The sequence below is a fragment of the Eptesicus fuscus genome, chromosome 17 (assembly GCF_027574615.1).
Source record: "Eptesicus fuscus isolate TK198812 chromosome 17, DD_ASM_mEF_20220401, whole genome shotgun sequence".
NCBI lineage: Eukaryota > Metazoa > Chordata > Mammalia > Chiroptera > Vespertilionidae > Eptesicus > Eptesicus fuscus.
In genome coordinates this window covers 60,619,022-60,684,985 of record NC_072489.1, presented here as the reverse complement: position 1 = coordinate 60,684,985, position 65,964 = coordinate 60,619,022, and the positions used below count along the sequence as shown (strand labels likewise).

The 65,964-nt window shown below is 57.2% G+C and overlaps 7 protein-coding genes and 1 long non-coding RNA gene across 18 annotated transcripts in view; 5 read left to right on the top strand and 3 right to left on the bottom strand.

Moving 5' to 3' along the window:
• The first annotated feature begins 670 nt into the window (after positions 1-670).
• LOC129152046 (uncharacterized) lies at positions 671-4,859 on the top strand. The gene is made up of 3 exons (XR_008558774.1): positions 671-706; positions 2,028-2,066; positions 4,835-4,859. It is a non-coding gene; the product is annotated as an uncharacterized LOC129152046 (long non-coding RNA).
• Positions 4,860-9,262: 4,403 nt separating this feature from the next.
• LOC103299336 (protein FAM24B-like) lies at positions 9,263-11,415 on the bottom strand. The gene is made up of 3 exons (XM_028132058.2): positions 11,205-11,415; positions 10,450-10,570; positions 9,263-9,593 (listed from the first exon to the last, which is right to left on the bottom strand). The coding sequence occupies exons 1-3, from the start codon at positions 11,281-11,283 to the stop codon at positions 9,404-9,406; spliced, it is 390 nt and encodes a 129-aa protein (XP_027987859.1). The 5' UTR covers positions 11,284-11,415; the 3' UTR covers positions 9,263-9,403.
• A 7,210-nt stretch (positions 11,416-18,625) lies between these two features.
• On the top strand, positions 18,626-25,066 carry LOC129152042 (ATPase PAAT-like). 3 transcript variants are annotated; one of them, XM_054729101.1, is made up of 7 exons: positions 18,627-18,871; positions 19,627-19,830; positions 21,023-21,095; positions 22,785-22,991; positions 23,344-23,508; positions 23,647-23,795; positions 23,936-25,066. In XM_054729101.1, exons 1-7 carry the CDS (start codon positions 18,720-18,722, stop codon positions 24,168-24,170), a joined length of 1,185 nt encoding a protein of 394 aa, XP_054585076.1. In that variant the 5' UTR covers positions 18,627-18,719; the 3' UTR covers positions 24,171-25,066. The 3 variants fall into 3 exon arrangements, with proteins under 3 accessions (XP_054585077.1, XP_054585076.1, XP_054585075.1); XM_054729100.1 differs by having other exon boundaries at positions 23,344-23,795; XM_054729102.1 differs by lacking the exon at positions 22,785-22,991 and having other exon boundaries at positions 18,626-18,871; positions 23,344-23,795.
• Positions 25,067-27,955: 2,889 nt separating this feature from the next.
• On the top strand, positions 27,956-30,441 carry LOC114229731 (protein FAM24A-like). The gene is made up of 3 exons (XM_028138894.2): positions 27,956-28,104; positions 29,136-29,256; positions 30,114-30,441. The coding sequence occupies exons 2-3, from the start codon at positions 29,147-29,149 to the stop codon at positions 30,301-30,303; spliced, it is 300 nt and encodes a 99-aa protein (XP_027994695.1). The 5' UTR covers positions 27,956-28,104; positions 29,136-29,146; the 3' UTR covers positions 30,304-30,441.
• A 2,046-nt stretch (positions 30,442-32,487) lies between these two features.
• Positions 32,488-38,086, bottom strand: LOC103304694 (ATPase PAAT). 4 transcript variants are annotated; one of them, XM_054729098.1, is made up of 7 exons: positions 37,930-38,086; positions 36,960-37,163; positions 35,695-35,767; positions 33,730-33,936; positions 33,216-33,380; positions 32,929-33,077; positions 32,488-32,788 (listed from the first exon to the last, which is right to left on the bottom strand). In XM_054729098.1, exons 1-7 carry the CDS (start codon positions 38,079-38,081, stop codon positions 32,554-32,556), a joined length of 1,185 nt encoding a protein of 394 aa, XP_054585073.1. In that variant the 5' UTR covers positions 38,082-38,086; the 3' UTR covers positions 32,488-32,553. The 4 variants fall into 4 exon arrangements, with proteins under 4 accessions (XP_054585073.1, XP_054585071.1, XP_054585072.1 ...); XM_054729096.1 differs by having other exon boundaries at positions 32,929-33,380; XM_054729097.1 differs by lacking the exon at positions 37,930-38,086 and adding an exon at positions 37,476-37,564 and having other exon boundaries at positions 32,929-33,380.
• Positions 38,087-38,740: 654 nt separating this feature from the next.
• Positions 38,741-53,787, top strand: PSTK (phosphoseryl-tRNA kinase). 5 transcript variants are annotated; one of them, XM_054729107.1, is made up of 7 exons: positions 38,741-38,956; positions 42,771-42,806; positions 42,872-43,163; positions 43,337-43,535; positions 43,674-43,749; positions 44,104-44,197; positions 53,456-53,787. In XM_054729107.1, the coding sequence occupies exons 1-7, from the start codon at positions 38,741-38,743 to the stop codon at positions 53,476-53,478; spliced, it is 936 nt and encodes a 311-aa protein (XP_054585082.1). In that variant the 3' UTR covers positions 53,479-53,787. The 5 variants fall into 5 exon arrangements, with proteins under 5 accessions (XP_054585082.1, XP_054585080.1, XP_054585083.1 ...); XM_054729105.1 differs by lacking the exon at positions 53,456-53,787 and adding an exon at positions 45,371-47,066; XM_054729108.1 differs by lacking the exons at positions 43,337-43,535; positions 53,456-53,787 and adding an exon at positions 45,371-47,067 and having other exon boundaries at positions 42,872-43,161.
• IKZF5 (IKAROS family zinc finger 5) lies at positions 47,621-60,441 on the bottom strand. The gene is made up of 5 exons (XM_054729104.1): positions 60,353-60,441; positions 52,179-52,359; positions 50,257-50,439; positions 49,044-49,995; positions 47,621-47,907 (listed from the first exon to the last, which is right to left on the bottom strand). The coding sequence occupies exons 2-4, from the start codon at positions 52,309-52,311 to the stop codon at positions 49,052-49,054; spliced, it is 1,260 nt and encodes a 419-aa protein (XP_054585079.1). The 5' UTR covers positions 52,312-52,359; positions 60,353-60,441; the 3' UTR covers positions 47,621-47,907; positions 49,044-49,051.
• A 2,081-nt stretch (positions 60,442-62,522) lies between these two features.
• Positions 62,523-65,964, top strand: part of ACADSB (acyl-CoA dehydrogenase short/branched chain) — a 22,348-nt gene continuing 18,906 nt past the window's right edge. Inside the window, exon 1 of one of the 2 annotated variants that reach the window (XM_054729103.1) lies at positions 62,523-62,635. In XM_054729103.1, coding sequence (XP_054585078.1) covers positions 62,594-62,635 — 42 coding nt within the window. In that variant the 5' untranslated portion in view covers positions 62,523-62,593. The remainder of the gene's footprint in view (positions 62,636-65,964) is intronic. The other variant, XM_028132112.2, reaches the window with a different exon arrangement.

Sequence of the window (65,964 nt, the reverse complement as noted above, 5' to 3'; positions counted from 1 at the left end):
GGAGAGAGAAGCACCGATCCGCTGCCTCCTGCACGCCCCCCACTGGGGATCGAGCCCGCAACCCCTGTGCCCCCTTATCTCCATGTCAGACTCATCCACGGACCCTTTCTTATTTTTAGTTTCGCATTCGGAAGTCACCTTTCTCTAATTGTGGTGCCTCTGAGGAATAGATGTTTTAAATAAAGAGGGGTCTTCTACATTTCCTGTTGGTGGGTGGGATTTTTGTTTGGATTGTATCTGATTTTCGTTTCTGTGCTGTTTGACACTTTCAGCATCAGCCTCAGGAATAACCACCCCGCCTGGTAATTTTATTTTCTTTCTTGCCTTTTTTAAAAAAAAAAAAACACACACATTTTTATTGATTTCAGAGAGGAAGGGCGAGAGAGAGAGAGAGAGAGAGAGAGAGAGAGAGAGAGAGATTAATGATGAGAGAGAATCCTGGACCAGCTGCCTCCTGCACGCCCCCTACTGGGGGTGAAGCCCACAACCCGGGCCTGTGCCCTGACCAGGAATCAAACCATGACCTCCTGGTCCATAGGTCAACGCTCAACCCCTGAGCCGCGCCGGCCGGCATTAGTGACTATTTGACCACAAAGTCACCGTCAGAGAGAAGGACGAGGAGTGTCCTTTCCCTCACGCGTAGTCTCTCCTCCCTTTGTCCCCACAGGCGCCCCGTCGCCCCCCGCGGACGTGGACGGCCCCTCCGGTAAGGTGTCCTGCTGTCACTTTTCTTAAGTTAAACACGATCCACCCTCCCTCTTTCTGTTTGGCAAATGGGTATATGTACCAAGTATTTTTAGAGAGAACATTTATTGGGTAAACACGGAGGTAGAAGTGATTCCGAGGAGAAATGGGCTTAGCAAACAAGTTACGGAGGCAAAGGAGGGGACCTCGGAGTTTGGGGGACGAGGAAGCTGTGGGTAAGGTGCCTGGGGGGGAGCGGGGGGAGGGGAGAGGCGTGGCCCTGCTCCGGGCGGGAGGGCACTGGGTCCCGGTCCTGAGGGCTTTAAGGGGGGGAGGGTAGGGAGGCCCCAGGGGAAGATCTCAATGGAACATTCCACAGCTTTCCAGGTGTGGCCTCTCAGGGTCCGGGTCCCCCTGATTGATTGGTGGCCGGGCAGGGGTCATTATTCCATGCAGCTGGCCCTGACCTCCGCCGTGGCTGGTTTTGTGGCCCATCTGGGCCTGGAGCTGAACTACGGAAGGTCCCGCTTCCTCTGAGCCCCAGTGGCCTTGGGGGACGTTCGGGGAGGAACTGGATTACCTGGCGTCGGGGCAGGAACTTGGGGCGGCTTGCTCCCAGCCGGGGATCCTCACAGGGGTCGTGGTTCCTGTGCCAGGATCGCCCCATGGCAGAGCTGACTGGCAGCCACAGCGGAGCATCCGTAAGCGTGGCCACACTGTACAGAGTATTTGCCAACAGTGCAGCCACTGTGAGCGGAGGCCAGCACCTTCCCACAGCCACGCACCTTCCCACGGCCATGCACCCTTCCCCGCACCTTCCCACGGCCACGCACCTTCCCACAGCCACGCACCCTCCCACGGCCAGCACCCTTCCACGCACCTTCCCACGGCCACGCACCTTCCCACGGCCATGCACCCTTCCACTCACCTTCCCACGGCCACGCACCTTCCCACAGCCAGCACCCTTCCACACACCTTCCCACAGCCACGCACCTTCCTACGGCCAGCACCCTTCCACACACCTTCCCACAGTCAGCACCCTTCCCACGGCCAGCACCCTTCCACGCACCTTCCCACGGCCACGCACCTTCCCACGGCCAGCAGTCTCTGCTCGCCCGGTCACCCTCACGGTCACGGTCACGGTCACGCAGCCTTAAGCAGCTGTGCCAGGGCGGCGGCGGCGGGAGGGCTGGGCCCACACCCACCTCGGCGGTGGTGCCTGACTGCGGCCACCCCAAGGCGCACTGGACTCTGGTGCCTGGAGGAGGGGGGCGGCCAGCTTCTGCCCGTCACTCCCCGGTTCTGCCAGCTGCGGGCATTTGAGTTTGGCTCTTTGTTTGCAGAGACAACACCCGCCTCCGGCGAGGAGCCCCTGCCCCCAGGTACGCGGCCCCTCTGCTCCCTGCGCCTCCAGGGGCTGGGGGGGGGGCGCTTCTGAGAACCCCAGCCCAGCAAGCTCCCAACAGAGCCAACACCCCCCTTTCCCGGGCGGAGCAGGGGGCCGGGCAGGTTCCAGGGTGACCGCCCACCAGGGTGACCGTTGTGAACAGGCGGCTGGGGGACGGGACTCGCATGGACCCGGCGGGCGTGGGCCCGGGGGAGGCTGAGCGGTGACCGCCCAGCGAGGCTCCTTGCCCCGGGGTGGCCGGGCACTTGGGGCCTCAGGTGGCCCCGGGTTCCGCATTGCTCGCCGGCTGCCGGGGGGGGGGGGGGGCGGGGGGGGGCGTCCACTGAGGGTTTGCTTTTTGTGAAAGAGCCCGGGGGGGGGGGGGGGGGGCCCGCATCACCGGCTGGGAACGGGAGTTCCCATTGTAACCGGCGAGGGCCCGGCGCCCTGCCCGCGGCTGACCGGCCCCCTCGCCCGCAGACCGGGCCCTGCGCCTGGCGGGCGGGCGCAGCCGCTGCGAGGGCCGCGTGGAGGTCTGGCACCGGGGCGCGTGGGGCACCGTGTGCGACGACGGCTGGAGCCTCCGCAACGCCCGCGTCGTGTGCCGCCTCCTGGGCTGCGGCCGCGCGCTCAGCGCCCCCGGACGCGCCCGCTTCGGCCCGGGCGCGGGGCCCATCCTGCTGGACCAGGTGCGCTGCGCGGGCGCCGAGGACGCGCTGGGGAGCTGCGCGCACGCCGGCTGGGCCCGCACCACTGCCGGCACCGCGAGGACGCGGGCGTGGTCTGCGCAGGTACCGCGCGGCCCGCCCCCCTCTCCGCCCCCCTCTCCCCTCCCCAGGCTCGGCCCCCCTCCCCTCTCCAAGCGCCCCAACCTCAGGACGCACCGCCCAGGGGCTAGCGGGCTGCCCGCGCCAGATTCTAGGAGAGGAGGCCACAGCTGGTAAATGCCTTCACCTACAGCTCAGGGCTCTTTGAAAATATGTTGTTATTCATTCCAGAGAGGGCGGCGGGGGGGAACGTCCATGACGGCAGGGAATCACGGATGGGCTGCCTCCTGCACGCCCCCCACTGGGGATGGAGCCACAACCGAACCTTGACCTCCTGGTTCACAGGTCGATGCTCAGGGCCTGCGCCCCGCTGCGGGTGGCCTTGGGGTCCATCACCCACTTCTGTCCAAGTGCAATGCAGAGCAGCGTTTGTTCCGAGACAGAGCTACGAGCCCATGGGCCGGAGGGGGAAGGGGCGCCATAATAAATGATGAAGGCCTGGCCGGCCGGGGGCGGACGACAGTTTATCCAAGTGCCTCTCCTGACCTCAAGGGGGTCCAGGGCGCAGCCCGGCTGCCCTTCGTCCCGGGCCCGCCCTCTGAAGCCGGGCCCACAGTGTCCCCAGTTCCTCTCGAGTCCTCGTCCTCCTGTGCCTTTCCCGAAATGTTCTGTTTCCCCCCAACATCCGCCGTGGGTCCTGACCCCCCTCTGTGGAGCCGCCTCCTGTGTTTGCCCGGGGTTTGCCCGCGTGAGTCCCGGGTCCCGGGTCCCGGGTTCCAAGGTTCGGTGCACGAGCCTGAGTTCACCGTGTGGGTCCCATTCCGGTGTTTCCCAGGGAAACAGGCGGAGAAAGTGCCGCCATTGCCTTCGCCTTGGCGTGGGCCAGTGATGGCGAACCCGTGACACGCGTGTCAGCACGGACACGCGTAGCCATTTCTGATGACACGTGGCTGCTGAGGCGGCCGCATGCCGAGGATGAAACATTTGCGAAATAATGTTTTTTCCTCAAAGTGACACACTACCCGAGTGATGCTCGGTTTTTTGGCGAAGTCTGACACACCGAGCTCAAAAGGGTGCCCATCGCTGGCGTAGGTGTTGCTCTGGTTTTGCATAGAAACGGGGCCCAGCCGAAACCGGTTTGGCTCAGTGGATGGAGCGTCGGCCTGCGGACTCAAGGGTCCCGGGTTCGATTCCGGTCAAGGGCATGTACCTTGGTTGCGGGCACATCCCCAGTGGGGGGTGTGCAGGAGGCAGCTAATCGATGTTTCTCTCTCATCAATGTTTCTGACTCTCTATCCCTCTCCCTTCCTCTCTGTAAAAAATCAATAAAATATATTTAAAAAAAAAAAAAAAAACAGGCCCAAATAAAACAGCTGCCAGAGCCCTGGCCTTGGCGGCCTGGGCCGAGGGCTCCATCTTCAGATCCTTCCTCACCTGTTTCGTGTGTCTCTCTCGGCCCCAGCTACCCCCTTCCCCCTAACTCCCCCCCCCGCCCCCCCCGCCGGGGCCACTGTAAATGACCCTCCCTTTTCCACTCTTGGATTTACCCCGAGAGGTTGCCTTCTCATCAGGACTGGGGGCTGGGGCCAAGGGTGTCCAAGGAGGTTGAGGGAGTCTGGCCACACTCCTGCCCGGCCCTGGCCCCAGGCACTGGCCCCCACTTCCTGCTCCCCGCCTGAGTACGGGGGCGGGGGGGGGGTAGAGAAAGGGACGCCCAGCGTTCAGATGGGACTGTTTCTCAGCGGCAAATCCCCGCGTTTGCTAAGCTCTTGCTCCAACAAACCCTCGTGTCGCCGGCACGTGTCCTCGACAGTGCTCCTCGAGAGCGGGCACCCTCCCCTCGGCTCCCCTCCCTGGGCATCGCCCGGAGCGCCCATGCCCTTGGACCTGCCCTAGCGGCTAAGTCCAGCGCCCGTTCCCGCATCTCACTGCTGCCTCGCCATCGCCCTCTGGAGTTTCTGCGCAGCTGACCTGCCTCTCCTCGTTCTCCCTCCAGGTGGAGTCCCCGCTGCTGCGCCCAGGGACCACGGTAACTTCCCTGCTCTCCCGGGTCCGAGGCTGGGGGTGCGGGGGTGCAGCCTCTGGGTCTCACTGAGGCCTCACGTGTCCCTCCACTCGCTGGGCGTCGGAGGCCGGGGAGGAAGCCCTTGGCACCTGCCCACCCTCGGGGGCCGCTCTCTCCAGCCGACAGAGGCTCGCTCAGGCTCACGTGTGTCATGGGGAACGAGCTGTCCCCCAGCTCCTTACGAGGCCCTGACTCCCGCCCACGGGGCGCGTGCTGTGGGCTGGCTTCCCCATGATGTGACTTGGAAAGGGGGGAGATAGATAAAGTCCGTGAAAGTCAAGTCAAAAGTGGGGGGTGATGAGAGCTGAGCCAGCCCAGGGCACGGTGGGTACTTTGCCTACAGCCCTGGCCTCGCCGCCCAAGGGACCGGGTTCCCTGTGTGAGCTCCCCGCGCCCCCGCCCCCCCCCCCCCCCCGTTCCCCCGCAGCCCAGCTGTCCTGCTGGCCTCACCTCTTCCGGGTCACCGTGGACCGCGGCTACCTCCGGAGGCTGGGCTACTCCTCCTGGAACGTCTACCTGAACGACGAGCTGTGTCGCCCCCAAGTCGAGGGGCGCTTCCTCATCTTCAGCATCCCCTACGGCCACTGCGGCACCTTGCGGCAGGTGAGCCTCTGCTGGAGGCCGCAGAGGGAGGCTGGGGAAAGTTGGCGCCTATTGCACACCTGGTGGGGACAGAGGGAAGGCGCGGGCGTGGCTTTATTCCCGAGTTCGGTGAGACCCGGAATGGCTCCCTCACTTGGCTGAGACTTCCCTTCCCCTGGGGCTGGGGGTCCAGACTGAACTTGGAACAGACAGTATCAGGTGCCGAGCGCTGGTGGGTGGGTGGGTTGATAAATGGGGGGTGGATGGATGGGGGAGTCGGAGGTGGATGGATGGGTGGGTGGGGGGGGGGTGGATGGAGGGTAAGTGGGTGGGTTGATAAATGGGGGGTGGATGGATGGGGGAGTCGGGGGTGGATGGATGGGTTGATGGATGGGTGGGTGGGTGGGGGGTGGATGGAGGGTGGGTGGGTGGGGAGATGGATGGGGGAGTCAGGGGGTGAATGGATGGGTGGGTGGGTGGTTGGGTGGGTGGATGGGGGGTGGATGGAGGGTGGGGGTGGGGATATGGATGGGGGGTGAATGGGGGGTGGATGGATGGGGGAGTCGGGGGGTGAATGGATGGGTGGGTGGGTGGATGGGGGGTGAGTGGGGGGTGGATGGATGGATGGGAGCTATTCCTTTAGCTCCAAAGCCAAAGTATTTTTACAACATGCTTCTTTTTTCAGTACTAGAGGCTGGGTGCACAAATTCATGCACGGGTGGGGTCCCTCGGCCTGGCCGGCGATCGCTGTCTCACCCAGTCCCAATCAGGGCCCATCGGGGCCGGCCGGCGGCGGGGAGGAAACGTGGGGGGTTGGCCGGCCGCGGGAGGTTGGATGTGGGAGCACACGGATCACCAGGGGAAGCTCCTGCATTGAGCATCTGCCTTCTGGTGGTCAGTGCACGTCACAGCTACCGGCCGGTCATCCGGTCATTTCCATCATTCAGTCGTAACAGTCACTTAGGCCTTTATGTGTATACAGATTAGTGCACACCTGCCCCATGCAAGCTATGGTGCTGGGCTCGGGGAGGCCCGGGGACCTGCCTGTCTGTCTGTCTGTCTGTCTGCTGTGTTTCTAACCCAGTAGCTGGCTCTGTTTTCCATTCTAGACAGTAACTACCTTGGACATGTACGTACAATGAAATGCATGTGTTTACTTCATTGTCCTTATCACCTGCTTATGTCACAAAACACTCACTGACATGAAGGAGACAAGACCCGAGACACAGCGTGTATAATCCCAGCCACGTTTCTCACACACGTCACGTGACGTGTCCCAAGCGAGATACCCAGGCTGGGCCTCCTCCTTCTCGCCCGCCCCCCCCCCCCCCCCCCAGGAACACCAAGGCTCCCTCAGCTTCTCCAACTCCATCCGTGGCCACCTCACCGTGCGGCACCGGGTGTCCGAGCTGAAGTTCACCTGCTCCGTGAGCGGCCTGTCGGCCGGTGAACGTGTTCCTGGGGCTGACGGCCCGAGGCGGGGCGCCGCCTACAAGGTGTCCGTAGCCTTCCTCCAGCTGCCCGTGGCCCCGCCGGCGGGGAGCGCGAGGCCGGAGGACGCCGGCCCGAGGGAGGAGGTGTTCCTGAAGGCGACACTCCACAGCCCCGACCCCAGCCTGAGGCTCTCCGTGGACACCTGTGTGGCTTCTCCAGACCCCCATGATTTTGCAACTGTCAAGTATGATCTGATCCAGCAAGGGTAAGGAGAGGGGCCTCTGGGGTGGACGGCTCAGTTCCCACGGCTCCTGGGGAGGGGGGCCTTCGGGTCAGAAACAACCCTCTGGGTAATGACTGGCAGCACGAGCTGTTCTGAAATGATAGACCCTTTTTAAAAATATATTTTTATTGATGTCAGAGAGGAAGGGAGAGGGAGAGAGAGAGAAACATCAATGAGAGAGAACCATTGGCCAGCTGCCTCCTGCACGCCCCCTGCTGGGGATGGAGCCCGCAACCCGGGCAAGTGCCCTAACTGGGAATTGAACCGGGACCTCCTGGTTCATAGGTTGATGCTCAACCACTGAGCCACGCCGGCCGGGCTGTAAACATTTTTTCATAGAACAAAGAAAGGGGTGGTGGGAAGAACTCCATTTGAATGCAGAGGTCGGGGTCCCAGCCTGACTGCGGGAGCTGGAATGACTCACCTGTGCTCTCCGTTAACCCTCCTGGTGCGGGCCCTTCCCACCAGGTGCATCTCAGACGACACCTTCGTCAGCCTCCCCTCTCACCAGAGGAACACGGCCCAGTTCAAGTTCAACGCCTTCAGCTTCCTCCCCGACTACGAGGTGGTCTACCTGCAGTGCGAGGTCGCCGTGTGCAAAGCGGGCGACCCCTCCTCCCGCTGCTCCCAGGGCTGTGCCGGGTGGGGCCGGAGCCGGAGGGGTGCGGGCCCTGTGGTGGCCACGGGGGAGCAGGCTGGGCATCTCCAGGTGCTGGGGCCACTGGAGATCCGCAGAGGAACTGATGGGGTCAAGGTCGGGGCGTGATTTCTCCAGCTTCCCCACAAACCTGTGAGCACCGAGCCGCAGCGTGCGTGCCCCCTCAGTAAAGCGATGCGTTTGGTAAATCAGGTGGTTGCGACTTCGAACTCTTTGCTCTCGAGCACTTGATCATTGTCTGAAACTGTTCAGCGCCGGGGCGATGGGTGTGAGCACAGCAGCTGTGGCCCGCGTGTCATCAGCCACCCTCACCTGTGAGCGTGCTCTCCTCGACCGCGCCCGGAGGCCCTGGCCTTGGCACCCAGCGGAAGCGCTTCACAGGCACCTCTAGGCCTGGCACGCAGTGGGCACGGGGGAGCTTCTCCTGGCCCTGACTGGGCATTGGGCCTGTGCCCTGTGCCATGTTCAGATCATGGAGGGGGTAACATCATAGACCCTAAAGCCTTCACTGCCCTTCTCTAAACACTAGAGCCTGTGGGGGTCCTAAGAATCAAGTTGGGGGACGGGAATGGCACCTGGGCCAACTTGGGGTCCAGCTGGGTCACTTGGATGCTGCCAGGGTGCTGACCATGAGGGAGAGGAGGGGTGACACAGGATGGGGGGAGGCAGGGTGGAGAAGAAAGTACAGGTTCAGCGTCCACGAATTTCTAGCTGGCCATGTTCAGAGAGCCTGAAGCAGGTGAATTCAAGTCCCTGGCCCTGTGTTTGGCAGATGAGAGAAAGGAATCCTGGTCTCCAAGGTGAGACTGGTGCTGTAGTGGGAGGTGTAGCACCTGTGACATCGGAAAGTCGTGCTTAAGAGGAGCGTGGGGCTGCCCTCTTCCATTCATTCATCAATCCATCCATCCATCCATCCATCCATCCATCCATCCATTCGTTCATCCATCCATCCATCCATCCATCCATCCATCCATCCATCCATCCATCCATCCATCCATCCATCCATCCACCCATCCATCCATCCATCCACCCATGCATCCATCCATCCATCCATCCATCCATCCATCCATCCATCCATCCATCCATCCATCCACCCATCCATCCACCCATCCATCCATCCTTCCATCCATGCATCCATCCATCCATCCATCCATCCATCCATCCATTCGTTCATCCATCCATCCATCCATCCATCCATCCATCCATCCATCCGTTCATCCATCCATCCATCCATCCATCCATCCATCCATCCACCCATGCTTCTATCCATCCATCCATCCATCCATCCACCCATTCTACTCTCACTCTCCTTACAGGCTAGTTGCCAAGTTGCAAAGTGGGTAATACGCAATTTTAAGAACATTTGCAACTAACATCAACAAGCATCCCTGAGGCGGAGAGGGTTGTTTCAATACTGCATTTATTCAAAAGCACATAAATACGTTACACAGTACATAATATACAGACTACAAACTTGACTTGAATAACAAAACATTCTACTAAGAAAGAAAGATTGCTCCCGAAGGATCCGTGCCCACCCGAGTCAGAGGCCCTCGTTCACGTCACAGAAGCATGGCGGCAGGGAGTCGAAGTCGGTAAACAAGGGGCACTCCTCGCAGAACTGGAGGTTGGGGTAGCAGCCGGCGGTGATGGACGGGGCCGCGGTGATCTTGTCCTGAGTGACCATGGATGGATGATTTTTTAAGGCCAAACAAAAAGGCGGTTTTGAAGTCCTTAAGGAAAGACAGACACAGGAGGGGTTAGAAACCTCTCGGCCCGTCCGTGGCCACGTCGGAACGGAGGTCTGGGGGGCCCAGCTGCGAGGAAAGCTCTGCCCTGGCCCAGGCTCCCGTGCCACGTGCTCTCCAAGACGCCAGCAACGCCAGCTCAGATCCAGCACGGGGAGCGGGGCTGCCCGTGCGGTGCCCCGGGCGCTAACACCCCAAGTGCGGAGCCCGGGTGGGACAGGCGCCCGTCAGCTGCCGGGTTCTGGAATTGACCGAGTGCACGGCCTCCCTCCCTAGAACGGAGCGCCCCGGCTTCGGACAGCGAACCTCCCACATTTGAAGGGTCCTCTCCCCACAACTGAATGACCTGTCTGAGCTCCCCTCCCTCTTCTGTCCCCTGGATCTTCGACAGCTCCGCTCCCCACTCCTCCAGGCACCTCCCTGTCCCAAGGCCACGGCAATGGAGGAGGGAACCCCGGGAGCTCTGGGCTCGGGCAGGGGAGACCAACCGAGCCCGGCCTCTGGGGGAACTGAGGCAGAGGCGCGCGCCTGCCCCGCGGTCGTCCATCTGCAGCGCCCGGGACACAGGCAGGGCCGGCCAGTGAGTCCCCGCGGAGGGGCAGCTCCCCGAGGCCCCGGGCAGCAGACACCGCTGACCCTAGCCGCCGCCGGGAACCTCCCTGTGAGCTCGCAGCCCGGCCCCGCGGGGAAGCGGCCAGGATTCCGTGCTCACCTGCCTCTGCCTTCTCCCAGCTGCCCCGTGCCTGACCCCCAGGGGGCGGCCCAGGGCAGGGCGGCCCGGCTCCGGCTCGGCCCAGGTGCCCGTGCGAGAGAGGGCGGGCACTCTTACCACGTCACTTACTTCAATGCCTTGGCCACTTTGAAGTAGAGACAGCTGGTGACACATATCAGAGCCAGCAGGGCCACCAGGATCCCGGCACCAATGCTCATCATGACGATGGAGTTGATCTGAGAAGTTTTACCTGCAGGAGACGTGCAGGTGGGCAGTGAACAGGGCTCCCCTCCGCACATAGCCGGCAGCAGCCTCTGTGTGCTCCTCCCGGGAAGGAAGAATGAACCCCCAAACCACAGAGCCTTCTGCGGGGAAAACATGGCTGAGTGGGCCCAGGGAGGCCTAGGAGACTCACGTGCAACACCCAGAGAAAAGGAAGGGAGGGAGGAAAAGGAGGGAGGGAGGAAGGGAGGGAGGAAGGAAGGAAAGAAGGAAGGAGGGAAGAGCTTGCCCTCCTCTCGCAGGAGGAACCGAAGCTAACAGAGGAACAAACGTGAGCAGATGCTTTTCTCCCAACACCTGGGCCCCTAAAACACGTCCACAGTCAGTAACGAGCCGCTCACTGTACGTGAGATGTAACCGTCTCCGGTGGGAAGGACTCGGAGAATCACTTTTTCAAACTGTCATGTCCGACAAGACGGAGACCACACACTCCCTTCTGTGATCCGGGTTTTAGGAAAGAGGTTTTCCCTTCTCCCCCCGACACCTGCCTGTCCCTCCCAGGGCCGCCAGCTCGTCCGGGATGAGCGCCGGGCTGCCTCGGGCTCCCCGAGCCCCGGTCCAGGTGAGCGGGAGAGAACAGCCACCCCGCGGAGCATACGTACCGTCCTGGTCGGCCCTGCAGGGCGGGTGCCAACAGAAAAGACAGCACACAGTCAAAACGAACTTCAGGGCCCAGCACATCTTATCAGGAATTCCTCACGCCTTTCCGCCGAGAAAGAAACTCGTGTCCTCGGGGGAGCGGCTAAGGTGTCCGCTTGGAGAGCTCGCGGCCCCACCGGAGCAGCAGAATGGACAGCCGCTGTCCAGATGGCCCTCGATGCTCATTGGGCCGAGGCTGTGTGACCTCAACACTGGGAGGCAGCCTCGCCCGCAGTTCCGAATTCCGCTGAGCTCGGGTGTGTGTGAGCACCCCTGGGGACCTGATCGCCCAACCACCACCGTGGGCCATTCCATCCCCCCTTCCCGGGCTCTGCGTCCCTCGGGGAGCCTCTTAAGGTTTGACTGTTGGTCCAAAGCAAATTTACGTTCAGAATGAAGCACGAGGACAGAACTGTGGAGAGACTAGCAGCTGAAAGCTCAGTGAGGAAGGCGGGCCAGGCTTTGTGTCGGAGCCACACGAGGAAATCAGACATCGTTAGAGCCATTTCCCAGGATTGCACACAGGCTCACTGCTTCAGAGGGACTACTTTATGGTTAAGACAAAAAGATTTCAAAAAGCGAGTGGAGAATATACCTGCTCTAAAGCAGGCTTCTATGATCTCAAGGTCCCCACACCCAGCAGAGTTGGTTTAATTAGATGAGGGAATTACTTTCATTTCAGAGGTCATTCCTTGCTGGTCTGGCCAAACCCTGAGTGAGGCCATGAAAAGCAGAGGAGATATCCACAAAAATAGTGGCGTAAGCCTGGCCGGTGTAGCTCAGTGGTTTGAGCGTCAACCTATGAATCAGGAGGTCACGGTTCGATGCCCGGTCAGGGCACGTGCCCGGGTTGTGGGCTGACAAGCAAGAATGCCAGTTTGATTCCATAGGCAAATCCTCGGTGCCTGCTACGCACTAGGCGTGGCGATTCCCCGGGGCAGGGCCTCGGCGGGGTGCGGCCTGTACCCCTGTGAATGAGGCCCAGGGAGCGCTTCCTCCCCTGGAGTTGCTCACAACGAGCCAGTCGTGCCGCTGCTGTTTCCTCACATAAATCCACACGAGGCTGGCGTCGATGTGTCCCTGGAGGCCGGAGCGCTAGAGCAGGGGTGAGTGAGGGAGAATCAGAGTTCAGGTTTGTCGACCCTTGTGGTTTTCCCCCTAAACTACCTCAGAAATGTGTCCCGGGGGCATCTGGAGAGACCCGTCGGTGTGAGCAGAAGCCAACCTGCGGGGCTGCCGTGTCTGAGGCAGGGCACGGCACTGTCCTTAAGGATGTGGAAGTGACAGCGCGGGAAAGGGAGGAGGAACTGGGGGGTGCTCAGGTTTCCTTCACCTACAGTGGCTGCAGATGGTCCTTCTACAGCACTCAGCTCCCCGACCAATACCTGGCAGAGAACTGTGGGTCTCGGGGCACAGACCCACATGGAGGAAAGGACACGTAAGAACACGGGAGAAGGCTGGCATCTGCAAACCGAGGGGAGGGGCTGAGGAGTCCAATGTGGGTCTCGGGGTAGCCACGGAAGAGGCGTTCCTTTATCTGACAACTGCTTTGTACTTCACATGACAAAGGCGGCCGATTACCAATAAGAAGGTTTGTTATGGGCTGAAATGTGTGGGCCCCCCACCCCCAATTTTATATATGGAAGCCCTAACCCCCCGTATCTCCTGATGTGACTCTATTTAGGGCTGGGCCTTTAAAGGGGTAATCAAGTTAAAATGAGGCCATGAGGGTGGGCCCTACTTCAATATGGCTGATGTCCTAATAGGACATTAGGACAGACACACACGGAGGAGAGGACACATAAGAACACAGGAGAAGGTGAGGCTGGGTCCCGGGCCCGGGTGAGGCCATGCGCCCCTGGATCCGGGTGAGGCCGTGTGCCCCTGGATCCAGGTGAGGCCACACACCCCTGGGTCCGGGTGAGGCCACGTGCCTCTGGGTCCGGGTGAAGCCGGATCCCGGGTCCGGGTGAGGCCGTGTGCCCCTGGATCCGGGTGAGGCTGGGTCCCGGGTCCGGGTGAGGCCACGCGCCCCTGGGTCTGGGTGAAGCTGGATCCCGGGTCCGGGTGAGGCCATGCGCCCCTGGGTCCGGGTGAAGATGGATCCCAGGTCCGGGTGAGGCCGTGTGCCCCTGGATCCGGGTGAGGCTGGGTCCCGGGCTCGGGTGAGGCCACGCGCCCCTGGGTCCGGGTGAGGCCATGCGCCCCAGGTCCGGGTGAGGCCGGGCCCCTGGATCCGGGTGAGGCTGGGTCCTGGGTCCGGGTGAGGACGCGCCCCTGGGTCCGGGTGAAGCTGGATCCCGGGTCCGGGTGAGGCCGTGTGCCCCTGGATCCGGGTGAGGCTGGGTCCTGGGTCCGGGTGAGGCCACGCGCCCCTGGGTCCGGGTGAAGCTGGATCCCGGGTCCGGGTGAGGCCATGTGCCCCTGGATCCGGGTGAGGCTGGGTCCCGGGCCCGGGTGAGGCCACGCGCCCCTGGGTCCAGGTGAGGCCATGCACCCCTGGGTCCAGGTGAAGCTGGATCCCAGGTCCGGGTGAGGCCGTGTGCCCCTGGATCCAGGTGAGGCTGGGTCCCGGGTCCGGGTGAGGCCGCGCGCACCTAGGTCCGGGTGAGGCCACGCACCCCTGGGTCTGGGAGAGGCCACGCACCCCTGGGTCCGGGTGAGGCCACGTGCCCCTGAGTCCGGGTGAAACCGTGCCCCTGGGTCCAGCCGAGACCAAACCAGAGGGAGTTGGACCTGCATTACCACCATTTGTCCACCATCCAGAGCTGAGGGGTCAGTGCCGACATGTACACATAAAGAACTGGTAGACATTGAAATTGGGTCTCAAAAGAACTGTTGGTCCAGAAAGAAACTCACTACAGATGGATTCATTTGCCTGTCAGCATAACTATTATTGCTCGTCTCACATTCAGTTCTTATATCTCTAGTGACACATGATCTCACCCATCTAGGGGAAATGATGAACAACATAGACTGATGAACGAGAACAGAGCCGGAAACAAGGAGGCATCGATCGGACTATCGGGCCTCAGAGGGAGGATAGGAGAGGGTGGGGGGAGGGGGGAGAGATCAACCAAAGGACTTGTGTGCATGCATATGAGCCTAACCAATGGTTAAGTTCAACAGGGGGTTGGGGCATCCGTGGGGAGGGGTGTGGGATGGGAATGGGGGGATGAGGACAAATATGTGACACCTTAATCAATAAAGAAATTTTAAAAAAAGATATTTCAAAGTTAATAAACCTCATTATATTATGGATTTTGAAGTTTAGCTTAAAAAAAAAAAGAACACAGGAGAAGACTGGCATCTACAAACCGAGGGGAGGGGCTGAGGCGTCCAATGCTCCACCCTGACCTTGGACTTGTAGTCCACAGAACTGTGAGCACCAAGTGGCTGCTGCAGTCTTTTGCAGCAAGGATTCAGGATCTGGAGAGGGGCTGAGACATCAACGGATACACTAGACAAGAAATATAAATTTGGAAGGCATGGGAAGAGCCAGGCAGAAACCTCCTCTCCAGGGGAGTGGCTCTTTGAATCTCCGGACCCATAGCCTTTTATTTACTAGAACATACGTTTGCCCTTTAGCAAAGCAGACAGACACCAATGGTAAGGTTTGTTAAACAGTAAAAGGATTATCAGGTTAGGGAACTGCCTTCGGCCATTCAGCCAGCAGCAGGTAATAAAATGCAGAGTTTCGGCCCTTGCTGACTATCCAAGTCCATCAGCCTTCTGAGGGACTTCTCGCATTTATATGTTAACTACTTTTTGGTCTTTGCCTCCAGCAAGTGGTGTGTGAGCCACCCAATTCCTGGCGCTTTGTGCCGCAGCCAGAGAAGAGTGCAAAGGGTGGGGCTGTGGCAGGTCAGAGGAGGGCCCGAACCACACTCCACTCTTCCCACCCAGAACCTTGAGCACCGGAAGCAGCTCATCACGGTGAGGGGCCCCTGGGTGAAGCGTGGGCAGGTGGAGGCTGAGCCGGGAGGGGTGCTTTAGGATTAAAGGAGCGCAGAGGGTGCTGCTGGAACCATCCGAAAACTCAATGCAATGACCATGTATTTTTCTTGTGACGAATTCACCGAGTCAGAGAAGTGGTGTCAACTTAGACACCTATTATTTTGCCGATCCTCTGGGAGAGGAGTGGGCGGGATTGAGCCCAGATGAAAGGTGGCATCTTACACAGCGGGAAGCCTGGGGTTCCACCGGAAGCAGGGTCTCCGCGCCATCCTGTGCTGCTGAGGGTCAGTGCCTGAAGTGGACGGGGAAGGGGAGGCCTGCGGTCCTGGCTGTGACCCTGCATGGCACACGTTTACCGCTCTCTGGGCTCTGAGTACAACAGACTTCTCCCGTCCACCTCCTCCTCCCTCCCTCCTGTGCCACGCTGACCTCGCCGTAGCACAACCAACACGGGCATTCTTAGAACAATGCTCCGATTCCTTTCTCTTTCTCTTTGGTGTACCTTGAATAGATACATACGTGTGGTTACCAGGGGGGATACATAAAGCATCAGTCTATTTTAAGCTGACGACAACTATGATTACATACAAAAACACACTTTTACTCCCCCGTACTCTGTTTTTGATGTCACAGCTTACACCTTTTTATGTTTTCCCATCACGTTTTACAGTTAACTTTTGTCACTTAACGTTTCTACTCGGATTAGATTTATCCACCATCATTACAGGGCTCTGCTTGTCTCTCCACTTACCTTCAGGAGCGAGGTTAACGTTTCACATGCTGGTCGTGCTGGTGGGCATTCTTCCCCGTCCGCTTGGTAATTACTGAGCGTTTCTTACCAAGCAGGTCCGGCAGGAATGAACGCCCGTTGGTGAAAGTCCCTCTCTCCTTCGTATTTGCCAGACAGAGTATTCTCGGTTGGCAGGGTTTCCCTCGGTACTTTGAATAGACCACCCCACTCCCTTGACCTGTCCCCTGGGGAAGCGTCCTCGGCTTCCTAGTTTGCCATCTTGCTCCCACTAACACGTGTTTTCACTCGTTTATGAGTATCTTCCATGAAGGTAAGTTCCAAGTTACCACATTTTTTCTTTCATGGATTATCTTTTTGGCGCTATATAAAAAATGTCATTGCCGCCCTAACCAGTTTGGCTCAATGGATAGATCGTCGGCCTGCAGACGGAAGGGTCCCAGGTTGGATTCCGGTCAAGGGCATGTACCTCGGTTGTGGGCACATCCCCAGTTGGGGGTGTGCAGGAGGCAGCTGATTGATGTTTCTTTCTCATTGATGCTTCTCTCTATCCCTCTCCTTTCCTCTCTGTAAAAAAATCAAAAAATATATTTTTAAAAATGTCATTGCCAAACCCAAGGTCACACAAATTCCCTATTTTCTTCTCTATGTTTTATATTTTACATTTAGGTCTATACTTCAAATTCCTCTAGTTTTTGTATAAAGCATAAGGTATATGCTAACTTCCTTTTGTTTAAAACATTCCCCTCTATTCCTAATTTGCTAAGATATCTTGAATGGATATTAAATTTTGTCAACTTTGGGTGGTGAATACACAATATAATTTACAGATTGTGTAGCACTGTATGTCTGAAACCTACATAATTTCATTAACCAACATTCCCCCCAATAAATTCAATAAAACAAAAATAAATGATGTCAACGAGAAAGAGATTTTTTCATAATTTCATATTTACTGAAAAGTACATTAGAAATCATCCTATATAAGAGGAATATGCTAATTATCTGTTACACCATGAGAGGGATATGCTAATTATGCTAATAAGAGAGGAATATGCTGGGTAGTAAATGGATCATGGATCTGCAGGAGGGTGGCAGCGACCTACCGGCCTACGTGGGCAGGGCTACGAGTGTAAATATCACCTCCTAAAGCAAGTGAAGAAATACTGCAATTACCAAAAACTAAAACTATACTTGAACTGAAATGCTAACTATTTCACTAAAAGGAAATAAAATATACACTATGAAGATATTTGCACCCAGCATTCCAGGTTACACTCCTCCACTCTGGCCACACAAGCATGTTGGGGGGCAACTGAGTTTGGCAGGGATGGCATCCTCTTCAGCGGGGGCCGGGCTCCGGGGCTGAGCGTCCCCCTAGGAACGGGGAGGTCACAGCTCCGTTCGGGTCAGGGCACGTGTCCAGGTTGCGGGCTCCATCCCAGCGTGGGGCCTGCAGGAGGCAGCTGATCGGTGCTTCTCTCTCATCCCTGAAGCTTCTCCCTCCCTCCCTCTGGAATCAATAAATGTGTGTAAGGCCGAAGCCCCGTTCTTCCCGCCCTGGATGGACTGGCGACACTCGGTCCGCCCTCTCTTGGAAATCACATGAACCTCCTCCCTGCATCTCTTCTCCTGGTGTGAGTTCTCCCACGGCCGCCACCGGCCACACCCTACGCCTCCCCGTCCCCCATGGCATCTGCGTCACCGGAGACCGAGCCCCGCTTCTGCTGCTCTTGCAGGAGCCGGGGGAGCAGACCCCTGGGGGTGGGCCCCTCCGGCGCCTGGGGTCACCAGGTCTCCCCTGGCCTGGCCGCCAGTCCGCCCTCCGCCAGGATGGCCATGCCCAGCGCCACCACCTGCCGAGAGGCGTTCGCTTGCCAGGCGGCGGGCCGGGTCCAGCGGGGAACAGGGCGGGCGGGTGGCAGGCCAGGCAGGCCGCAGTCTGAACAGCTCACCACCGGAACCGGAGCCGGAAGCGCCAGGCGGGAATCGCCGGGGTTTAGGCTCCGGGAGGCGTGCGGGCCAGGGAGGGCCTGCAGCAGCCAGGCGGGCGGAGCGTGGAGCAGGGGGCTCGGGTCACCGGGGCACCAACCGGGTGACGCAGGTAGACAGCAGCAGGCTGGTGCCCCACCGGCCGGGCCACAGGCCGCGGGCAGCCCAGGGGCCCCTCCCGGGGGCCGGGGGTCGGGACCTGCCGGCAGCGGCTTGCAGCGCTTTGGCTTAACCCTCGGGTCCGGGTCCGCGGTGCTCCTCCCTCCTCAGGAGACGGGAGCGCTCCGTCCTCACGGTGACTGCGCCCCGGCCTCGGCCTCACTGCCCGCCCCCGGGAGGCCGCGTGGGCAGAGGGAGGGAGGGAAGGAAAAGCCCACCCACGGCCGCCGCCCGTCCCCGCGCCACGCGCTCCACTGCCTCCCAGACTCCCGCCGGACGCCGGCCTTCCCGTGGACTCTCACTGCCGGCCACCACGGGCCCTTTCCCGGGAAACGTCGACGAGCCCACCTGCTTCCCGCGCCTGCGCATAGCGCCCCCGGGAGCCGAGGAGCGGTCAGTGCGCATGCGCCGTCCTGGAGGCCTCCTTGAGTTTTTAATCCATTGCTGAATCTGGCCGAGACGCGCATGCGCTGCTGCAGAACTAGGTTCTCTCCCTGCAGGAGCCTGAGGCCCCTAGGGACGAGCCGGAAGTTGCTGGGCGTCGTCCCCTCCCGCTCGGCCCCGCCGGAAACCCGAGCTCCGGAAGAGAGGTTCCGGGCCGGCCGGGCCTGGCGGTGGCCGAATGGAGACCGAGACTGAGGACGAGCGATCGGCCACACACCCCACGCTGGCCTCTTCCTGGGATGCCGCGTGCGGGGCCCTGGGCCGGAGCCTCCGTGTCCGCCGAGCCCAGGACTCGGACTGGGATGAGCTGCTGGCGCCGCCTTCTTCGGGGTGCGCTGGGCCGGCGGGGCGGGTGGCGGCTCCGTGGCGGCCACGCTCCGGGGGGAGGTGTGAGGGGACTTGGGGCCCAGAGGGGAGAGAGAGCGTCCGGGCCCGGGGTCCGGGAGCCCAGCTGGGGACGGGCTGTGCGGGGAGCCGGGCAAGACCCGCGAGGGGTGGGGCCGGGGGCGGGAGGGCGGGGCGCCGGGCACGGGGCGGGGGACCTGGGCTCGGGGTTCCAGACGCTCCCGCCCTGTGTCCTCGGGTCAGCCCTGCAGGCCCCTGTCCCTCCGGCCTCCGCCTCTGTCCCCCCACGAACAGAACCCTCCTGTGGCCCAAGAGGCGGAAAAGGGTTCCCAGCCCGCATGACGGGATTGAAGGAGGTGTCCGTGATCTAGGGAGAGAGCTCGGAACCCCGATGTCCGAAATACCCGTTCCTCAGAGGAGGTGTCTCCCCGTTGTTTCCTTTCGTGTTTTTGTGTTTTTTATTTTTTATTTTTTGGCCTGGGTTGAACCTGCAACCAAGGTCCATGCCCTTGACCTGCGACCTCAGTCTCTGCGCTGATGCCCACCGGCTGAGAAGACAGGCCAGGGCTGACATGGCCATTTCTCTGTGAATCTGTGTTGAGCATGTGTTGGCTGCCTGAGGGTGTGTGACCCCAAAGGCAAATGGCAGTGAATGAGACGTCAGCCCCGGGGCCTCAAAGGGGGGGGGGGCAGCAGCGTGGGCAGGGGCCACACTGCTTGGTCTGTCCCTTTCTCCTCAGCCGGGACCTGGTGAGTCTGAAAAGGAGCCGGAAGAGCCCGGATGAAGAGCCCTGCTTCCTGTCCCTGAGCTGCGGCCCGAGTGGAGGTGAAGAAGTCGTTTCTGTTGGCATTTTAAGTTCAGCAAGAAATATGGAAGTGTACTTAGGCGAGGAGTACTGTGGCACCAGTAGGGGCAGGCGTGTTGGTAATGTGCTGGATTCCAGGTTGGTGCCTTACGCGTGGGCAGTGTCTTCTGAAGGAGGGTTTCTGGCAAGACCTCTTGCTTCTCTGACATTGGCCTCGGACTTTAGTGGGGAGCAGCCGTGGGAGTTCAGGCCTGGGGATCCTGGGGACAGTCTGGGGCAGCCCTGTTGCCTTAGCAACTGCACCCTGACGCTGGTGGAAGGGAGGTGAGCTGGTGAGGGTCCCAGCCAGCGCCTGGAAGAGGTTTCTTCTCTGTTTCCCTTAACTCACAGGGTCTGTTTCCAAACATTATCTGTCCATCAGCCTGGAACTTTGAACGTACCTTCTTGAAGGAAGCCCTTTACAAACAGCTCGGGAGCCCAACACTGCCATTCCAGCATACCTACCCTGGGGTTAGGCCTTTTTATTTCCGAGAGGAAGGGAGTGGGAGACAGAGAAGCATCAATGATGACAGAGAATCATTGATTGGCTGCCTCCTGCACGCCCCCTACTGGGGATCTAGCCCGAAACCCAGGCCTGTGCCCTTGACTGGAATCAAACCCGGGACCCTTCAGCCTGCAGGCCGATGCTCTATCCACTGAGCAAAACCAGCTAAGGCCCATTATTAGGATTTTTTTTTTCTGAGTTTTTGCAAAGATCCTGTCCTAATTTTTCTTTTATGTAACTCAAAATATGAACTGTTTTATGTACCATGCATGTTGGAAGTAGTAGATATGTTGGTTGAGCTTTACAATATGCTGTGCTAAATGATGATACATTTGTTACCAAGTTTAATTCTCTCATAAGCTGGTAAGTGGTCGGTGTAGTCTGTCCCCCCGCAGTTTCCTAGGAAGCCACCACCTCGTGCCCCACCGGGAAAACCATCTCAGGAGAAGCATTGTCCTGGAACCCCTTCTTTTTAAATGTGACCGTTCACAGTGCTCGTGTGCTCAACCAGGGTGGCTCACGGGTTGAGCTTTGACCCAGGACCCAAGAGGTCCCGGTTTGATTCCAGGTCAGGGCAAAAGCCCAAGTTGTGGGCTCGATCCCCAGTCGGGGGCGTGCAGGAAGCAGCTGATCTATGATTCTCTCATCAGTGATGTTTCTATCTCTCTCCTCTTCCTGTCTCTGAAATGAAGGGGGAAAAAATAAAAAAAAATAAATGTATCATTTTAAATAAAGTGATGAATGTCTGACATGGTTTAAAAATCAATATTTATTTTTTACTTATAGCGAGCATGGAAAGATTATTTTGTACAAAAAATTTCTAAAATTGGAGTCCGCTGCACAAGCTTGTAAAATAAAGGTAAGTCGTGACTAGATTTGAACTAAGTTGAAAACTACAGTTGATTTGTACGGTGCACGTTCATTTTATGTTGGGTTCGTCATTCTCAATGTTCTCCCTTTAAAACTGGCCCATTTATTAGCTACGGCAATGCCATGTCATGGACTAGTGTTAACACAGTTAATGCTGCTGTGCTCTTCGGCTTTGGGAAACTCAGTTAAAAATCATTTTTATTTTGATATAAAACTTACGTGCCAAGAAAACCACGAGCAGACTTGGGACCAAAATACTGAGAAAAAGACCCAGGTAGGGGAGTTGCAGACCAGGGCACCACGAAGTTAGAGAGATCTGGCCAGCTGCCTGCGGCAGGGAACGGGGCTGCAGTGAAGTGGTCAGTCTGCGGGAGGGGCCGCGAGCTGGAAACCTGGGCCCGCCTGTCCTGGGGGCTGGGAGCTGATGTCCCACCGCTGAGCCCCAGCCTCGTGGGCAGGACTGGGAGCTGAAGAAAAGAAATCCTGGGGTGGTTTCCATCCCTGCAATCCTGTGCTTGCTGTTACTTACAGATGATGGGATCGGTTATTCCAGGGTGTGGTTTTAGAGGTATATACGTGTTCATAGCTTCTGAAGCCGCTTAGGTAAGGCGATTCAGTCATTGAAAACATTTTGAGTGCCTATTGCTGCCACATACTATATTAGGCACTTAGGGATCAGCAGTCATAAAATAAACTGCAACAAAGCCCTCGTGTTAATGTTACAGCGGGCAAGACATAAGTAGGTTCAATGTGCAAAACACATTCTGTGTGATAGTGAGGAAGCCGTAGGGATTAAAAGCAGAGGGTACTGTGGGGGTGGGAATGTGGGGGTGGAAGTGCAGTGAGGTGGCGGCTTCATGGTTGATGACAGTCATGTTGGTGCCGCGGAGGGTAGATCAGCCGAGGGCTGTGTGAGCCCTGGGGTGTCTCTGAAGTTGGAAGGACGTGCAGTGCAAAGGGCCTTCCTTCAGGGAGGTGTTTGGTTCAGATGGGCTTCTTCTGGGCCAATCGTATATTAAAGTTAAAATGAGGATAATAGGGATGCATGTTTTTGAGCACTTTCTCAGTGGTGGATACTGGAAATTTTACCACTGATCGTCATCATAGCAACTACAGGAAATCCACACACGCGCACACATACACGCACACACATGCACGCACACGCACACGCACACACACGCGCGCACACACGCACATCCCCTGAGACAAGAGCAGTAGCACAGCCATCGCTGAGCGCCTGAGTCTAAATCCTCTTCCTTCCCACTGAGCGGCTGTGTTGTCCAGACCACACAGGGAACGTGTTTGGGCGACATGGGCAGCATAAAGCATGGGACACCATTCACTATGTCAGCCAACACTGCCTGGGCTCTGGCCAGCCGGCTCTGTATTAAATAGGATTAAAGCCACTCGCAGTGCATTAAGCCGTCAGATTGGAATGGTTTATCTTGGACTCCTCACCTAAGTATGTAAAACGTTATTTGACACGTGATTGTTCAGTGTGAAAAGGGCTTTTGTATTTAAATGGTTGAGTATTTTTCAGACTGTCACTATTCTAGCGAAACGTAAGTGAACTTTAGACTCTTGACGGCTTCCTGTTCCTTCGGTAACAGCAGGAAGTGACCTGCCGTGGGATTGGTGCTCCATGTGGTTACTCTCCCGAACTTCTGTTTTGTGCCAGTTGCTCTCCTTTGGTGAAAGGCCGTGTGTGTTCGTCAGTAAAGTGGTGGCGCACGTGCGGCCCGGCCCGGCGAAGCCTCCCGCCAGCTGTCCTGCTCTGGGGTCCAGGGTGGACCTGGAGAGGGTGCACACCATGGTGGCGGCCGTGGGGTCCACGCTGTCACCTGGAGCTCAGCAGCTGATGAGTATGGTCAGGCTCCAGCAGCAGGTGCGTTTTACTTCCCCACGTCAAGAAGGAAACATTAACTGTGCCAGAGCAGCCTAACCGAGTGTGCTAGTACTGATTTTAGTATTTTCTGGAGGGAAAAACCACAGTCAAGTGGTTAAAAGCCCGGACTGGGATCGGGTGGCCAGGTCGCGTCCTGGTTCCACACTCACTAGCTGTGTGACCTTGGCCAAGTGACCGTGACCTCGGTCTCCTCAGCTGGCTGGTGGCAGTCATTGCAGCTGCCTTCATGGGGGGTCGAGGACCCAATGGGACAATGCCCGGCCTGATTCTAAATTGCTGCCAACTTTCGCTCGGTCATTGCTGTTCACAGCACTATTCCCTGTTCCCTCAGCGCTGCATTCCCCTGGGGGAGCAGCTGCAGGCGGTTTTGGGGAGCGCTGCCTGCAAGCGAGTGCTGGGCCTGCGGGCCTCGGCGCCCTCGGGAGCCTGCGACGGGCCGACCTGCGCACCTGCCCCCCTCAGAGCCGGGCTGACGTCGGGACGCGGGACTGAAGACGTGAGAGCTCCCCGGGATGAGAGCTCACGGCCCCCCGGGGGAGGGCACCCCGCCCCCCTCGGAGGGTGGGGCAGTGCGCCCCAGAGCCATCCTCTCCCCGGGAGGGACCTTCAGCTCGCGGCGTCCTTCTTACCAAAGGGAGCGAGTGACAGCCCCGGGGCCCCTGCCCCCGAGCTGCTGCCCATCCTCCAGGATGTGTGCGGTCAGGTGCGCCGTCTCCGTGGGCCACAGAGCGCCGCGTGGCCGGGACACGTCCCCGCGCCCAGCGAAGGCGGCGTTGGTTCCGGGTAAGTCTTTGTAGGGTCTCGGGGTGGAGGAGGGACTGACGGGGACACAGCAGGCTGCTGGTTGCCGGCTGGTTGTCCCGCTGGCTGTTTCGTTACCATTTTCGCGGTGATTGTTGTTTGGTCTTTCACTTCACTCTTAGGATGGGAGAGCCGCCCGCCTGCTCCTACTTGGAGAAGATTCTGTCTAAGAAGCTGGAGCTGATGGAGAGGAGACTGACGGACCACCTGGACGAGCGGCTGCGCGCCCTGCAGGAGCACATCGACGGCAAGGTGGCGCTGCTGGCGCGCTCGCTGCAGAGCCCCGGCTCCCCGCCCCCGGGGCTGCCGCTCACACGCTGTGACTCTGGGGACGGACTCTCCAACGGAGAGAGATAGGCGCTCCGCGGGCGCCGTGCATGCACGTGTTTATGGCCTATTTATTACAACGCAGCCCAGAGCTCAGACCAGTGTTTCTGTCATTGGGGATCAGCATCCTACTTGCATCAAGTGACCTCAGCGTTCGTTTCCCTGTGCTTGTGACGTGACCCCGTGACCCCTAAGAGCGGATGACCTTCCCTGTGCTTGTGACGTGACCCCGTGACCCCTAAGAGCGGATGACCTTCCCTGTGCTTGTGACGTGACCCCGTGACGTGACCCCCGGTCCTCCCCTGAGAGCGGATGACCTTCCTGTGCTTGTGACGTGACCCCGTACCTGAGTGTGCGCGGGATCGGGTCAGGAGTTATTTTTGTTTGCAGAGTTGTTCGCTCTCACAGAAATGTACACAAACTTCTGTGTTTAAGTCTTTAAATATTTAAGGATTTCTAGTTCAGTTCATTAGTGTGTAATGTGAATGTATTTGAAGTATGCACTGTTTTATAAAAAGACCTTATATTTTAGGGATATGGGGAACATGGTTAGACATTTGTTTTTTCTTTTCTTAATTGTTCGTCTCAGTAAGAAACTAGTTGTGTTTGGCATTTGTAAATTAGTGTCCATTAGGGCCATTGGTTTTCGTTCGTTCTTACTGTAGCTGCAGAAGGAAAGTACAATCGAAATGGCCGCTTTGTTAGAATTATTTAGGGTGAGTGGTTGACGCAAAACGAGAGAATATTGTGCTGTCCCGCCCCCCGGAAACCGCGGGGACTCCCCTTGCCGCGCCGGGCGAGGCGTGTGGCAGCTCGCCGTCAGGAAGCTAACTGTTGCGTGTGCTGACGGTGGTGTGTTTGCATCCAAGAATGAGTGCGGCTGCTCTGGAAACAGTCCAATGGGAATAAAGTGGTGACATTCTGGACACGATGTCCCAGCACTGCTGTCTGTACAAGTCGGTGTCCACTGAGTGTTCCTCCCTCTTTCTGCTCTTCTGTTCTGTCTTCTTAACCAGGAAGAGCGGCACGTGTTCCCTACGTCATCACTGCCCCAGTGAATGTGAAAGCCCCCTCCCCCTGCCCCTCCCCCCTCCCGTCTCGGTGCTGAAGGGCCGTCACAGTCAGTCAGCACAGTCGTGCCCACTGCACGCTGCGGGCTCTCTCAGGAATGGCATCCTTGGGTGGTTTCGTCCAATTGTGAACATGATGGTGCACCTACACGCCTGGGCGGTGCAGCCTGCTGCACACCTGGCTCCGGGGTCCAGCCTGTGGGCCTGGTACACACCTGCGCAGCGTGTTCCTGTGCAGAACAACACGAGACTAAACCAAGCGCGAGAGAAAAGGATGCAATAAACAACAAACGTGAGGCTGCTGCTGGCGTAACGTGGCTGCTGTTTCATATCCAACTTTCTTTAGAGTAGAAAGAGCACACTCTAAAATAATGGTTAAAGTATAATATAGGCCCAGCCGCCATGCTCAGTGGTTGAGCTTGGACCCAGGAACCAAGAAGTCACGGTTTGATTCCCGGTCAGGGCACATGCCCAGGTTGCGGGCTTGATCCCCTGTGTAGGACTTGCAGGAGGCAGCTGATCAATGATTCTCATCATTGATGTTTCTGTGTCTCCCTCTCCCTTTCTCTCTGAAATCAATAAAAATCTTACCTTATAATAGACAAATATGCAAATTGACCGCACCTTCGCTACGCCCAAGCCACGCCCACCAGCCACGCCCACCAGGAAACCGTTGCAGGGAAGCTGGGGTGCGGCGGAGCCCAAGGCCCGGAAAGCCGCCCCAGGCTTTCCAGGCCTTGGGCGCCAGCGGGGTGCCTGCTCCGATCGCAGGAGCGAGCAGACCTGGGGGGTCGGCTCGCTCCTGTGATCGGGTCGCAGGGACGCTGGGTGCAGCCAAGCCCAAGGCCACCGCCCAGGGCCAAGCCGGGACCCTGAAAGAAGGTAGAAGGCGGTGGCCACAGCCAAGGTCTGGGTTCCCGGTGCCGGCAGAAAACTGGTGCAGGCAGCCAGGTGAATGAAGGTCTATTGCACGAATCTTCGTGCAAACGGGCTACTAGTCCTATATAATAAAAGCCTAATATGCTAAGTGTCCGGTTGTCTGGTTGGCCGTGCAACCAATTAAAGCGTAGTATGCTAATGTATGCTAAGGCCTCTCAACCACTCGCTATGACATGCACTGACCACCAGGGGAGAGATGCTCCGACTGGTAGGTTAGCTTGCTGCTGGGGTCCGGCTGATCAGGACTGAGCAAGATAGGCCAGACATACCTGGAGCCCTCCCGCAGTCCCTCCCCAGCTGGCCAACCTCCCTCTCCAACCCCGATTGTGCACCAGTGGGGTCCCTCAACCTGGCCTGTGCCCTCTCACAATCCGGGACCCCTCGGGGGATGTCAGAGAGCCAGTTTCAGCCCGACAGCGGAACGACTGGTTGCTATGACACGCACTGACCACCAGGGGGCAGACGCTCAATGCAGGAGCTGCCCCCTGGTGGTCAGTGCATTCCCACAGGGGGAGCACTGCTCAGCCAGAAGCCAGGCTCATGGCTGGTGAGCACAGTGGTGGTGATGGGAGCCTCTCCCACCTCCACAGCTGGCAGTTGGACATCCCCTGAAGGCTCCTGGACTGTGAGAGGGTGCAGGCTGGGCTGTAGGACCCACCCACCTTGAGTGCACGAATTTTGTGCACTGGGCCTCTAGTATATTAAATAAACAAGTATTCTATATAATAAAAGCATAATATGCAAATCAACCAAACAGTGGAACGACCAGTCGCTATGACGCACACTGACCCCCAGGGGGCAGATGCTCAATGTGGGAGCTGCCCCCTGGTGGTCAGTGCGCTCCCACAGGGGGAGCACCGCTCAGCCAGAAGCCAGGCTCACAGCTGGTGAGCGCAGCGGCGGTGGTGGGAGCCTCTCCTCCCTCCGCTGCAGGCAGGCGATAAGGAGCGAAGGGTTCTGGACTGGGAGAGCCCCAGACTGCAAGAGGGATGTCTGACTGCGGGCTTAGGCCCAACCCCCAGGGGGAGTGGGCTTAAGCCAGCAGGCAGACATCCCCCAAGGGGTCCCAGACTGCGAGAGGGAGCAGGCCAGGCTGAGGGGACCCCAGTGCACGAATTTCGTGCACCGGGCCTCTAGTATATTAAATAAATAAGTATAGTGTAATAAATACATCAATTGGTAACATAGTCATTATCAAGTACTATGTATGTACTGTACATAGTCATGTGCTGTAGTTTTACACACCTGGAAAAGCAGGTTTGTTTACACCAGCATCACCACAAATGTAAATAAAGAAAACGTCATGCCATCAGCTTCATTATCATCTAGATCACCATTTAACATGCGGTCCATTGATTATCTTTTTTAGAGAAAGTGGAGGGAGGGGGAGAGAGACAGAGAGAAACATTGATGTGAAAGAGACGCATCGATTGGTTGCCAACTGAGGCCGGGGAGTAAGCCTGCAACCGAGGTTCATGCCCTTGACACAGTCGAACCTGGGACCCTTTAGTCCACGGGCCCGTGCTCTAACCACTAAGTCAAACCAGCGAGGGCTAGCACTGAGCTTTTAAGCAGTAAGAGTTTTTAGCCTCCCCACATTTCTGTCTTTTAATTGTAAAATTGAAATCTTAAACTTGCTTTTGGTCAACAATCAAATTCTGAAAATAAGGGGAAATACAACCTGGAAAGGTAAAAACTTAAAGAGTTAAGTGATTCAAAATAGTATTTCTGCTTCCTGGGGGCTGAGCTCTAAGTACAATGGAGCAGAATTCAGAACCTGAGGGCGGAGCCGGGGCAGAGCGGTGATGTCACAGCCCGTGGCGCGGAAGGTGGAGCTGGGCCATGGCTGGGCCTCTAAAGTGAGCTCTTCAGTCTCGGACCGAACTCCTCACAGGATGAATCGATAGCTCCCTCCTCCTCCAGTGCAGGCTCGACCCTCCCCGGCCTTTTACTCCGTAAGGTCCAGTGTGGTACCACACGATGGGTTTGATCAAATAACTTCTTTCCTAAGGTCTTTAAACACATTTTTTTTCTAGTTGGCTGCTAGCCCTACCTGAGGTTTACCTGTACCAAGGATGCTTGACAGTCATGTTGTTGTTTAAACATTTTTTTATTGATTTCTGAGAAGAAGGGAGAGGGAGAGAGAGAGAAACATCAAGAGAATCATCCATCAGCTGCCCCCTAGTGGGAACTGAGCCCACTTCCCAGGCATGAGCCCCGACCTGGAGTCAACCATTGAACCCATTCAAGGGATGACCCTCAACAGCTGAGCCACACCGCTCGGGCAGCAGTCATACTGCTTCCTGGGTCACATTCTCATGTCAGTGTTAAATTAAACCAATTGCTTATTCCAGCCAAATGGAATTTCCTGGGAAGATTTGGGAGGAAAGAGGGCAGGAAGGCCCATGCTCTCCTAGTGACCAGGGCGCCTACAATCCCCTTAAGCCATGAGGCGGCACGACAATTGTCAGAGGACAAGTAAAGGAAGGCCTTTTTCCGGAAAACAGCACGGCAAGTGGCTTTGCTTGTGCTGAGCTGGGGAGCATGGCAGTTGGGGAAGAGCCAGGTCCTTAGTCATGTTCTCGGGACAGTTTGTTTGACGAGCAGCCAGGGGCAGTCTGGACTCTCAGCGAGGGTGTTTCACGAGACCCAGGCGCTGGGGGTGAAACCACGTGCTCCCGTGCGGCCTGCTGGGTACTCACCGCTAGCTGCACATTACCGCCTGCGAGAGGGAGAGAAAGCCCTTCCCGCCGTCTCTCCTGTTTCCTTCCTTCTGCCCGCATTTCAGTCCCTTTTCATCCGCGAACAAAGCCTCTACCCCCCCGTGGCCGGGCGGCTGGGCCCTCGGCCTCCCTGGGAGACCGTCCGTGTTTTACAGGCAGGAGGCTCTGTGGTGGGGCTTCCTTCTTCCTTCCCGGGAGGGCACGGAGGCTGCGCCGGGCTGTGGGCAGGGAGCCACAGTCCCACCCTGCACCGCTCTGCCCAGGCGCCTGTAAGATGTTTGACATCAAGATTATGACCGCCATCGGGGTTGGCTTGCTGATCGCCATAGTCCTGCTGATGTTCTGTGTCACCAGCCTTCTCTTCAAACTGACCGGCATATTGAAGTAAGTGACGTGGTAAGAGTGCCCGCCCTCTCTCGCACGGGCCCCTGGGCCGAGCCGGAGCCGGGCCGCCCTGCCCTGGGCCGCCCCCTGGGGGTCAGGCACGGGGCAGCTGGGAGAAGGCAGAGGCAGGTGAGCACGGAATCCTGGCCGCTTCCCCGCGGGGCCGGGCTGCGAGCTCGCAGGGAGGTTCCCGGCGGGCGGCTAGGGTCAGCGGTGTCTGCTGCCCGGGGCCTCGGGGAGCTGCCCCTCCGCGGGGACTCACTGGCCGGCCCTGCCTGTGTCCCGGGCGCTGCAGATGGACGACCGCGGGGCAGGCGCGCGCCTCTGCCTCAGTTCCCCCAGAGGCCGGGCTCGCTTGGTCTCCCCTGCCCGGGCCCAGAGCTCCCGGGGTTCCCTCCTCCATTGCCGTGGCCTTGGGACAGGGAGGTGCCTGGAGGAGTGGGGAGCGGAGCTGTCGAAGATCCAGGGGACAGAAGAGGGAGGGGAGCTCAGACAGGTCATTCAGTTGTGGGGAGAGGACCCTTCAAATGTGGGAGGTTCGCTGTCCGAAGCCGGGGCGCTCCGTTCTAGGGAGGGAGGCCGTGCACTCGGTCAATTCCAGAACCCGGCAGCTGACGGGCGCCTGCCCCACCCGGGCTCCGCACTTGGGGTGTTAGCGCCCGGGGCACCGCACGGGCAGCCCCGCTCCCCGTGCTGGATCTGAGCTGGCGTTGCTGGCGTCTTGGAGAGCACGTGGCACGGGAGCCTGGGCCAGGGCAGAGCTTTCCTCGCAGCTGGGCCCCCCAGACCTCCGTTCCGACGCGGCCACGGATGGGCCGAGAGGTTTCTAACCCCTCCTGTGTCTGTCTCTCCTTAAGAGCTCCAAAGCTACCGGTGTGTTTGGTCTTAAAAAGTTACCCGTCCACGGTCACCAGGGACAAGATCACCGCGGCCTCGTCCATCACCGCCGGCTGCTACCCCGGCCTCCAGCTCTTCGACGAGTGTCAGCTGTGTGCCGACACCAAGTCCCTGCCGCCCGGCTTCTGCGACGTGAGCGAGGGGCTCTGACGCGGCGGGCACGGCGCCCGCAGGAGCGACCTTTCTTAGCAGAATGTTTTATTCGAGATGTTTTATCGTGTTCCCTTGTTATGTGCTACAGGATGTTCGTGTGCTTTTGAATAAACGCAGAATTGAAAGAACCCTCTAGCCTTGGGGACGTTTGATGTCGTTCGTGATCCATGTACTTGAACTTGTGCACCACCCACCTGGGGACGTGGAGCAACCGGCTTGTGATGTCGCGTTGCAGCGTCAGGCGGGCGAGAGTAAGGACGAAAAAGGCACGTGGACGATGTGACAGGAGGGCAGCGTTGTGCTGGGTGTTTGGGATTAACACCAAAAGCATCAGAAAACTGATTTTAGACGAACGCTTCCCAGCAGCCTCAGCGACAGGGAACCACGTCTCCGAACGAGACAAACGTTTCCGGCGGAAAGTCCTGCTTGGGTTTGGTTGCGTGGCGCGCGCCTCTGAGACCCGGGAACCTCTGAGACCCGGGAACCGACGCCTTCCGTTTGGACTCGACAAGGACTCAGGACAGATTCCCAGCCTTGGCCCCTGCTGACTGGAGGGCCTGCTGTCCGTCCAGGCGTCTGTCTCTCCTGACCTGGAGCCAGACACTGGCTCTGGAGGGACAGGGTTTCCGGAGGGGGACCCTCCCCTGGCAGCACGGGCTCCTCACAGCAGGTCCGGGTCAGCAGGAGGGGAAGGGAAGGGGAGAGTCCTGGGCAGGGCAGGGGGAGCTGTGGACGAGGCAGAGATGAAACCTGGGCCAGGTAAGGGGCTCCCGGGCTCACCCCCGGGCCTGGGACCAGCTGCTCGCTGCCAGCGGAGATGCGATCCGAGTCCTAACGTGCAGACTTCACCGCCCACGCAGGGAAGCCAACACGCTCCACTCTCGCTGGCAAACGCTCCCTGTGAGACAGCTGTGACACTACTGCCCGATTCTGTTTCCTTCCCGACACGTGTGGGAGGAGCGAGCCCTGGCTTTCCACCACCTGCATGTATGTGCGTCCGTGGTCCGTGCTGAGCGTGGTGCCGTGGCTGCCACCTGGGAGGCGTTTTCTAAATCCGTGAAGACACTGCACACCGGAAGCTGTAAAACTTAACGGACGGGGTCAACTTGAGGTGAGAGAGCTCCCGAGAAGGACGAAGGAAACACCTGTAGCTACGCCGCCGTGAACGCCTCAAACGAGGGAAGACCCGGAAGGTGGCTGCCGTGTCCCTGCACAGGAGCAAGTGGAGCAGGTTCCCACGCAGAGACCCCAGGAAAATAAAGCACTTCCTTCACTTCCGTGGTTTCCAAAATGGACGCATTTAATTTCAGAGGCAAATACATCACCTTCAGCACATGCAACAGTTACACTTCCCGACGATGCGGCCGGCACCGAGCACTGCCACCTCCTCGCCACACGCCTCGCGCGCAGTGCGAGCCCCGTCGCCTCCCCAGCCCAGGGCGCGGGGCAGCGGCACCAGCGGGCAGGGGAGTCCGTGCTTTGTGGTGGATGGAGATCAAACAAGGTAACGCCCTCGCTTCCCGTCCCACACAAATCTACAGCGACAGCCTCCACGGAGCGGCGCCGCTGTCCTGCCCCGTCCCCGCTACACGAGGGAGCCAGCACCACGGCCGTCCGGTCCGCAGAGGCCGCCGGCCCTGTTCTCAGGGCGGCAACGCCAGTGCAAGTCCACGGCCCAGAGGTTCCGACTTCGCAAGAGAATCAAAGAGAAAACAGTCACCAAGTCCTCTGAGCGCCGTTCCTCTCCCTCCCACGATGAGGAAATAAGGCCTTTCATGGACAAACACACAGTTCAGTCACACACCGCAGGGAAGTCCTTCACCATCTTCAACACCTACACACCACCGCGGGACACAGATCTCTGAGAGCGAACTCTGCACACAAACCAACTCCTGACCCGATCCCGCCCACACTCAGGCACAGGGTCACGTCACGGGGTCACGTCACAAGCACAGGGAAGGTCATCCGCTCTCAGGGGAGGCCCGGGGGTCACGTCACGGGGTCACGTCACAAGCACAGGGAAGGTCATCCGCTCTTAGGGGTCACGGGGTCACGTCACAAGCACAGGGAAGGTCATCCGCTCTCAGGGGTCACGGGGTCACGTCACAAGCACAGGGAAACGAACGCTGAGGTCACTTGATGCAAGTAGGATGCTGATCCCCAATGACAGAAACACTGGTCTGAGCTTTGGGCTGCGTTGTAATAAATAGGCCATAAATACGTGCATGCACGGCGCCCGCGGAGCGCCTATCTCTCTCCGTTGGAGAGTCCGTCCCCAGAGTCACAGCGTGTGAGCGGCAGCCCCGGGGGCGGGGAGCCGGGGCTCTGCAGCGAGCGCGCCAGCAGCGCCACCTTGCCGTCGATGTGCTCCTGCAGGGCGCGCAGCCGCTCGTCCAGGTGGTCCGTCAGTCTCCTCTCCATCAGCTCCAGCTTCTTAGACAGAATCTTCTCCAAGTAGGAGCAGGCGGGCGGCTCTCCCATCCTAAGAGTGAAGTGAAAGACCAAACAACAATCACCGCGAAAATGGTAACGAAACAGCCAGCGGGACAACCAGCCGGCAACCAGCAGCCTGCTGTGTCCCCGTCAGTGCCTCCTCCGCCCCAGACCCCACGGAAGACTTACCCGGCACCAACGCCGCCTTCGCTGGGCGCGGGGACGTGTCCCGGCCACGCGGCGCTCTGTGGCCCACGGAGACGGCGCACCTGACCGCACACATCCTGGAGGATGGGCAGCAGCTCGGGGGCAGGGGCCCCGGGGCTGTCACTCGCTCTCTTTGGTAAGAAGGACGCCGCGAGCTGAAGGTCCCTCCCGGGGAGAGGATGGCTCTGGGGCGCAATGTCCCACCCTCCGAGGGGGGCGGGGTGCCCTCCCCCGGGGGGCCGTGAGCTCTCATCCCGGGGAGCTTTCACGTCTTCAGTCCCGCGTCCCGACGTCAGCCCGGCTCTGAGGGGGGCAGGTGCGCAGGTCGGCCCGTCGCAGGCTCCCGAGGGCGCCGAGGCCCGCAGGCCCAGCACTCGCTTGCAGGCAGCGCTCCCCAAAACCGCCTGCAGCTGCTCCCCCAGGGGAATGCAGCGCTGAGGGAACAGGGAATAGTGCTGTGAACAGCAATGACCGAGCGAAAGTTGGCAGCAATTTAGAATCAGGCCGGGCATTGTCCCATTGGGTCCTCGACCCCCCATGAAGGCAGCTGCAATGACCGCCACCAGCCAGCTGAGGAGACCGAGGTCACGGTCACTTGGCCAAGGTCACACAGCTAGTGAGTGTGGAACCAGGACGCGACCTGGCCACCCGATCCCAGTCCGGGCTTTTAACCACTTGACTGTGGTTTTTCCTCCAGAAAATACTAAATTCAGTACTAGCACTCAGTTAGGCTGCTCTGGCACAGTTAATGTTTCCTTCTTGACGTGGGGAAGTAAAACGCACCTGCTGCTGGAGCCTGACCATACTCATCAGCTGCTGAGCTCCAGGTGACAGCGTGGACCCCACGGCCGCCACCATGGTGTGCACCCTCTCCAGGTCCACCCTGGACCCCAGAGCAGGACAGCTGGCGGGAGGCTTCGCCGGGCCGGGCCGCACGTGCGCCACCACTTTACTGACGAACACACACGGCCTTTCACCAAAGGAGAGCAACTGGCACAAAACAGAAGTTCGGGAGAGTAACCACATGGAGCACCAATCCCACGGCAGGTCACTTCCTGCTGTTACCGAAGGAACAGGAAGCCGTCAAGAGTCTAAAGTTCACTTACGTTTCGCTAGAATAGTGACAGTCTGAAAAATACTCAACCATTTAAATACAAAAGCCCTTTTCACACTGAACAATCACGTGTCAAATAACGTTTTACATACTTAGGTGAGGAGTCCAAGATAAACCATTCCAATCTGACGGCTTAATGCACTGCGAGTGGCTTTAATCCTATTTAATACAGAGCCGGCTGGCCAGAGCCCAGGCAGTGTTGGCTGACATAGTGAATGGTGTCCCATGCTGTATGCTGCCCATGTCGCCCAAACACGTTCCCTGTGTGGTCTGGACAACACAGCCGCTCAGTGGGAAGGAAGAGGATTTAGACTCAGGCGCTCAGCGATGGCTCTGCTACTGCTCCTGTCTCGGGTGTGTGCGTGTGTGTGTGCGCGCGCGTGTGTGCGTGTGCGTGTGTGCGCGCGCGTGTGTGTGCGTGTGTGCATATGTGTGTGCGCGTGTGTATGTATGTGCGTGTGTGTGTGTGTGCGTGCATGTGCGCGAGTGTGCGCGTGCATGTGGATTTCCTGTGGTTGCTATGATGACGATCAGTAGTAAAATTTCCAGTATCCACCACTGAGAAAGTGCTCAAAAACATGCATCCCTATTATCCTCATTTTAACTTTAATATACGATTGACCCAGAAGAAGCCCATCTGAACCAAACACCTCTCTGAAGGAAGGCCCTTTGCACTGCACGTCCTTCCAGCTTCCGAGACACCCCAGGGCTCACACAGCCTTCGGCTGATCTACTCTCCGAGGCACCAACGGGACTGTCATCAACCATGAAGCCGCCACCTCACTGCACTTCCACACCCACATTCCCACCTCCACAGTACCCTCTGCTTTTAATCCCTACGGCTTCCTCACTATCTCACAGAATGTGTTTTGCACATTGAACCTACTTATGTCTTGCCCGCTGTATCATTAACACGAGGGCTTTGTTGTAATTTATTTTATGACTGCTGATCCCTAAGTGCCTAATATAGTATGTGGCAGCAATAGGCACTCAAAATGTTTTCAATGACTGAATCGCCTTACCTAAGCGGCTTCAGAAGCTTTGAACACGTATATACCTCTAAAACCACACCCTGGAATAACCGATCCCATCATCTGTCAGTAACAGCAAGCACAGGATTGCAGGGATGGAAACCACCCCAGGATTTCTTTTCTTCAGCTCCCAGTCCTGCCCACGAGGCTGGGGCTCAGCGGTGGGACATCAGCTCCCAGCCCCCAGGACAGGCGGGCCCAGGTTTCCAGCTCGCGGCCCCTCCCGCAGACTGACCACTTCACTGCAGCCCCGTTCCCTGCCGCAGGCAGCTGGCCAGATCTCTCTAACTTCGTGGTGCCCTGGTCTGCAACTCCCAACCTGGGTCTTTTCTCAGTATTTTGGTCCCAAGTCTGCTTGTGGTTTTCTTGGCACGTAAGTTTTACATCAAAATAAAAATGATTTTTAACTGAGTTTCCCAAAGCCGAAGAGCACAGCAGCATTAACTGTGTTAACACTAGTCCATGACATGGCATTGCCGTAGCTAATAAATGGGCCAGTTTTAAAGGGAGAACATTGAGAATTACGAACCCAACATAAAATGAACGTGCACCGTACAAATCAACTGTAGTTTTCAACTTAGTTCAAATCTAGTCACGACTTACCTTTATTTTACAAGCTTGTGCAGCGGACTCCAATTTTAGAAATTTTTTGTACAAAATAATCTTTCCATGCTCACTATAAGTAAAAAATAAAAATTGATTTTTAAACAATGTCAGACATTTATCACTTTATTTAAAATGATACATTTTTATTTTTTTATTTCCCCCCCCCCTTCATTTCAGAGAGAGGAAGAGGAGAGAGATAGAAATCACTGATGAGAGAATCATAGATCAGCTGCTTCCTGCACGCCCCCGACTGGGGATCGAGCCCACAACTTGGGCTTTTGCCCTGACCTGGAATCAAACCGGGACCTCTTGGGTCCTGGGTCAAAGCTCAACCCGTGAGCCACCCTGGTTGAGCACACGAGCACTGTGAACGGTCACATTTAAAAAGAAGGGGTTCCAGGACAATGCTTCTCCTGAGATGGTTTTCCCCGTGGGGCACGAGGTGGTGGCTTCCTAGGAAACTGCGGGGGGACAGACTACACCGACCACTTACCAGCTTATGAGAGAATTAAACTTGGTAACAAATGTATCATCATTTAGCACAGCATATTGTAAAGCTCAACCAACATATCTACTACTTCCAACATGCATGGTACATAAAACAGTTCATATTTTGAGTTACATAAAAGAAAAATTAGGACAGGATCTTTGCAAAAACTCAGAAAAAAAAATCCTAATAATGGGCCTTAGCTGGTTTTGCTCAGTGGATAGAGCATCGGCCTGCAGGCTGAAGGGTCCCGGGTTTGATTCCAGCCAAGGGCACAGGCCTGGGTTTCGGGCTAGATCCCCAGTAGGGGGCGTGCAGGAGGCAGCCAATCAATGATTCTCTCTCATCATTGATGCTTCTCTGTCTCCCACTCCCTTCCTCTCGGAAATAAAAAGGCCTAACCCCAGGGTAGGTATGCTGGAATGGCAGTGTTGGGCTCCCACACTGTTTGTAAAGGGCTTCCTTCAAGAAGGTACGTTCAAAGTTCCAGGCTGATGGACAGATAATGTTTGGAAACAGACCCTGTGAGTTAAGGGGAACAGAGAAGAAACCTCTTCCAGGCGCTGGCTGGGACCCTCACCAGCTCACCTCCCTTCCACCAGCGTCAGGGTCCAGTTGCTAAGGCAACAGGGCTGCCCCAGACTGTCCCCAGGATCCCCAAGGCCTGAACTCCCACGGCTGCTCCCCACTAAAGTCCGAGGCCAATGTCAGAGAAGCAAGAGGTCTTGCCAGAAACCCTCCTTCAGAAGACACTGCCCACGCGTAAGGCACCAACCTGGAATCCAGCACATTACCAACACGCCTGCCCCTACTGGTGCCACAGTACTCCTCGCCTAAGTACACTTCCATATTTCTTGCTGAACTTAAAATGCCAACAGAAACGACTTCTTCACCTCCACTCGGGCCGCAGCTCAGGGACAGGAAGCAGGGCTCTTCATCCGGGCTCTTCCGGCTCCTTTTCAGACTCACCAGGTCCCGGCTGAGGAGAAAGGGACAGACCAAGCAGTGTGGCCCCTGCCCACGCTGCTGCCCCACCGATGAGGCCCCGGGGCTGACGTCTCATTCACTGCCATTTGCCTTTGGGGTCACACACCCTCCAAGCAGCCAACACATGCTCAACACAGATTCACAGAGAAATGGCCATGTCAGCCCTGGCCTGTCTTCTCAGCCGGTGGGCATCAGCGCAGAGACTGAGGTCGCAGGTCAAGGGCATGGACCTTGGTTGCAGGTTCAACCCAGGCCAAAAAATAAAAAAATACAAAAAACACGAAAGGAAACAATGGGGAGACACCTCCTCTGAGGAACGGGTATTTCGGACATCGGGGTTCCGAGCTCTCTCCCTAGATCACGGACACCTTCTTCAATCCCGTCATGCGGGCTGGGAACCCTTTTCCGCCTCTTGGGCCACAGGAGGGTTCTGTTCGTTGGGGGCCAGAGGCGGAGGCCGGGGGGTGGGGGGTGGACAGGGGCCTGCAGGGCTGACCCGAGGACACAGGGCGGGAGCGTCTGGAACCCCGAGTCCAGGTCCCCCGCCCCGTGCCCGGCGCCCCGCGCGCAGCCGCCCGCCCTCCCGCCCCGGCCCCACCCCTCGCGGGTCCTGCCCGGCTCCCCGCACAGCCCGTCCCCAGCTGGGCTCCCGGACCCCGGGCCCGGACGCTCTCCCCTCTGGGCCCCAAGTCCCCTCACACCTCCCCCGGGAGCGTGGCCGCCACGGAGCCGCCACCCGCCCCGCCGGCCCAGCGCACCCCGAAGAAGGCGGCGCCAGCAGCTCATCCCAGTCCGAGTCCTGGGCTCGGCGGACACGGAGGCTCCGGCCCAGGGCCCCGCACGCGGCATCCCAGGAAGAGGCCAGCGTGGGGTGTGTGGCCGATCGCTCGTCCTCAGTCTCGGTCTCCATTCGGCCACCGCCAGGCCGGGCCGGCCCGGAACCTCTCTTCCGGAGCTCCGGTTTCCGGCGGGGCCGAGCGGGAGGGGACGACGCCCAGCAACTTCCGGCTGGGCCGGCTGCCAACCCAGCAGCCGCGGCCTCGGGCTCCTCGGGGGCGAGAACCAGTTCGGTAGCAGCGCGGGCGCGTGCCGGCTGCCCACGCGCGGCGTGAAGGCGCCGCTGACGGTTACGCTGCCCTCCCACCTGTCAATCAGGTCAGGGACGGGCAGCGGAGCCCGGCGGCCGGGCTGTCCGTTCCGCGCCGACTCCCGGACTTGCAGTCACTGAACTCCCCAAGGCCGCAGGGGGAGCGGTGCAGTCTCCGGGGTGACTCGCCGGGGGCGGGGACTTCACCGCCACCAGCGCGGGGCCCAGACCCCGAGGCCCGGCAGGGAGGACGACTAACCGAAGACTGCCCTCTCTGGCCCGTTCGATGTCCTGGCGTTGGGGGCCGCATCGCCGCGCCTCCCGGCCCGAAGGGCGCACCGGCACCGCAGGGCACCGCGGGCACCGCACGCCGACGGCCGACGCCTCGGGTCCCTCGGGTTCAGACGCGCCTCTTCTTGCCCCGCGGCGCCGGGCCGAGCAGGAGCGCGGGCGGAAGGCGGCTCGCGGCCTCCCGGGGCGGCATGGAGGCCGGCGAGGACGCCCGGGCGGCGCGCGGCGAGGGCCCGCGGCGGCTGGGGCTCTGCGTGCTCTGCGGCCTGCCCGCCGCCGGCAAGTCCACCCTCGCGCGGGCCCTCAGCCACCAGCTGCGGCGCGAGCGGCGCTGGGCCGTCGGCGTCGTCGCCTACGATGACGTCATGCCGGACGCGTTCCCGGAGGAGGCGGCCGCGGGGCCATTGGTCAGTGCGCGCGGGGGCGGGGCCTCGGCTGGGGCCTTAGGCGAAGCACCTGCTTTGCTGAGGGCTGGAGGGAAGGCGGGGTGGGAGGTGGAGCCCAGGCCTGGAGGGGGGCTGGATCCGAGGGGCGTGAGGCTGGTGGAGCCTAGAAAGAGTTGACCGCATTTTAAGAGTAATTCAGTATAGAGGCTTATATGCTCGTATGGGGCAGGTATGTATTGTCCATCTTAGAGTAATTAATTTATAGAGGCTTATACAGTATGCACGTATGAAGCAGGTATGTGTGTATTTTCTCTACAGTGTACTCTCGCGGGGTCAGGTTCTGAAGTCAGCGTGCAGGTGGAAATCTCCAGGTCAAACAGACTCTTGAAAATCCTTTGAGAAGGTTCTTCTCTCAAAAATTCCACCACAGCCAGCTTAACATCCAGCCAGGTGCCAATGCAGGCTTGTGGGGCTTAGAGTTTATACCATTTGGGGAACCTTTATTATGAAAAAAAAAAAAAAAAACCAAGCCTGGCTGGCATAGCTCAGTGGTTGAGCATTGACCTATGAACCAGGAGGTCAGGGTTCGATTGCCAGTCAGGGCACATGCCCAGTTTTCAGGCTCGATCCCCAGTGTGGGGTGTGCAGGAGGCAGCCGATCCATGATTCTCTCTCATCGTTGATGTTTCTCTCTCTCGCTCTCCTTTCCTCTCTGAAATCAATAAAAATATATTTAAAAAATAATAAATAAAAAAACAAGAAAAGAAAAAAGAATACAAGTAACAAAATTGCTGGGGTCCCTCCCAGGACGATAAAGAGGCTGTACAAATGAAGGGCCTGGGGCTCCATCTTCATTCATTCTGGGTAAACCTGCCTCTGCAGGCAAAGGGGAGGGTGGTGCCAAAGGAATTGATGGCTTGTGTTTAGGGACCAACTTGTATGTTCCAAGTCCATGCTTCTCTTTAAGCCCTCAAATCATGCTCTGCAGGGGGATGCATCCCCCGGGAGAAGCGTGTGAATGCCGAGGCCTCTGGGTAGAGTAGATTTATGCTCCCGTCTCATGCTCACTCTAGAGCAAACACTCATTGTCTGAAATATTCTGAATACTTTAAGTAGTTACTTTTGTCGTCTGTGCCTGAGTGTAGATTGTTAACGTAGAAGAAAAACAAAAACATTCAAACCTGTAAAGAATTTTTGTGAGTTTATTTGAGCCAGGCCATCGACGGTTGCCAGGAAGAACAGTCTCAGTGTAGCTAGGCAGTGCTCCGGGGATCGGTGGTTTCTCGCCTGTTTTTATAAATTACCGTCAGAGGAGGAGACCTAAGTGGGTTACATGATCGATGAGGGGGATGGGAGAAAGCAAGATGGGGTGGAACCTCTGGGATTGGGTCAAAAGCAAAATGACAGACACATACCTCTTTCCACAGGTGGGCACAGGACAGTTAACAGTCCAGTTAACACCATAACAGTAATAACGAGGGAATTTGTGGTCTCCGCCCAGGTGCCATATGTTGTGCCCTGGGGGGTTTTGGGGCGGGGAAGGAAGTTACAAGTAACCTAGATATTTCACGGGTATGTTATCCTAGATGCTCAGTAAAGGTCGAAGTTGATCTTTGTCAGGGAAGGTACTGGCCTAGAACATGACTACCCACTATAAACTGCTCTTTAATTAAAAGGTTTAAAAGGTTTTCATTTCAGACCATCCTTCGTGGTTACTTTAGGTCTCCAAGTTTGCAAGGCCACCACGCAGGCTTTCCCTGAGTTAGTCAGGTTAGCATGTGGCCCCTCTTTGTCCAGAAGATGAATTCACATAAATAAAATACAACTATGGTGTGATTCTATAGCCGGACAGTCAGTGGGTCCGGGCTGCCTGTCACTACTTGAGCCAATTAAGCAGAGACAGGGTTGAACCATATATGAACATTTATTCCAATACTGCCGGGAGAATGTGAGAACAGGTCATCCACAAAAATCTGCTGTCTCCCCACCATAAGCCAGCCGCCTATGTTGGGGAGAAGGACCAAGATTACGTGGGGAAGTGGGCGAAAGGAACAAGAGTGGGTGTGAAGAGTGGGCGGTTACAGGCCATGCGGGCGGGGGGTGTGCAAAGGGCTGGTGCCTCAGGTGCAACGGGTTGTTAGTCGTCCCGCGGTCCCAGGCAGCCCCCGCGGTGGAGGGTGGTCTGCGTTTCCAGGTGAGCTCCAGGGCCTCCTGCAACTCCCAGCCAGGCTCGAGTGTGCCTTCTTCAATCGACAAAACAATCACGGCTGACAGAGCATGATTAGTATGTGTTATAATTGTAGCCGGTCCCCAATATTCTCATTTCTGCCCTAACAGTTTCACTCTGTTTGTTTACATGCAAACACACAGCACATGTGGTGTCTGGAACGTTTGGACCCCTCCAGGGAAGTTACTACCTGCCCATTCCTGGCTGGTTCTGAGGTGGACACAGCATCGGGCCGCCGGCCGCCCCGGTTCCCTTAGCTGGCGGCGTAGGCACGCAGGAGGCGGGAGCGGGTGGGGATCGCTGCGTCTGCGGGGCTTTTCCTCCTCCCCGTTTCCCACTCGGACACACAGAGGCCGGGGGCTCCCTGCATCGCGTGAACGGCGTCACAGCTTCTGCCGTGTTCTGTTTTCAGCGAGTTTAGCTGATGGGTGTGTTGGAGGTGACGTGGGACGGTGTGGACAGGCAGGCGCGGGGCCCTGGCCGCCTGTCCTGGTCTTGGCTTCGTAGCTGTCAGAGCCCCCCAGCCCTGGAGCGGCCCCGATGACAGGCACTCAAGCCGTTTACTCCCTTCCCCGTGGATGGGGAAGGGGCCGCATGCTGACCCTCCGCTCGGAAGGCCAGCTGAGGGGCACAACCAAACGCCCTGGGCGCCAGGGCGGGGGCCACAGTTCCCTCTGTCGCTGCTGTCGCGGCCATTGGACGGTAACTGTCCTCACCCACCTGTGTAACAGGCCTGTGTCCATCCTCTCACTCACCCAGGCCCAGAGGGCCCCCTGGCTTTCTCTGCCTCCAACCTGTCAGCAGTGGCTCCATGTGACCCGCATCTCCTCCTCTGACTGACGGTGAAAACAGGGTGAAGGGCCGCCATTCCCGGAGCACTATCCCAATACAGAGATTCTGCTTCCCGGCCATTGTCCACAGTTTGGCTCAAACGCACCCTCTGTACGGGTGTGAATGTTTTCCCACTCACACCTCCCTCTGCTTCCCTCTCCCCATTGGCCCAGGCCTTCAGCCGGCCTCCTCCGGTCCACAACTTCCTGTTTCCCGGGAAGCCAGCTCCAGCGCAGCCAGGCCCGGTCTCTGCCACAGGGTGTTGACTTGGCTTCTGTCTCCCTGTGGTAGCAGCTTCTGTCCTTTATTCTCCGTGGAGTCACTCAGTCATTTAAGATGCATTTCCAGAGCATCTCTGGGTGCCAGGCCTCCGCCGGAGGTGGGGGGTGCAGGGGCCTCGCAGGGACATAGAGCTGTGCAAGCAAACGCCTCAGCAGCGTGCACCCCGCTCGAGTGGAGCCCCAGGATGTACAGGACCAGGGTCGTGACAGCCGCGGGAGGTCCCGGATGCTTCTGCACGGCCGTCCGAGAGGATGCACAGGGGCTGGTGTCATCGCGGGGGAGTTTTACAGGAGGACATGGAGGCATGGGGTTGAGCGTTGACCTCTGAACCAGGAGGTCACAGTTCGATTCCCAGTCAGGGGCACATGACAGTTTCGGGCTCGATCCCCAGTGGGGGGCGTGCAGGAGGCAGGCGATCCATGATTCTCTCTCATCACTGACGTTCCGCCCCCTCTCCCTTTCTCTCTGGGATCCACACACACATCGAACGGAAAGGAAGGGAAGCAGTGCGTCAGGGCACACCGGCCGCTGGTGCGCAGGCGGGTGTCCCTGTGGGGCCGGTGCGGGCCGGTGACGGTGCGTTGGGTCTCTTGCAGCCGCCCCGCTGGAAGGCGCTCCGCCGGGAGCTGCTCACGTGCCTGGAAGGCTTCCTGCGGGCGCTGCTGCTCCGGGGCCCGCTGTCGGCGCCGCCCGGGGGCACGGAGGCCCTGTGGGAGGCCTTCACCGCCTGCCTGCGGGCTCAGGGCCTGCTGCGTCCCGCTCCCGCCCCCGAGGGCCCGGCCCGCCACCTGCCCACCCCGCCCGCGGAGGGCCCTCTGCTGCTGGTCCTGGACGACAACTTCTATTACCGGAGCATGAGGCACGAGGTCTACCAGCTGGCGCGCAGGTGTGAGTGACTCACCTGTGTGCAAACCCGCCCTCCCGCCTTCAGGGAGATGCAGGTGGGGGGGGGGGGGCGGTGACCTGGCTCAGCTCCCGGAGCGGGTGCCCCCACGGGGGGACGGGTCTGGCTTCCTCCGCCCTGGGAGCGGGCACCACTCACCGCGGTCCCGTGGTCCCAGACTCGCTGGGGTTCTGCCAGCTCTTCCTGGATTGCCCCCTGGAGACCTGCTTACAGAGGAATGGCCGGCGGCCCGGGGCGCTGCCCCCCGAGACCATCCGCCTGATGCGGAGGAGGATGGAGGAGCCCAACCCCCAGAAAAACGCCTGGGAGCACAACAGCCTCACGGTGCGCAGCTCCGCGGGCTCGGCCGAGGCCAGGTAGCCGCTCCCCCCAGGAAGCTCCCCACCCAGGAAGCTGCTGCCCCCCTCACACGGTGTGGAGGCACTGCCCCCCCAAGGTGAAGATGTTGGGGACAGTGGTTTGCTGTGTAACATGTCCTCCCCCTCCTCCTCCAGCCCCGAGCTGACCGGCCTGCTGCTTGCTGCCCTGGAAAACCCGGTGACCTGCGTGGAGGACAGTGCGGAACAGAAGGTGCGTCTCCCCCGGGGCGGCGGAGAGAGAGGCCACCTTTTGCAGGAGGGTCTTCTGGAGCCCAGGGGGGCCCGCCCCTGACGCAGGGGGCCCTGGGGTGCCCCGCTCACTGTGCCCAGCCTCCGTGCGGGTCGCTGGGAGGGCAAGGAGGGGGCGCTCACACAGACTGACAGGCTCTGAGGCCGCCTCTGTCTTCTGGCGAGCCCAGGACTGTCACCCCCCCTCCTCTGCCCCAGCACCGGCTGCCAGCGGGCGGCACCTCTCGGAGCCTCTCCTCCGGGAGGAGCAGAACCCACGCAGCCTCGCAGCCAGGCCCTTCTGAGCGCCCTTCTCATCGCAGCATCTGTCCGGCAGGAAGCAGACAGAGCTGTGTGCTCCGCCAGCACGCTGCACCGGGCTGACCAGGCGCTGCGAAGGATCGTCTCCCAGACCATGAAGGAAGCCAAAGGTACGCGGTGGCTCTATGCTGTGCGCGCTTGGTCTCGCTACCGCCAGGGAGACGCAGAGAAAACCACAGTGAGGTCCACCCGGGCCCAGGGCACCTGGGGAGGTCAGTGCGGGGAGGGGTGGTGAGGCCGGCCTCACGGCTGCCAGGAATGGACGGGCAGCTGCCCCGGCAGACGGCCTGCGGGCAGCGTTACCATGGGACCCAGCAGTGCCACTCTTCTTTTTAAAAAATATATATTTTTTATTGATGACAGAGAGGAAGGGATGGGGAGAGAGAAAAACGTCCATGATGAGAGAGAATCGTGGATCCGCTGCCTCCTGCAAGTCCCCACTGGGGATCGAGCCCGCAACCTGGGCCTGTGCCCTTGACCGGAATTGAACCTGGGACCCTTCAGTCCGCAGGCCGATGCTTTACCCACTGAGCCACACCGGCCAGGGCAGCAGTGCCCCTCGTAGGCACACACGTTCCTAACGGCCGAAGGCAGAAGCACCCAGATGCCCTCAGCGGGCAGCGGCTTAGAGAAAAGGTGGCGTCCACATCACAGGGGCCATTTGCCACAGACAGGAATGCAGCCCTGACGCGTGTTACGTGGCGAACCATGACCACGTCACGCAGCATGAAAGCAGCCGTGACAACGGCCCGGCAGCCCCGGCACCGGAGCGTCAGGACGGGCCACCTAGACTCGGCTTGCGGGTTGGTGGGGGCTGGGGGCCGGGGGCTGGCGGGGGGCAGGAAGGTGATAGCTGGACATGATGCAGTTCTAGACTGTGGCTCTGGTGCACGTATCGGAGCGCTGTAGTTTACATGGAAACTACACGTGGGCTGGACGGGCAGACACAGACACCCCATCCGGTAGGAAGCCACAGGACAGCGGTGGTGGTGACGGCCGCTCCTGAAGCAGGTGGTCCCCGTGTGTCTCAGGCCTCAGTTCAAGGTGTTAGGTCAGCTCTCGCCAACAAGCCTCCCGCTCAGGCCCGTCTTTGCTGCCCAGCAGCTTCCTAGCTGGTCATGTAAAGGACTTGCTGTGAGCCATTCACGGGGCCTTCTGTCTAGACCACCCGCTCAGTTGTACTGATGGGTGTGACCGCTTGTCTGAAGTAACCAGCGGCTCTCCGGGTCATGGACCGCCCGCTGGTGACTCCGTGACCGTGACCGGGACTGTCTTGGTTTTAGATGCGCGCCTGCGGCCTCCCGACCTGAAGCTCCTGGCAGAGGCGCTGAACCAGCTCCGAGCAGAGCTGCTGCGGGACCTGAGGCTCGGGGGCAAGGCACCCCCGTGCTCGCAGGCCCTGGGCATCCCCGACGTGGTTGCTCTTTTTCATGAGGAGAAAGACAGCCTCGTGCACAAGTACCTTTCAGAGCAGCATTAAGACTCTCCATTTCCAATCAGAGGTCTGATTGTGGTCAAGATTTCGCAAGCTGATGACCATTTTGCATTACTGCATCTTCTCTAGGCCAATGACAGGAGTTGCCAGACTTATTGTTGACAAAAATTAGATCCATTTGTCGGAACAGAAATGACTGGCCATCCACCTGTCACGTGTGACGTGGATAACAGTCTCAGAGGCTGCCTCCCTCATTGATGTGCTGGGACCCGCAGGGCTGGGTGGGGCGGGAGGCACCCTGACAGGATCTTTAATAAATCGAAGAAACTGGGAAGGAGACAAATGTGGATGTGTGGAGCTTTTGTTTGTAAGTCATGTGACAGATCTACTCACGGGTAAGGCATTCGACAAATCCCAACTAATGTAGCCAGAGGCCTTGTGCTTTAATTAACATTTTAAGTACTGGAAAATTACTAAAATGTTCATTGGATCCTAGTTCTCAGAAAAGAAAAATCGAAATCATGAGGAAGAGTTAGTTTTTATTCAGATGTTACAGAGGCAGAGCTTCTTGCACAACAGGAGCCGTACACCGGGCACGGGTGTCAGCGTGGACCTCGCTCTGCACTCCCTAGACAAGTGTGTGCCTTCAGACTCATTGTGTTTTGCATACAAAGTATGTTCTTTACATCAAGTACACGCTAACAAAAACACGTTCTGGAAATCATGTGCCCTTTAACACTATTTAATGAGAAAATCCTTAGTAGGGAATTTTTAAAAATAATACAGCCATTTGGTAAATATTTTTGCAGAACTTAAAATGAGGTTTCTCTGAACATATATTTAGCAATATTCCCTTTTCAAACATTCTGCAGATGAACGGCGAAGACCTTTTTCCAAACGAAAAGGCAGGAAAATCGCCGGTGGGATTTTTTCAAAGCAGAAGTCTAGCCTTGACTTGAATTTCAGGAAGTTGTAGCTCACACTCCGTTAGTGAGATCCGTTATTCCATATCAATCCCTTCCGTTTCTTAAAAAAATACTAGTGGAGACAAATTATCTACCAACTTTAAAAATCTAAACTTATGTTCGCTGAAAATAAATTTAGTTTCAGAACATTGCCTGTTAACAGCAAAATACTATAAATATTGCATGTTAAACTTTCCCCAACACCTCATTTCTATAAAACGGGATTAAATATAAAATGGGATAAATATACTCAATACTTAGTGGAAGATACATTTAACACACAGATTGAAGTGAAACCCTAAATCTTTTAAAAAACAGAACACTGAAGAGCAGCTAAGGCAGATTTGCTTCAAGGACTTGCGTGTGTTGAGAAGTAACTGGCTTCCAAGCATCACGCCTTTGGAACAGCAACTGCGCAGAGTCTCAGGGAAATCAGTCACACATTCGAGTTTGCAATTATGAAAAAAAAGTCTACATTGAAAGCAAAACGCACCTTCAAAACACCTATCCTTCGTTGTCAGAAAAAATATAGTTGTCACTCTCTGGCCCAGAATGCAGTTAATAAACTGGTTTTAACAAGAGTTCTCCCTTTTGTTTAATGGAAACCTGCATTTTCTATTTCGCGTATTGCTTTTATTTGAATAAAGTAAAAGTGAGGGGGGGAAGCTTCCAAATGACAGCACCCTCGTGCTTCGTGGGAATGAATGAATTCGGGGTGAAGTTATGCATCTGGAAATGGCGGCACGGACCCTGGTCTGAGCGGTGAGCAAAGTGCGAGCGAAGCAGGACTGGGTTGTGGCCGCGGGAGCCTCAGCGTTGAGGGAAGAGGTCGAGTGGAGAAGCCCTCTGAGATGCTGCTGCTGGAACAGTGCCCCCGAGATCGGCTGACGGAGCACGAACCCCCAAGAGCTCCTCCGAAAGGCTTTCCAGCCTCGGGGGCACCGGACCCACCAACTCGGCACTTGGGGCTTTCGGACATTTGCCATCGACATGTCCCTTTAGGCGTAGAGTCCTTCTTAGTTAATAAACGCTCAGTCGTTAGGGCGTTCTCTTGACAAACCCGATGAGTAACACTTTCAAGCTTTAAACCAAATTAAAAATAAAATGTCTGCAAAGTACACAGAAACCAACAGTTAGAAATAGTAAGTTTATTGTTTGACCAAGTGGTCTTCAGGGTAAGCGAGTTATTACACAATATATAAACAGCAACCTCCTAGTCAAAACTCCTCTAGATTACTCAGCACGTCTTATTTCTGTAAACAAATACGTCTGTGTGTGTCTATCTGCTTTCGCATGTCAGTCCTTTCCCACTACGGCGTCGATGCAGTCAGCTCCCGTGGCTCTGCCCCTCACAGGACGACTGGTCCGCTGCAGTGAGCGTCACAACTTGAAGCCACACTAAGTGTTCTAGGGGCCGGTTCTGAAGGGGAGACAGAATTCGTTTGGATGTATGCTTCCTTCTCAAAAACATCCTTCACCTCACCTTTTCCCGTGTGCTCCTATACACACAGTGGAGAAAGTATGGACCACAAATGGGTGCGAGGCAGGAGGCAGGACGGTGGGACTCCGTGAAGGACTGTTTCCGGGAACCAGATGGGACTTGCACTTACCTCTTTGGTCATAAAGGAACGGGAGGGAGAACAGACACTCAAGGTCCCTGTCAAGCTCACCTGACAGTAATGATGTCAGAATAAAAGGTTTAAATACAAGGTTCAAACTAAAAAGGCATCTTCATAGATAATCACCCTGATATTTCTAGCATTCTCATGTATTTACTTGTGGTTTTTAAAATAAACTACAAGTATAATAAAATGAATCCAATGGAAAATTGATGCATTTTTAAACAAGAGATTGAATAAACAGGTTTTCAAATATTAAACTCCACTTTCAATGTAAAGCCTTGTTTCATTTCTTTTCAGAACATTCCTCTCAAATTTTTATAACTTTAAAGGAATTAACTGTTTTACATTCCCCCTTATGGAAAAAAAGAGAAAGGTTTACTATATTCTGAAATAGCTTTACTTCTATCAGTTGAAACTATCAATTCAACTTAAACTAAGTGAACTAGATAGTATTTCAACTATCTAACGAGCAATTTTAAAGGCAATTCCTCTGCTAAACATGGAAATAAGTTGTAACAAAGTTGGTGAGAAAGTAATTTATTCTACCATTTTTAAACATGGCAGAAATGCCCTCTAGCTGCATATATAGTGAACCACCACCAGGACCAAGCTTTGAAGTCTACGTGGACCATAAACGTGGGGTTTAAATGAATACCTGTGAGATTAAGATTGCACTTCAATCATCAAATGTCTAAATAAAAGGAAAAAACAGACACCAATGTGTCTAATTGTTCTTATAAATGACCCTGACCAAATTTTTATGGGGGAAAAAAAAAAGGAAAACATTTGTTTCCATTGTCAACTTTGTTTTCTATAAATATAACGTATAAACTTTAAATTAGCGTATTAGGGATGGGTCCTCCCCCAACAACAAAAACCAACGATAAACAAAACTGAAAGCGCACAAAGCCAAAGCCCACACAGAACAACGTGCCTGTCCGGTCAGTGCTGGTTATGCTGCCCTCTTGCGAAGTGACAGGCGAAATCATACTTGTTTTTGCATTTGCAGCCGCATATGTTGCACTGGAACGGGTTCTCGTACCCGTGGCAGCCCATGTGGATGGTGTAGAGGATGTTGTCGGCGAAGTACATGTCGCAGTGCTGGCAGTGGTGCAGGAGCTGCGGGTCCTGGGCCGGCAGGGTCGGCGCGGGCGTGCTCGGCTGGCTGTTTCCTATGCTCGGGGTGCTCGTGTGGGCACTGGGTTCGCTGCTGGGACCGGCCACGGGGCTGTAGTTCCTCTGGCTCTGGGGCGGCCGGGGCTCGGGGCTGGTGGGGGAGGCGCTCTGAGGAATGCTCGCGGCCACGGCGGAAACCACGGCCTGGGCGGAGGGCTGCTGCATCAGGAAAGGCTTCTCGTCCGGACAGGGCACGACGTCAGGGGACCCGGGGTTCTGGCTTTCGGGGGGCAGGCTGGACAACTGCCCTGCGAGCGTGGAGAGCTGGTTCAGAGGGTTGTCGACCAGGAGTTCTTGGGGGTCCCTGGGTAGGCCCCCAGTTGAGGTGGTCTTCGCCATACTTTCATAGGAGTCCGTCTGGATGTTGGGGATTTCGTGGGTGAAGTCGTTAAGGTAGTCTGGCTTCTGAACCACCATGGAAGGCGGACTCAAGTTGATGAGGGCTCTTCTGCTATAGCCCAGGTTGCTGGTTTTCTTCTGTAAAACACCCCACATTTTCTTGCTGCTTAAGGAAGACCTGGCACCTTTAATTGGTACCATCTTATGCTTGCGCCGTCGATGATGGGACAGGTTGCTTCGATCGCTGCAGCGGAAGGAACACAGTTCACATTTATATGGTTTCTCTCCCGTGTGGGAACGCATGTGTGCTTCCAGGTGGCGCTCGTAAGCAGAGGCAAAGGGGCATAAGTGACATCTATGAGGCTTTTCACCTGTTTAAAGAGAAAAGCGGGAGAGATGGCCAGACGGGTTGAGCAATGAGGTGGATCAGGAGAAAGATGGCCGAGGGAGGGGAAGCTTCGCAGGGGCCTCACTTCCCGTGTGCGTGTTGTTGTGCTAGTACTTCCCGTCTTCAAACCTCACATCAACCTTCACTTTTAAACCATCAGAACTACGGACACCACAGGTCCACCTGCCCTCCTGGGCCCTCTCCCGCCCCCACAGAAGGGCGCTCCTCGCCCGCTCTCCGTTACCTGTGTGGATTCTGATGTGTTCGATGAGCCGGGCTGTTCCTTTGCTGGCATAGTTGCAATACCGGCACTTGAGCTTCCCGTCGAAGGTCCTTTCGAACCCGTCTACTAACATTCCTGAGCTTTCATCCAGGGACACTTCCACAGAGGGGTGGTCCAGCCCGTTCTGGTCGCCATCGGCCCCCGCTGTAAACAGAGGACAGCAGAAGAGAGTGTGCATCTCAGAGCAACGCAGCGCGCATTCTAGCCTCAGGTGCACAACGCCTTGCCTGAGAGCGCAGCTCACTGGGCTTCCTCACAAAGCTGCCAGTCCTCGCCAGGCTCCTGTGGGCCAGATCGGGGCGCTGCCCTTGTCTGACAGAGAGGAGACAGAGGGGAGGAAGTAGTGACGGCAGCTACACGTTTGCGTTCTAGCCACTTCTATCTATAAATATCATTGGAAGTCATGAAAGTCTCCCCAGATCCTAACTCTGCTTACTTGAGCCTAAACCAATCAACGCCTAGTTTTGCGCTGTTCCACTCAGTTTGTGCAGATGTCCTAGATTCTGGGTTGCATTTAGGATCCTAATACTCTAATTAAGCACATAAAAAATATTGTATTGGATTCCTCTGAATGTTAGAACCACAAGACTGAGAGCTAAAAGAAGATGCTTGGCTCTCAACCTAATCTGACTACTTCTTTGTATAAGGAAACTGAGGCCAAGCGCTCGCATCAGGAAAACCAGCAAATGGCAGGGACAGCCCTGGTCCCTCGAATCCCCGTCCAGCAACCTGCACACTGGAGTGTCGGCAGGGACATGCTTGTTCCTAGCTTCCAGGGGAAGCACTTCCATCCCATCCCCAGGAGGCAGCCGTGCTGCCGTGAAGAATTCAAGCAGCACCCATCCCGGGAGAGAAGTGACTGCTGCTGGTGCAAGTCCGAGATCTAGCAACGCCACTGCACCCGAGGCCCGGGCTCGGCACCGCCCGCCCGCCCGCCGCTCTCCCAAGCCAGGGACTCTCTAAACTTAATGGATGTGCGAGGCGCTCGGGGAGTGTGGACTGGCCTGACATTCCGCACTTCTCACCAGCTCCCAGGTCTCTGAGGCTGCTGGTCCCTCGACAAGGCCATCGACCATCTCGGTCAGGGGCCCGGCACCTCTCCCTACAAGGCTCAGACAGCCAACACTTCAGGCCGTGGGGCCATCCGGTTCCGACCACAACTACTCTGCACTTGCAGCACAGCCACAGACAACGTAAACAAGCGAGTGCGGCTGTATTTCAATAGAACTTGATTTACGGGTGCTGCAGTTTGAACTGCATGGTTTTCACGTTAGGACATTCTTCCAATTTTCCCAACCATCTTTCAAGTGGAAGCCACTCTTAGCTTGCAGGTCACACAGAAGTAAATGGCCGGCAGTCCAGAGGGCTCACAGGCTGCCGTGTGCGGGCCCTGAGGGAGGTCAGAATCCACCTCGTGTGTGGGGAGCAAACGAGACACAGACCGTCTGTCCGCAGTGGGCCGCCGCTTTCCCCGCCCTGGTTTCTCCTCCCAGATGGCTACACAGCGCCCTTCTTCATTTTGAGAGAAGAAACCAAAATCCCCACTTTGTTTCATGCCTCATACAGAATCCCTAGTGGCCGAGTCCTTTGTGTGTGAGCGGACGCTGGCCCGGGGGTGCCTGTCTCTCGTTAGGTACAGAAGCTGGAGGACAGGATGGCACGAGCGCCCGCATCGTCTGAGACCGTGAAGCGGCGCTCGGCGGGGTGAACCTGGGGTCTCACTCACAAAAACCTGGCATGTTCAAAGAAAGAAAGGAAACGGCCCTGATCTTTGTAGGAAAACGGAATGACTCCCATAGGGAAGAATGGCCCCGGGATGGACAGCAATGCCAGACAGGCCTGTGTTTGTGAGGGGAGTTAGTGAGAGGATGAGGTGAGGCTACCTCCCTGAAGGGCCTCCGCTTCCTTGTCCCCGCTCACGGACCCCGAGATCATGTTCACGTGGTGGGTCTGCTGCGTCAGGTACTCCTGGAAGTCCTTCACGAAGTCCAGCGGCTCTGGTTTCTTCTCGCCCATCTTGGTTGTTTTGTGTGGGTCGTTTTTACAGTTCACAGTTCGTTACACCTGGGGGGAAACGGACACAATTGTACACTCCTTAGGGGGATCCAGTACAGGTTAAAACAAGTGACAGCACGGCTACAGGCACTAGCAGAGCAGCCGAGGACACGGCCCCTGTCTTTACACACGTGTCCCCTTCCCGGGGGCTGGGACACACACGGAATGGTGGGAAATGAACATATTTCATAGTTACATTCACTGGGATTCGAACGTAAGTCTCAGAGGATGGAAGGAAATTACAAAGACAGGAAAAAAAAAAAAGAGAGAAAATAAGTCCAGAGGAAAGAGGCAGGCACATCAGCAGGGGTGACCAATGGGACAGGAAAGAGACCACGTGGCTAGGCTGCCAGTTTTCCGGATGATGGCATGCCGCGGCCGCGTCACCCGGTGCAGGTGACTGGCCGTGTGTAGCCCTGAGCACTGGGAATGTGGCTGCGACAAACGCCGCGTTTTCCATTTTATTTAATTTTCACCGAAACAGCTAGGACAACGGCAAAGGCTCCGAGCCAGAGGTCACGTGAATGAGTCCTCTAGGAGCAGGGCATCTAGAACAGGGCGCAGTCGTTCTGTCAAAGTCCAAACAGGAAATACTTTAGGCTTTGAGGGCACAGTCTCTGTCAAAACCACCGAACTCAGTCACGGTAGCTAAGGTCAGCCACACTCAGTACGTGAGGGAATGAACGCGTAGGCCTATGTTTCAGTAAAACCACAAAGCAGGCCCTGCGCCGGGCTTGGCCTACAGGCCGCTTCCCCCTGCCCCTGCCCCTGCCCCTGCCCGAGAAATGCACACCCACCTCTCCCACCACCATCAGCCCACGCCCTCTGAGAACGAGGGGGATATGAGTTTGTCATCACAAACTAAACTGGTCCTCACACAGGTTTCTGGCCCACATTCACAAATCAAATCACCAAATGTTTTCTAGTAAGAACAAAATTAGGAAGTCTAGCACCTAAAAGGCAAAGTCTTTTATTCCTGTAAAAATACTTTTATGCAAAGGCCAAAGGTTGTCAAGTGGGAGGGTTCTATAAAAGTATTTTCCAATTAACAAAAGCCTGACCAACATTTTAAGAACTAAAACTTCTATTTTAATTGATTTACTAGAAATTTACTGGAAACGCACGTAACCCTGGACTCCTCACCACCACAGATGATCTGACCACCCAGCAGTGCGGCTACGGCCTCAGAACTACCTAACGGCCAGCTTTGCTCAGCTGCTTTTTCCCATCTTCCCACGTTGCCTTGGACCGATTCTGTTTCCTAGTCCCTGTATCATTATTTCTATTTGTTTTGTGACTGGAGTTGAATCTACTGATTATTTATCCTTTAAAATTTGCCCTTTGGTTCGAAAAACAAGATGAGCCAGTCAGCTCCAATGAAAAAGATTAAGAATAAGATCAAGAACAATCCTATATAATAAAAGCCTAATAAGCAAATTGTCCCCTCAACCAGGAGTTTGACCACTCGCTATGATGTGCACTGACCACCAGGGGGCGGTGCGGAACATGGCGGTGTCAGTGAGCGGGCAGCAGTGGAGGCGCTGCCGGCCCTGATGGGCCCAGACGCGAGCGGGACGCAGTGGGATGGTGGAACAGGTGAGTGGGCGGCGCCAGGCCAAGGCAGGTGCAAGCCGAGGCTCGACTGTCACCCCACTGCCCTGCAGATGGTGACCAGTGGCGGCGGCGGGCAGGGCTGCCACCTGGCTCCCAGGCACTGAGGGAGCCAGGCAGGGGGTCCAGCTCAGATCGATGGCCCCGCAGACGGCGAGATGCAGGGTGTCCGCCGAGCTCACTCTCACTCCCCCTGCTACCCTCCCCTGGGACGCCAGGGCTTGCGCACCAGGGAAGCCCCCGCGCTCAGGTGCTAGGCGCCCGCAAGGAGCCCACCCCACACCTGCGCGGCCTCTTCCAGGTGAGCGGGGCCGCAGCCGCTGGGACCGCAGGGGCCGGTCGGGCTCCCAGTGGGCTCGCACAGGAGCTGGTCTGCAAGGCTGGCCGGGAGAGAGTGCACTGCCCGCCTGGCTTCCATGTGGCACTGCTGGGCAGCCCAGAGGCCCACGCTGTGCCCTGGCCCGCGGCGTCTGGCAGCGCTCACCGCATCTCTGCGTGGGGACTCGGGTGCCATGACTCAGGTGGAGGGGAGCGCGCGGGGGCCTGTGGGCCCAGGTGCTGCCCAGGGCCCTGCCCTTCCACCCCAGACGTTCGCGCTTCGATCGCCAGCTGGGCCTAGGGACCGTACCCATGCACAAATTTCGTGCACCGGGCCTCTAGTCTATAATAATAAAAGCATAGTATGCTATTTAGACCGGACGTCCTTCTGGACGACCTTCCGGACGAAGCCAGGGCTGTGAGGGAAGCCTGGGTCCCAGGTGCCGGAGTGAAGCTGGTGCCGGCAGACGGGGGAAGGAAGGTCTACTCTTGCATGATTTTCATGCATCGGGCTTCCAGTATACTAGTGGCCCGGTGCACGAAATTTGTGCATGGGGAGGGGGGCCTGCACCCTCTCCAATCTGAGACCCCTCGGGGGATGTCTGACTGCCGGTTTAGGCCCGATCCCCTAAACCAGCAGTCGGACATCCCTCTGGCAATCCGGGACCGCTGGCTCCTAACCACTCACTTGCCTGCCTGCTGATCACCCCTAACCACTCTGCCTGCCAGCCTGTTCACCCCCTACTGCCCCCCCTTGCTGGCCTACTCACCCCAAGTGCCCTCCCTGCCAGCCTGATTGTCCCCCACTGCCCCCCCCTGTGCCAGCCTGCTCGCCCCCAACCAGGCCTGCTCATCTCCAACTGGCCCCCCCTGCCAGCCTAATCGCTCCCAACTGCCCTCCCTTCCTGGCCTGATCGCCCCTAACCACCTCTGCCTCAGCCCGGCCACCATGGCTTTTACCGGAAGGTCTCCTGGTCTAATTAGCATATTATCCTTTAATTAGTATAGATAATAATGTTATATCTCAATAAAACTGAAAGCAAGGGAAGACAAAGCACAGAGAGGTGGGGAGAACTGTAAAAATATATACAAAAATGTAAGAAATATAGCAGACAGAGGTGTAGAATGAGTTCCAGAAACAGAAAAATAAATAAGGAATCGTTTTTTAAAAACAATGATCAAGAAATGTCCAGAATTAGAGATCTAGTTCATATTGAATGGGGTCAGAGTGTAAAATAGAATATACGGTAACACTTAGACACATTATTGTGAAATTTAAAAATCTCAAAGACAAAGAAAATGATACAATGCTGTCTAGAGAGAAAAGGCAGTGTACCCACATAGAAAAACAATCAGATTGACAGGGTATCAGTGCAACCCCAGGTGCAGAAAACAACACAGAATCCTGCAGGATCCGTTTCAGAATGCGTAACTTCAAACTGATAAAGGGTCTCTTCCAAACGACATCACAATGAGGGAGGAAATGAGAGGCACTGCTTCGAGAACTGGGGTAGGGAACCTTTTTTTTTGCCGAGAGCCACTTGGATCTTTACATCATTTGCGGGCCACACAAAATTATCACCTTAAAAATCAGCCTGCTCTATTTGGTAAAACACTTAACTCACTCCTAATGCCTTGGCAGGGCCAGACCAAAAGATTTCTCCGGCCTTATGTGGCCCACAGGCTGGGTGTTCCCCACCCCTGCCTTAGAATCAAGAAGACAAGAATACTTGCTATTGCTACTGCTGTGCTTTAACACTGAATTTTTTTTTTGGTGACACTGGTTAATAATATTATACAAGTTTTAGAGGTACAATTCTATAGTACATTATCTGTATATTGTATTGTGCTACTGCTATTCAACATAGCTCTGGAGGTAGAGACCCCCACAATAAAAAAAAAAAGGAAAAAAAAGGTATGAGGATTGGGAGATAAAAAATGATGATGATGATGAAGGAGAGGAGGAGGAGGAAGAGGAGGAGGAGGAGGAGGATCGGGAAAATTATTTTTTAAATTGTAAAAGTTATAATTAAGAAAGAAATCCTGATACTTACAACTTAGCATCACCTCTAGCCAATCAATTCATATGAAAACTGATATTTCCACTGGAAAATATCTGAATGTGCTTTGACAGGCTTCAATAAGCAAGATAAATCTTACCAAATCCCAATTAGAAATCACACAACATGTGACAATGCAGGAGACGGCCAGCGTGCCGGCAGGAGAAAATGATGCTTTCACACAGGCATCTCGAGATGGAAGAACACAGATGAGCCTGATTACAGGGGTGGCTGGCACATTCTGACAGTCTTGGCTGTTATCACACCGTCCTATTATAAAGTTCACTGTTTTCCCTGCCATACACTGTGTGCTGACTTTCAATCGTAATGCATGATGGGCTTAAAACAAATCCCAAAACTAGGGATGCCAATGAAAAAAAGGAAAATGACATTGTAAACATGAAAAAAAAACAAATTTTAGTTTTTAACATATTGATATCGCTTGTAACCTTAGACCTACATCACCCCCCCCCAACATACATACACACAGACACGCACATACCCTGACACATGCACAGCACGACAGGTCCTTGTACAGCTTTAAGCCCTGGGATGAAAGTGGCCTAAATCTGAATGGAGTCTTTGGTTCAAGACCCAGGTTTCTCTAGCTCACATCAGTCTATCTTAGCACAATAAACAGAAAATGAACACTAATTCTGAAACAACAGAAAGCTTCCTAAAGCTGAAAGAATATGCAAATTTTTATGCCCAAACCATCTTTCTGTCTTTAATAAAGCAATCAACAGGCTCAGGACTAAAAGTTTAATCTAAGAACTCTGCAAATTAGCTGATATATGGAAATGCCTCTAAAACACTAATAAATTTAAAAACCTTTGCAAAAATAACATAAAAATCTACTTTGGAAATCAGCAAATTATAATGTTTTTATTGGAAGTATCTTTCCTACTGGCCATGAATTCAACACCTTGGAGCTTGTTAGCCAAAAAAACTTACACAAAACTTCAATGTGTAAAATGATGTCATCAGAAAAAGAAACATATTTAAGAGGTGTCCACTTTTACCATAGATGTGGGAGGTATATTCCAAGCCTGATCTGCTCTTTCTGTAACTAATATCTAAACTAATAAAAGGGTAATATGCAAATTGATTACGACGCCCTCACAGTAACAACCGAACAGCAGGCTGCGTGGGGCGACAAGGCCAGCAGGGGAGTTAGCGAGGGACGACCAAACAACTGACCAGCAGGCTGCGTGGGGTGACCAGGCCAGCAGGGGGGGCAGTGATGGGCGACCAGACCAGCAGAGGGGGACAATGAGGGGTGACCAGGCCAGTGGGGGGGCAGAAGGGGGTGACCAGGCTGGCAGGGGGGCAGTGAGGGGCAACCAGGACAGCGGAGGTGGCAGTGAGGGGAGACCAAGCCAACAGAGGGGGGCAGTGAGGGGTGACCAGGCTGCCGGGGGGGGGGGGACAGTTGTGGGCGACCAGGCTGGCAGGGGGGCATTTGGGGGCCAGCAGGCCAGCAGGGGGGGCAGTTAGGGGCAACCAGGCCAGTGGGGAGGGGCAGTTAGGGGTGACCAGGCCAACAGAGGGGGCAGTTAGGGGCGATCAGGCCGGCAGGAGGGGTAGTTAGGGGTGAAGCAGGCAGGCGAGCAGTTAGGAGTCAATGGTCCTGGATTGTGAGAGGGATGTCTGACTGCCGGTTTTGGACATCCCCCGAGGGGTCCCGGATTGGAGAGGGTCCAGACTGGGCTGAGGGACGCCCCCCACACGAATTTCGTGCTCTGGGCCTCTAGTCTGTATCAACCAAAGAGAATAATTGTTTCCCATACTTTATAACATTAGTGGCCCAGTGCACGATATCGCATGCAGCTTCCGCGGGAGCTGGCGGGAGCCGCAGCACACCACGGAAGCCGGCGAGAGGGAGCCACGCCACTCCTGCGAGAGGCGGGAGGGAGCTGCCGCCGCCACCCATGGGCCACCCATGGAAATGGGGGACCGAGAGGTGCTCCATGCATCTCCTGGTGACCGGTGGCACACACAGCCCTGCACCTCGCTGCACGCAGCCCCTCCCACTCGTGCGCACCTGCTGCGCACACGGCCTCCTGCAGATTGGTCGTTACTGTGACGGCGTCCCAACCAATTTGCATATTAGCTCTTTATTATATAGGACTAGGGGCCGGTGCACAAAATTTGTGCATGGGGCCAGGTGGGTCCCTTAGCCCGACCCGCACCCTCTCCAACCTGGGAGCCCTCAGGGGATGTCCTGCTGTCGGCTTAGTCCTGCTCCCGTGGTTCTCTGCTCTCTGCGGTCCTGCCTGCTTGATGCCACCGCAGGCCCTGGTGTCTGCTCTCTGTGGAGGCCTGCTTGCCCTTCGCCGTCGGGGCCAGGGACAAGCAGGGCCCTGGTGTCTGCTCTCTGTGGGGGTCCTGTGGGGAACTGCTTGCCCCTCGCTGCCACGGCCAGGGGCAAACAGGGCCCGGCTGTCTGCGCGCTTGCTGCGGGGATGTTCCCGCCCCACCCCTGGCTGCTTGCGCATGTGCTGGCTTCGAGCGCGTGGGTCCCGGGGATGTTCCCCCCCCCCCCCCCCCCCCCCCCCCCCCCCGGCTGCTCAGTGCCTGCGTGTGTAGGCCCGGAGTGGCCGGGGGCGTTCCGGGACCCTGGCTGTTCCGGGCCTACACACGGGCCTACAGGCTCAGAGCAGCCTGGCTCCTGAGGATGCCTGTCCCTGGGACGCAGGCCACTTGGCACTGGCGCACAGCCGCCCCCCGGCTGCTCGGTGCCAAACGACCCCCAGCCACTCTGGGCCTACAGGCTCAGAGCTGCCTGGTCCCAAGGACGCCCTTCCCTGGGACCCAGCCCACTTGGTGCCAGCACGCGTGCAAGTGGCCGCCTCACCCCCGGCCGCTTGGCACCTGTGTATGCAAATTAACCCTCCATCTTTGTTGGGTTAATTTGTATACTCACTCCTGATTGGCTGGTGGGCATTGCAAAATGATGGTCAATTTGCATCTTTCTCTTTTATTAGTGTAGATTATTATATAGGATTCTTTACGATACTGTAACATTTCTGAGCCCTCCCTGCTATTACTCTGATTAAAATTAAACCGGGTACTCCACTGCGTGTAGGTACATGTCTACATAGAAACTGAGTAGCTTATACCTCAATTATTTTTATGTCAATAACATCCCCCAAACTAGCCATTCAAGGCTCAAAAATAAGGTTCTTACCAAGCGGAGGCTGTGCACGCTGGTGAAGGAAAGACCCACCCGAGAGTGAGCTTTGCTGTCCTAAAGGACACGGAGACCTCTTGACTGCTGAGCAGGTGACTGTAACTATTCTGATCTTTCTTTGGTTTCTGGTAAAGGACTTATCTGTATGATGCCCTCTGATCTTTCACCTTTAGTCTCATATTACAAATGGGAAGTTTTGATCAACACACACACACACACACAGCCTCTGAACCAGTGGATAACAATACAGAGGCGTCAGGATGCAAATTACAAGCCAACCAGAATCCCTGAACAGAGGTAACAGAAGAACCACAAGAACCTCTAACCACCTTTCTTCCAAGTCCATCTTGTTTCTAAGCTCGGGGGGAATTTTGAGAACACGTGATTAGGAAATGAATCTATTTTATCGACACATTTGTCTTAGAAGGGTTACTAATCATAGAATAGAATACTTCACAATGTACTAATGCAATAACTTATTTTGGGGGTTAGGTAGACCTATAACATAAAAGTGACTACAGTTCAATAGATGTGCTTACTTTCATACAAATAATTACGGTCCTTGAAGAACTTACTCGGCCACAGAACAGACGTCAGCAGAGAAGTCTGACAAACTAGGTTTGGTCTGTGTAGGGAATAACATGGTTCCCTCACAGAGAATTAGAACACATTTCCTCTGATTATAGAACTGTCAAAAAACAAATTCTTGAAGGCAAAGAGGGACATTAGGAGGCATTGGGAAACCAGAAAACATAAAAGAAAAACATAAATAAGTACAAGTTATTAGGAGAAATTCAAAAGCGGAGTTACACAATCTAACCTTTTCACCCCAAATCAGTTCCTCCTTTTTCTCGCCAGTCCAGCATCGATGAAATGTAGAGTAATTGAAGTTTACTCTGGAGACACACCACGGGGCTCCCCAAGGCCATGGAGGGAAGTTCAACTGAGATGGAAAAGCCACAGGGAGGTCTGCAAAGAGGAACACACCACAAATGAACCCTCTGCGGGAAGAAGGGCGTTCGCATCTACAGGTTTAACCAACTCACGGAATACCCGGGCCGGTCTCCCCACACAACTGTCAACAGACAGACAATCAAAGACCACAGAGCAGCCCGAGCCAGTGTGGCTCAGTGGATAGAGCATCGGCCTGTGGACTGAAGGGTCCCAGGTTCGATTCTGGCCAAGGGCACAGGCCTGGGTTGCAGGCTCCATCCCCAGTAGGGGGTGTGCAGGAGGCAGCTGATCGATGATTCTCTCTCATGATTGATGTTTCTCTCTCTATCCCTCCCCCTTTCTCTCTGAAATCAATAAAAATAATTAAAAAAAAAAAAAGACCACAGAGCAGGGCTTCAACAAAAGCTCCCCAGAGTCCCCCAAGAATAACACACGCTTCTTTTCTCAACGGGTGGGTTGAATGTTGGTCAAAACCTCTAACGTCGCTCTAAATTCAAGCTATTAATTTCACTAGTTCACGGGGCACTGCTAAGAGGGCCAGGCTTAGGGGGCCGGCCACCTCCGGTTGCATACAAACAATACACAACCAGAAGACACGCTAGTGGGCAGGGGGTTAAACACCCCACCTCCAGCCATCGGGGCACATCTGGACTCCACCTGTCACCCTCCCCGTGGGTTTTCAGGGGAACACTGCACCCCAGGGGCAAAGGACACCTAACCCCTCCATTCGCGGTACCCCATTCCCGAGAACAGGTTCTGTGGCTGGGGCGGAGGCGCGATATCCGAGGAACTACGTGGAACTTTAAAAATCGTTAGTGCAGACATTTGAAAAGTGGGCTCGGCGTTCTGTTCCTTCCACACCGAACGTCCCTCCACCTCACCACGCAGAGCGCCTGCACGCCCATCCCGCGGGCCACTGCTCGTGGGTCCGGAACAAACCGCACACGGAGGGGCGCCAAACGGGCCGCAGGGAACTCACACCCCAACACGGCCGCCGAGCGCGGGCAGGTGCGTGGCCCGGCCACTCGCGCTCCGGACGGTTCCTCCGGAGACTCAGACCCGCGGGACGCCGCGCAGCTGCCGGCTGCAGGGTCCTCCCCGGCCCGCGCCTCGCCCCGGAGCCGCCGGCGCACACGCGTTCCTCCGCCCCGGCCCGAGCGCCGCTCCGAAGGGGGATTTAAAGTCCTGCTCCCAACTGGCCGGGAGGCGGGCACCCGGGCGGCTGCGCCTCGCCGGGCCCTGGAACCCAGGCCACGGGCGCCCCCCTCGGCCCGAGCCTCCGAGCCTCCGAGCCCCGCCCGACGGCCGCCACCTCGGAGCGCCCCCCAACCCGAGCCTCCGAGCCTCCGAGCCCCGCCCGACGGCCGCCACCTCGGGGCGCCCCCCAACCCGAGCCTCCGAGCCCCGCCCGACGGCCGCCACCTCGGGGCGCCCCCTCCCCCGCACGCCCACCTGTCAGAGCGAGGCCGCCCCCCAAACCCGCCCGACGGCCGCCACTTGGCGCCGCTCCCTCGGGAACGCCGGGCCCCCAGCACCGCGCCCTTCGCACCAGGGCCTGAAAGGGCCCGGGTCGTGACCCCACCGACCCGTCGACCACGCCCGATGCCCTGCTGGGCTGAGTTCCGGGCGGGTCAGCCGCTCGGCCGCCCACCCGGCTCTCCCGTCCCGCCTCTCCCCGCAAGCGTCCTGCTTGGCCGTGTGGCCGCCGGCTCGGACGGCAGCCGGCTCCTTACCGCCTGGCAGCTGCCCCGAGTCACCCCCGCCGCCTTGTACGTCGCCGCTGCCGCCGCCGCCGCCGTCGTCCCCGTCACCGCCGCTGCTGCCGCGGCCGCCGCCATGTTTGGTGCGTCTCCGCTTCCTTCCCGCCCCACTGCTTTCGTCAAATCTCGCGCGAGCAGGGAGCAGCGCCCAGGCGGAAAGGAGAATTGGCTCTCTTGGGGTTCCGTAGTCGGCGGGGGCGGGGCCGAGGGGCGTGGCCAGAGCGCGGTGGGCGGGCGCGGAGTGGGCGGGGCCGGAGGGCGGGGCTGGCCTGCGGCCTGGGGCGCTGGCGAGCGGCCCGGGATTAGAGGAATTCGCTGGCGCTTAGACGCCCGGGCCTGCGGCTGCGATGGAGGTCGCGGCGGTCCGGCTGCTGCGCGGCGGCGCGCTGGTGAGTGCCCCGCGGGGGCGGGGGGCGCGCTGAGAGTCGGGGCGACCTTGGACCCGGCGGCAGAGTCTTCTTTCTAACGGGACGGGGGCGCCCGCCCCTCCGCGGGTCGGTGTCAGACCTTTCCCCGCGGCCGGCCGCGACCTGGGTTCCCGGGGGGCGGGCTGGCAGTGGCCGCGGCTGGGAAGGGGCTGGGGGCTGGCCGGGCTGACGCTCCTTTGGCGGAGCCGGCTCCCTGCGTGGCGTCGGAGGGCCGCGGGGGCGGGGTGCCCTTGCAGCTGTTGGGCCCGGGCCCCCGCGTCTGGGACCTGCGGAGGGAGACCCTGTGCAGAGATGGCACCTCTCCCTCCGGTGCCCCCTCTCCCCAGAGGTTATTTTTTAACCTCCCGCCACCCCCTCCAAAAAGGAAGACGGTTACAGCGGAGCTCCCCTGCCCTCCCCTCCCCTCCCCTCCCGGCCGCGGTCCTGCCCCGCAATGAGACGGGGCCTCGGGGCTGGAGGGTCAGACCCACGGGCCACGAAGAGAGCAACCCCCTGGTCCTCCTCCCGCGGCTGGGGTCTGAGCATCCTCCTGGATGGGCTCCCCTCGCACCCGGAGCCCTTGCCCACCCCGCCCCAGGGGCACCCACCTGTCGCGCCCAGTGCTGCTGGCCGGACCTGCGCACCTGTGGATCCACCGCCCGGCCGCCGGCGCCCGCAGCCCTCTGGCAAGCTGTCCAGACCCCCCCGCCCCCCTCCACACACTGTGCACGCACTTCCGTGTCCTCCGGGGCACCTGGGCCTTGCTGGCTGCTGTTTACTTTTCACCTGTCCTCTTATTTGCTAGAATGAGGTGAAAGTTCTCCAGGCGCAGGCTGCCTGCAGGCAGGACTCTGTCTCATTAAGGGTAATTACAGTTACTTGACGTCTAGGGGCATTAAGAAAATTAGTCAGACAATGTTAGCAAATTGTCCCAAAGAAAAACACGTGGTTATGATATTTGCGTGATACTGCTTTTTTTAATCGTTGTTGAATGGTTTCGCGGAATCGCCTGGGTCTCGCAGCTTGGCTGTTGGGGTCGGGGCCGCTGTTCCTGGAGCACACACAGACGTGCGGCGGCCTGTCCTCGGCCGCTCTCGCCGAATCGGGTAGCTCTCACAGCCGCCCCGTAAGGTCGTCTGACTTCCCAGATGCAGAGCCTGCAGCTGAATACGATGCAGCGGCTCGCTCAGAGTCCCGCAACTAGGGAAACGGGCGGGCAGGTGTCACGCAGATCGGATTCTGCACTTAACCATCCTTCGGGAGGCCGCGCACCTGTTTCGTTTGGATCCGTCGGTTCGGTGGCCGCGTATCGTCCTTCCTCCTTTTGTAGGCGTTGGCGGCGGCTGGGCTGTTGGCACTGGCACCGTGGATAAGAACGGGGCCAGTGGCTTGGGCTCGACCAGGCTCTGTCCCTTCCGAGGGGTATAACCTCGGACGTGCTGCTTCACCTCTGGGTCTTGGCTTCCTGATCCATAAAACGATGGAAAGGACAGTCCCTGTGCCCACAGGTGGCGGTGAAGACTCAACGAATTACATGTGCGCGTGAGGCACTTAAAATAGTGCCCCGCGTGGAGGTAGCTCTCCTTAAATATTCTCTCTCATTCTTGCCAGGTCTGAGTGCTGTGGCAGACACAGTAAGAAAGACCCTGACACTGACCTCTGAGCAGCTTCTCTCTTGCCCGGCCAGGGTGTGGCTCAGTTGGCTGAGTGAGTCCCCGGCACCAGGAGGACCCACCCTGGTTTGATTCCGGTCAGGCCCCAGGCCCCGGTTGCAGGTCAGGCCCCAGGCCCCGGTTGCAGACTCGATCTCCAGCCGGGGGCGTGCAGGAGGCAGCCAATCAGTGTTTCTCATGATGTTTCTATCTCTTCCTCTCTCTGAAATCAATAAAAGCATATTTTTAAAAAATTAAGAAGTTTACCTGTTAGTGGAAAGCTTAGCACTGTACCCACCCGGCCTCACCTCACCCAGGCGGGGCGCCGCCTGCCTGGGGCTCGGAGCAGGGGAGACGCCAGGGCCATCGGGGAGAGGCAGGCCCTCGGAGCTGGGTGTGGCTCTTAGGACGGGCACCTGACCTCGCAGCCGGTGGTTTCAGAACATTTCAGGTGATTTCCGTTCGGTTCATCGTGTCCAGGACTGCCAGCCCCTCCAGCTGCCGGGCGCACGTGGTCTCGCCCCGCCCCGCCATCAGCACCTGTTCGCGCGGGTATTTGGCATCTGGGCTGAGAGCTGCGTGTGGGAAACTTGGACGGGAGTCAGGCCACCCCCCCCCCCCCCGCTGGGGACATGCCCTGCTCCCCACGGTGGGGAGAATGGCATGTGAAGGGAGAGGACATGCTCGGGGCTCAGAGCAGCTCTGGGCACGCTGTAAATGCTCAGGGAGCACCAGCTACTGGCACAGGCGGAAGCCGGCACCACCCACTCCGGCACCACCCACTCCGGGCACCACCCTCTCCGGGTGGGCGTGCCTGCTCCCCGCAATGTGCTGATCAGCTGCGGGGCCTGCAGTTCACAGCAGGTCCTTGGCCTCAGGGAGTTACAGTTTTCAATGGGGACCCGGGCATGAGCGTTAAGAAAGGGGTGACAGGACAGTAGGACACTTGCCATTGCTAAATAAATGTGGGACGGATGTGCTCAGGGGAGTGGCTTAGGGCCTAAGGCTTAGGGAAGTCCGCAGAGGGTGGGGAGTCCAGGCCAAGGGGTGTCAGCCAAGCAGGAGGGACTGCGCTCTGAGAAACCTTCAGCGGGGAGGGCGGAGGGAGGGAGGGCTGCGGGAAGACGGGCGGGTCGGGGCAGTGCTGTCACCGTAAGGGGTAGGCCTGGCTTGTGCCTGCAGCAGCATCGCCCACAGCCCTGGGCTGAGCCCCTCTCCTCACCTCGACGCTGGCGCGTCTTCCTCCCCCTCCCCCCCCCTGGTTCCGGGAAGACCAACCGCCGAGATCTCCGGCTGCCTTAAGATTCTTTCCGCTTCTCTCAGAGGCTTTGCCCTGGAAAACGAAAATTTCACCTTCCACAACTGAACACTGAGTCTCCCTTTATATATTTGTTTTAAATATACTTTTATTGATTTCTGAGAGGAAAAGAGAGAGAGAGAGAGAGAGAGAGAGAGAGAAGCATCATTGATGAGAGAGAATCCTGGATCGGCTGCCTCCTGCATGCCCCCTACTGGGGATGGGGCCGCAACCCAGGCCTGTGCCCTGAACGGGAATCGAACCCTGACCTCCTGGGTCATAGGTGGACGCTCAACCCCTGAGCCAGTCCGGCCACTGTAATCTAAGTTAGAACATCTCAGAATTTTCTCTTTGCCAGAAAA

What these genes read in the sequence shown, in the direction of transcription:
- PSTK (XM_054729105.1), top strand. Translation starts at nt 38,741, where the DNA reads ATGGAGGCCGGCGAGGACGCCCGGGCGGCGCGCGGCGAGGGCCCGCGG. An exon ending in TCAGGGCACACCGGCCGCTG is followed by an intron (nt 42,807 to 42,871) that starts GTGCGCAGGCGG and finishes GGTCTCTTGCAG; the next exon opens with CCGCCCCGCTGGAAGGCGCT. An exon ending in CTACCAGCTGGCGCGCAGGT is followed by an intron (nt 43,164 to 43,336) that starts GTGAGTGACTCA and finishes CCGTGGTCCCAG; the next exon opens with ACTCGCTGGGGTTCTGCCAG.
- IKZF5 (XM_054729104.1), bottom strand. Translation starts at nt 52,311, where the DNA reads ATGGGCGAGAAGAAACCAGAGCCGCTGGACTTCGTGAAGGACTTCCAG. An exon ending in AGCGGAGGCCCTTCAGGGAG is followed by an intron (nt 50,440 to 52,178) that starts GTAGCCTCACCT and finishes CTCTGTTTACAG; the next exon opens with CGGGGGCCGATGGCGACCAG. An exon ending in ACACATCAGAATCCACACAG is followed by an intron (nt 49,996 to 50,256) that starts GTAACGGAGAGC and finishes CTCTTTAAACAG; the next exon opens with GTGAAAAGCCTCATAGATGT.
- LOC103299336 (XM_028132058.2), bottom strand. Translation starts at nt 11,283, where the DNA reads ATGTGCTGGGCCCTGAAGTTCGTTTTGACTGTGTGCTGTCTTTTCTGT. An exon ending in CTGCAGGGCCGACCAGGACG is followed by an intron (nt 10,571 to 11,204) that starts GTACGTATGCTC and finishes CGTCTCCTGCAG; the next exon opens with GTAAAACTTCTCAGATCAAC. An exon ending in AAAGTGGCCAAGGCATTGAA is followed by an intron (nt 9,594 to 10,449) that starts GTAAGTGACGTG and finishes TCTTTCCTTAAG; the next exon opens with GACTTCAAAACCGCCTTTTT.
- LOC103304694 (XM_054729096.1), bottom strand. Translation starts at nt 38,081, where the DNA reads ATGGAGACCGAGACTGAGGACGAGCGATCGGCCACACACCCCACGCTG. An exon ending in CTGGCGCCGCCTTCTTCGGG is followed by an intron (nt 37,164 to 37,929) that starts GTGCGCTGGGCC and finishes CTTTCTCCTCAG; the next exon opens with CCGGGACCTGGTGAGTCTGA. An exon ending in GAAGGCGGCGTTGGTGCCGG is followed by an intron (nt 32,789 to 32,928) that starts GTAAGTCTTCCG and finishes CTTCACTCTTAG; the next exon opens with GATGGGAGAGCCGCCCGCCT.
- LOC129152042 (XM_054729100.1), top strand. Translation starts at nt 18,720, where the DNA reads ATGGAGACCGAGACTGAGGACGAGCGATCGGCCACACACCCCACGCTG. An exon ending in CACAAGCTTGTAAAATAAAG is followed by an intron (nt 21,096 to 22,784) that starts GTAAGTCGTGAC and finishes GTTTTGTGCCAG; the next exon opens with TTGCTCTCCTTTGGTGAAAG. An exon ending in TGGTCAGGCTCCAGCAGCAG is followed by an intron (nt 22,992 to 23,343) that starts GTGCGTTTTACT and finishes CTGTTCCCTCAG; the next exon opens with CGCTGCATTCCCCTGGGGGA.
- LOC114229731 (XM_028138894.2), top strand. Translation starts at nt 29,147, where the DNA reads ATGTTTGACATCAAGATTATGACCGCCATCGGGGTTGGCTTGCTGATC. An exon ending in AAACTGACCGGCATATTGAA is followed by an intron (nt 29,257 to 30,113) that starts GTAAGTGACGTG and finishes TCTCTCCTTAAG; the next exon opens with AGCTCCAAAGCTACCGGTGT.